Here is a 61173-nt window from a genome sequence, read left to right as displayed (position 1 = left end):
TGACAGATGTCTTCTTAGAGCTCCCCTGCCCCCTCTCCAGCTTCTTGGCCCCCGTGGAACCCAAGGCCATCAGAGGTTTAGGGAACATCTGTCCAGCCTGTTCATTTCAAAAATGAGGAGATAGAGGCCTTTTTGGGGTTAGGGGTCAGATCAGTTTGAGTCCCTCCTCACCTGTCTCCCAGCCTGCATTCCTCTGCTTGTGGCTGACTCTGAATCCAAAGCCCCAAATGTAGGCATTTTGTCCATGGGTTTCTAGTTGACAAGGCAGGTACCCCAGTGTCAAAAGCTCTTGGGACCTCGCTTTCTGCATTTGAAAAATGTTGAGTGTTGGGTTTTATGTCTGCCAAGGTGTCTCTGAAGTTCCTTTAGCTCTGTGTGTCAGGGGACCTACAGGTGGCTTGTGCTTTGTCTTCTCAGGGCAGGGGGCTGAGGCTGGGAGCCTGGCATGAGTCCTCGTGTCGCTCACATTGTACTCTGGAGGCCATCCCATGGAAGCAGCTAGACTCTTGAGTTTCCCAGCCCAGGATCCAATCCCAAGAAACCCTGTACAAGAAATTGCCCCCCTAAGACTGCCACTTCCTGTCACTAATGGACAAAATGCTTGAACAGCCTCCAGAGAGGGGCAAAGAAGGACTCTTGCTTTCTCCAGGGCCAAAGTATCCATAATGATTAAATCGCAAGGAGCCAGGGGACACTGTTTACAAGCCAGTGAGCTGCTTAACTGGCTCTGTGTGGAAACGGTTCTCTCCTTCATGGCATGATATGGGCAGTGTCCCCAAGTCTTGAGAAGGGCTGCTATGCCCAAAATGTGCCACCGAGTGCGTCAATTCCTGAAATAAACCATCTTATCCCTTTGGGTTAAATGTGGAAATGGTATGAAATTGCAGACTTTCTTTGGGAACAGCCCAAACTACCGTGGCAATTCCCATATGATTTTGGGCATCAGAGTCCCTGGGGAACTTGTTAAAGGGCCCATACCCTGCTTTGCACCCAGACTGGTCCAGTAGGTCAGAGAGGCCTGGGTTCCAGGAGTTTAATGGGCTCCCCAGGGATTCTGATGCAGATTTCCAAGGACTGCTTTGAGAAATGCTTTGCTGGTATTCCTGGCTTAATGGGCCAAGTCACTTATTCTCTTCCTTATCTCCGCCCCATCAGAAGTGGGCAAGTGCAGGTTTGAAGGCATCTGGAGTGAAAACGGGTGCAGATCTCCAATAGCGACCTGTAATTGATAAACATTCCTGGCTAGATCTGGGTACCCACAGCTGGGTGTGACTCCTAACAAGCTCTTCTGTCCCTAGAGGTCAGAGTCAAGGTCCCCAGGCTTCTGGTCCTGATTTGTTGCCTGTAACTGTGCTGCAACTTCTCTGACCCTAGTTTCCCCACCTGTAAAATAAAGGGGCTGAAAATAAGTTGAGGCCCTGGAATCAGGTTAGAAGTCAGAACTGGGTTTGTATTCCAACTGTGTGATTTGGGCAAAGTAGGGAGCATCTCTGAGCCTGTTTGCCATCTATAAAGTGGGGCTGTAAAACGGGTGCTTAGCTCCTAGGCTGAGTTAGTGTTCAATTCAAGTTAGTGATTATTTTAATGTTAATATTATTATCTCCCAGGGGGCCTCTCAGAGGTTCCAGAGGCCATGTCTCTAGGGGATTCCAGAACCGTAAAATGTAGTGGGCAAAGACAACTCCGCGCGTCCCCTCCCTCAATAGATGTGTGATTCGGGAAGGTTACTTCACCCTTCTGAACCTCGTTTGGCTCCTCTATAAAATGCGGACAATCACAGTAACTGTCTTACGGAACTGTTTTGAGGATTTAGTGGGATAATCCACAGGCACACTTAGCCCGGTGCCTGGCACACGGCTGGGTCCCTATAAAGGGCAGCTACCACTATGATGCCCGGGCCCGGGAGGTTTTATCTTCTTGGGAGGTAAACCCAAGCTGCATTTAGTTTCTGGGTGAGGGCGGGAGTGAGGACGTCCCCGCCCCGGAGCCGGCGGATTCGCTTTCGGTTGGGCAGCTGCGGTCCGGGGATGGTGACTCTGCAGTTAGCAGTAGATGTCGCTGTCTTAAGTCCCCAGCTGTACCCTCCACCTGTTCCTCACCAGCAACACCTATCCGCTCCCTCCCAACGCTTCCCAAAGCGAGACAAACGCCCTGGGGAGCAAAATACGTGGCGACCTGACGTGGAGGGCGAAGGGGTCTTTTCTCGCGCCGACCCCGAGCCTAAGGGAGGCGGTACCGGGCAGTCTCCGCGTCTCCCGCCTTGGGATCTCTGGCGGCGAGGCCGGGCCCCGCCCCCTCCCAGGCCCCGCCCCTCCGGCTGCCGCTCCCTCCCGCCTCCAGGTTGGCTGCGCGGGGAAGTGGGCGTGGCCGGAGGCGGTCGCTAGGACCTGCCGGAGCGCCGCGGAAGTCTCGGAGCCGAGTCCAGGCCGCTGGTTGAGCGGGAGGCGCGAGTGGTCGGGTCGGTGGTTCCCCGCACCGGGGGAGGGGAGAGGGGCGGGGTTCCCTCCGAGGAGGTTTCCGGCCAGGCGGAGGGCGGCGTCTTATTCCAGCCCGGTTTCGTTCTCAGCGTGTCCGGCTTTGCGCCCGCGGGCCTAGGCAACCCGCCGTTCCCTCTGCGGCCGTGCCCTTTTGCGAGCACAGCTCTGGCCTTTCCTACCGCACCCCCCCAACCCCCGCCCCCGAGACAGCAGGGCGGGGGGCCAGTAGACAGAGCTGATCGGGGCGCAGCTAATGTCCCCGAGCTATGACGCCAGCGTGGGAGGTCCCTTCTAGCTGCCCAGATTCTGTGTGAAGGGGGACGTCCTGCCCCGATTCCCCCAGACGGAGGGGAGAGGGGGTGGAGGCAAGCGCACCCTGCGGCAGTCTGATCCGTTAGAACCAGCCCCCCCTCCTGCCCCACCCTCTAGGTGGCGGTAAGGATGACCACACTCACGCGACAGGACCTCAACTTTGGTCAAGGTAGGGAGGCTGGACTTGCGGACCCAGGGTGGGGGGGCGAGGGAGGGCCTGGGCCGGCGGGCTTCCCAAGCTCACCGGCTTCAGCCCCTTCACAGTGGTGGCCGACGTCCTCTGCGAGTTCCTGGAGGTGGCCGTGCACCTCATCCTCTACGTGCGCGAGGTCTACCCGGTGGGCATCTTCCAGAAGCGTAAGAAGTACAACGTGCCTGTCCAGGTGAGCCCCCACCTCTGGTCATCCCCGAACTTCAAGGTGGGTAGAGGTTGGATTTTTGAACTCTTCCTCCGCTTTCAGGCTGAGCTCCCTCACTCCCCAGCGGCCTGGCCTTGCCGTTCAGTTCCCAGCCACAACTGCAGGGACTTTTCTTTCCATCCCTCTGAACTGGGAGTTCCCCTTGCCCCAAGTTAGGGACCAGACTCTCGGGTTAGAGTTGCCCCTGGGGCATGGTTGTATTTTAAAGAGCTCCTGGGACTGGCGAATGATTGGTTTGGGGAGGGGATCCCTGTAAACCTCAGGTATCCCTGCTCTCTGCCCTCATTGTAAGGGGTTGTTTTAGGTTAAAAGGCAGACAAAAGCAGTAAACAAATGCTACCCTGTCCCCAGTCTGTAGAAGTGCCGGCCCTTAGAAGGCACTCAGTAAACATTAGAATAAATGAATGACCCAATACTGAAACGTGGTGGGAGATTGAAGGATATACGAGGAAAAGGAAAAAGAATGGCATTTACTGTGCACCCTCTGTGTTGTACGGGATTATCTCACTACTCATCATTTTTTCTTTGCGAGACCTTTCACAGATGAAGTAATTAAAGCTCAGAGAAGTTAAGTGATTTACCTGAGGCCACATAGCTCTTAGTCCCAGATTCTCAATTTTTGAAAATTGATTAAAATTTTGGATCCCTTCTCTGGGAAAAATGCCTGTATGCCCAAATACACACAATTTAGGGACTTCTCAGCCTCTAGAGGAGCCCGCAGACCCCACTTTAGAAACCCCTGATGCTATATTAAGTGCTAATGTTGAGACTGAATTCTTCTACGTTCTGTGTGGATAATTCGCAGTTCTCAGCCCCATGATGGGAAGTCAGTCTCTTGGGTAGGGAGCCCTAGGGAGTTGCTGGCCTCTCTCCCTGGGCTCCTGGAGGTAGGGGTGTTGGGTGGTTTCCCCACTGGTGCTTTGGGCCTCACCAGCCATCGTGCGGTTGTGTGCAGATGTCCTGCCACCCGGAGCTGAACCAGTATATCCAGGACACCCTGCAGTGTGTCAAGCCACTGCTGGAGAAGGTGAGGACACCAGGCTGCAGCCTACTTCATGCCCAGTCTGTTCCTCCAGGGCTCCAGGACAGGGTGATGCTGGGACCGTGCGGGGTCCCTATGACTCTATACCCCAAAGCATATCTCCTGTTCCCTGGAGACCACCCCTGCCCCAGGATAGACCTCAGGGCACGTGGGCCACATTCAGGGTATGCTGGGCCCGGGAGCCCTGTTTTGTGGAGTTGGTCAAGTGGAGCCTGCCCCAGAGGGTTCTGGGTTCTTCTCACTTCTGTTTCTCTCCCTGCCCCCAAGTTCTGTCTGGGCTTGCCCCCTGAGGGTTTCCTCCTTTTATCTTGTCCCGCTCTCTGAGATGTCCTGGAACCGCCATGGGGCCCGGACACTCTCTCCCCTCCCAGCCTGTACTGCTCATGTCAGCGATGCCTACTTGAAATTCTCAAAGCCCAGGAACCCTCAGCCTAGAAGCTGAGAAGGGCTGTGGGCGTGCCCTTGCCGTCCTTCCTTGGGCAGGGAGGGAGGTGGTGGTGGTGGGTGGGCTACCTGGTCCTGGACTAGGGGATTCCTGTCCTTGCAGAACGATGTCGAGAAAGTGGTGGTGGTAATTTTGGACAAAGAGCACCGCCCAGTGGAGAAATTCGTCTTTGAAATCACCCAGCCTCCGCTGCTGTCCATTAGGTAAGCCGCCTCTCCCCGGACTCTTAGCTAGCTGGCTGGCTGGTATGAGGTCCCTAGAAATCGCCCCCATACTCACCCCTTTAGGGCAGCCCCTGAATACCTCAGCTTGGCCTGTGTTCTGAGGTCCCTACTTGGCTGCACCAAGCCACCTCTCTCCCTTCCTGCCTTTTAGAACCCCTCTGAAAGCCCACCTCCTCCAGGAAGCTCGGTAAAGAGGAGAATGGCAAGGAACGCTATCCTAACGCGGCTGGCCGCCCTGTGGTCTTCATGTAACCTCTGTGAGGTCCACACTTGGCAAACCATCGCTTTGCTGAATGGCTATTCCCAACCTCCTTTTATGGACGGAGAAACCAAGGACCAGAGAGATGACATGAACCACTCAGGGTCACCCAAATGGTGGCAGAGCCGGGGCCAGACCCAGTTTTCTGACTTCCTAGTCGAGTGTCCAGCCCATAGTCAACCAGAAGTTGACCTTGGGCAAGCGTGTTGGCTGGTCAGCTGCTGGTTTCCTGGTGAGGTCAGGGCACTGTTATCTGTTCCCACTTGCTGTGTGGCCTCAGGCAAGCCCTTTCCCTTCCTGGCTTGGTGTCCTGGGGTATGAGGAGGCTTGGGCTGTGTCCTTGTTCTCAGACCTGGCTGCACATTAGAACCACCTGTGGGGGTTCACAGTGCCCCATTTGGACTTAGTTTGGGATGGGACTCAGCATGGGACTCAGCATTTTTTTTTTAAGTTTATTTATTTATTATTTTGAGAGAGAGAGAGAGAGAGGTGGAGGGGCAGAGAGAGAGGGAGAGAGAATCCCAAGCAGGCTCTGCACTGTCAGCGCGGAGCCCGGGGCGGGGCTCGAACTCACAAACCGCGAGATCCCGACTGGTTCCGACGCTTAAACCGAGTCACCCAGGTGCCACATTCGGCACTGGTTTTAAACTCTCCAGATGGTTTTAACTGCGTAGATAGGATAGGTGGCCAAGCCCTCCAAAGCCAACACGGTCAGAAGCAGAGAGGGCCCCTGGACCCCCAGGTCTGTTTCCAGGGTTGATTGCCTGCTGGTGGGAAGGGCCGCCAGTGTGACGGGAGCCCCTCCTTTTCTCCTTCCAGCTCAGATTCCCTGCTGTCTCATGTGGAGCAGCTGCTCCGAGCCTTCATCCTGAAGATCAGTGTGTGTGATGCTGTCCTGGACCACAACCCCCCAGGTGTGCTCGCCCCCACCCCACTGTCCTCGGGCCTTTCCATGGCTACCTTGGCTCGGGCTGCATTCTCCGGTCCCTACTTTGCTGTATCAAGCCACCTCTCTTCCTTCTTGCATTTTAGAACCTCTCTGAAAGTCCACCTCCTCCAGGAAGCTACCCTGATGGACTCCACCGGGGTTCAGTCTCCCTATTGACTGTGTCTTGTCTTAGCACTTGGTTTACACTCTTCTCCCCTCGGGGGGCTGCTGAGCCAGCCTGGGAGCGGGGAAGAGACTGTGCCCAGTGGCAGGCGTGACGTGGCCCAGCCTTGACCAGACTCTTGCTTCTTTAGGCTGTACCTTCACAGTCTTAGTGCACACGAGAGAAGCTGCTACCCGCAACATGGAGAAGATTCAGGTCATCAAGGTGAGAGGAGACCCGTCTGGTGGGCAGGGAGACAGCCGGGAGGCTTTGAAAGCAAGATGCCACGGTTCTGAGTGGGCCGGGGTGTTGCTGTTCGCGCACCCTCAACATCGTTGGTGGCGGTGCCTGGCACGCGGCAGGTTTTTGTCGTGTGTTAACTGTGTGGCCGAATGCTGGTCGTTACCCAGCCTGGGCACCCAGTACCGAGAGGAGGGTGGAGCCATGTCCTGGGGCTGCCAGCTCAGTGGTGGCTCTCAAGAGAGGGCGGGGGGGGGGGTGGTCTTCACCCGCCAGTTTCTGAAATGGTGTCTGGGGCTCATTTAATCACCTGGGTGCCCCGGCCAGCTCGGATCCACGGGCTCGGCCTCTCGGGTGGAGGAAGCCGGGAGTCCTCAATGCTGGTAGCTCCCTAGCGACTCTGGTGTTCCCTGAAGTCTGGGGACCCCGGCGCTGGAGAGGGAGTGGGTAGCAAAGTGAGGACAGGCCACGGCCCAGCCCCCTTCCACCCGCTTCCCTTGGTCCCCACCCTAGGACTTTCCCTGGATCCTGGCAGATGAGCAGGACGTCCACATGCATGATCCCCGGCTGATACCGCTAAAAACGATGACATCAGACATTTTAAAGGTGAGCTGCATGGGGACCCGGGGAGCTTTACAGACGGTACGCTGAGGCTAATGGCTCAAGGCTCGGAGGAGATGACCAGGGAGTGCCTGGCGTAAGGCTCCAAACTCCCTTTCCCTTAACCCGTGGCTGTGCCACACTGCCCCACCGCTGGCAGGGACCTGTCTGCCTGGGGCTTATGGGCCCTCCTGAGGACGTGCCCTGGCCGTGCTCCTGACCTTGGCGGTTTATTCCTGTCCACTAGATGCAGCTCTACGTGGAAGAGCGAGCTCACAAAAGCAGCTGAGGGTGTGATGCTCCGATCACGGATGTAACAACTATGGGACACTGGGGGCCCCCAGCCTAGGGCGGTGCTGAGGGACACCCCCTCCCCCCGATTCCAAGTGCTCTTATTGCCTCTGTGTATGGACCACCCACTCTCCGGCCCGGCGCCGCTCAGGTCTGGTTGCCTTCATGGAGGAATTTTCCCCAGGAGGGCAGGGAAGGATGCCGGGACCTTGATTTCTTGGCCTCCTGGGATGTGGCCGGCCAACACTGTCTGTCTGAAATACTGTGCTGTGAGTTGTTTCAATAAAGAGCCCCAAGGGCTGAGCTGGGCTGTCACTAACTGGAGAGGGACAGGAGCAGCCAAATTAACTTGGGAGGAGGGGCTGCTTCTCTCCCAAAGTGCCAGGGACACCCCCACCACCCGTAAACCCAACCCCAGGCTGGTTTTACGGAAAACATTTATTGTGAGAAAATGTCAGAGCAAATGACTGGGGGCTCCCACAAACTGGTGGGTTTCCCCAAGGTTGGAACTGGGGCAGGAGCTCCAGGGGCAGGGGCCCTCGCTGCCGGCTACACGCTCCGCCGGAGGAGACCTTTGGCAGTCAGTTGGCCCAGACAGAGGACGGATGAATGGCTATCAAATGACAGGCTGTCAGAAGGGCCTTCTGAGGTGAGGGAAGGAGGGCAGGCAGACAACCTTCTCCTACCCCTCTGTGGTCTCAGGCTGAGCTGTGCAGGGGGCCAGGTTCCTGGTCATCTTCGGGCTGATAACGATGCTGCTGTTGGTGACGCGGGGCCCATACCAGCCTGCCCAGAACTGGGTGTCCTTGCCCCCGTGCTGGAAGAGGATGTGGCGGACGCCCGGAGGGTAATCTGAGAAAGTGTAGGAGACCTGGGGGGTGGGGAGAGGAAGAAGTGATCGCCCGGACTGGGGAAGGGACGAGATGGGGTGACCACCCCGCTGGAGAGGGGAAGAGCCAGGTCCTGCAGGGGAGAGCCCCCCCCACCCCCACCCCCCAGCTGGACACCACGGGCTCCAGGCAGGAGAGCTGGGGCCTTCTGTGCCCTGAGGCTGACCCTTGTTTCTTTGCCCTCGTGGCCCTGAGAGAAGCAGGTGGTGAAGGGCAAGCAGGTGAGGCCTCACCTCCGTCCACTTGGCATTGTTCCATTGATCGATGGTCACGGGCGGGGGCTCGAAGGAGGCCAGGACGATGTAGTCGGCTGAGGCCAACTGTACGCGGAGGTGGTAGGTACAGCCACAGTCTGCTCTGGCGGCGAACCTGGGGGAGGGTGGGGCTCAGGACTGTGCACCCCAAGACAGAAGGTGGCCCTGGAGGTGGGGGAGGTGGCAGCCCCATAAACTGGAGCTCTGAGTTGGATTTCCCTGCTCTGCCCCTGAGGCCCCGCTGGTTTCACTGCTCCCTGGGCCCTACTGTGCCCTTGGGGCAGTGGAGCAAAGCAGCATCCCTTTTGGGTATCCTGTGCTGATGTCCCTTTAACACAGCAAAAGAGTCCTTACGGATCAAGGCCTGGGCTGCGGGAGCTGTGTCACCTGTACGTTATCATGGATCAGACTGGAGATGTGGTGGGAGATTTAAGGGGTGGCCTGTGTGACAGGGGCTGGTATGGAGCTCACCCTCTGGCTGTCCACCCCTCTGCAGCTTTGGATGCCCCTCCAGCCCCATCCGTGATGCTTTGAGTGGCGGCCTAGGGCCTGGCTGGAATTGGGGTCCTGCCCCTGCTGCTTTGGGCCAAGCCAGAGTCTTGCAGAGCTCTGGGTGCCGAGCAGGAGCCTGGGAAAGAGCTGAGGGGTGCACGGCGAAGGGGGAGGGGAGGCAGATAGGCGGGAGGCGTGGAGCAAAGTCCGGGGAGGGTGCGTCCTGGTGTCTCTGCTGCTTCAGTACTTGTTTGGTGACACTTTATCTGCGGGCCTCAGTCTCCCCATCTGTAAACTGGAATTAACACGTGCCGATGCAGGGTGGCAGGAGGGCCCAGAAGCACTGAATGAGCAAATGCCGGGTCCACCGGCTCTGGGGGCAGCCCCGACCCCAGGACACTGCCAGGCACAGACTGGGCACTGCCTATGGGTGTTCCCAGAAAGGAAAGAGGGGAGGACGCAGAGCGCGGCCCGAGCCCTGCTCACCAGTCCTTAACCACGATGTCAGGCCGAAACGTGTCTAGCAGCTCCTCCCCGTAGCCCTCGGCCTTGAGGTCCACCAGCTGGGACTTGAGGCACATCCTGTGGAGCATAAGGAAAGGTGGACATTTCCCGGGTGTGCGCCGTGGCCAGGACCCAGCAGTGTCCCCCGGCTGCTGTGGGACCGCGGCCACTGGCTGGTGCTGGCCTATGAGAAACACATGGGGGGAGGGGTCTGACCCACCTGTGCCTCGGTGGCATGTGACCCCAGTCCAAGGGTCCCAAAGAGGGCACCTTGGTGAACTCGTATTCCTAGATTAGGAACCAGAAGATACCTCTGACTTACCCTAATCACCGCCCCCCCCCCCCCGCCCCCCACCATGAATCCAGGCCGCTGAGGACTGTGATCTAGGCATCCACTTCCTCCAGCTGCAGAGAGAGGCCCTCGCTGAAGCTTGAGGTTTGGCAAAAGGTGTCCTGACCCCCTTCCCCCTCGACACTGCCGGCTCGGTGGTTTGTCCCTTACCCAAAAGATGTGACAAAGTACTTCTTGACTCTGGAGTCGGGAAAGTCCGTCCCGTGGTCTCCGGGGAGGCTCTCCACCTTCCAGCGGTCTCCGCCGTTGGAATCGATCTGCCAGGAGGTCATATCCTCTAGGAGAAACGGACCAAGGTCAGATTCCCCTGGGTAAGTGTACAGTTGGCCCTTCCCTCCTGCTGTCAGGAGGGAGGGAGGTATAAGGCTGGGCTTACTCAAGCTCCCATCTCAAGGCGAGCACCCCTCCAAAGTGCCTTTCCTCCAGCACATTCCCCCCTGTCCCCACCATGTGGGCTCTGATCCGGGACCCTCCCTGTCCCACCTTGTCCCTGACGGGCTCTACTTGTAGCATAAAGCTGGGAAAAATAGAGAGTATTACCAGAAATTCTAAACTAGCCTTTCCTTCCTTTCGTTCACACTGTTGCTGGAGGGCTCTGGGAAATACCCAAGTTTCAGTTCTCAAAACATGAAGTTATGAAGGGCCTGTGATGGTACTTCTGTTCTTAATGGCTAATGTCAGTTTGTCCCAACGTGGCCCACTGACTTGACTGACGTTTCCCCTGACACCCTAGCTATGTAACTGAGATCCAAGGGGGCCCGAGGACTGGTTTGTGGGTTTGGTGGCAGGTCATGGGAACCTTCTGGGCTAGCTCAGACCCCCCTCTGCCCAGGCCAGGAGGGATAACCATGAGGGTGGGCGTCCTCTGCATTGGTGGCATGTGGTGACCCCATACTCGTGATCCCCACCAGGTTGGCCTGGCAGGTTCCGGTCTCCCCGTTCAGACATTCCGACTGAGCTGAGAGGACCTTAAAAAAACAGCAGTGTTTCTCTACCAAGGCTTTCCAGAACAGTCACCAAGGGAGCTTTTCCAAATTGCTCTCTTCCTCCCTCTACTAGAAGCCCACACCTATTCCCTGGGTGCCCCGGGGCCCACCAGTAGAGAACCAGGGGAACAACACAGAAATCCAGCTGTGGGCCTGAGCCAGGCACAGGCTGCAGGCGGGCTCTGTGGAAGCTGTGTGAGCTGAGCCGGCAGCTCAGCTGGGTCGCTTCGGAGTGGAATCTGGGGCAGGCAGAGAGATTGGGTGTCTGGGCCACTGTCTGTGGGGCCTCAGAGAGGGGCCCGAGGGCCCTTATCAGTCAGGACCAGGCTCCAGCAACTGGGCAGTTCTGGATTTTCCGGTAGGACGCTCATCACGGGCCTAGCACTCCCCATCTATAAAATGGAGCCAACCTACTTATTCGGTCAACTCTCGGGATCCTTGTGAGGGTCAAGAGAGAAAACCGACGTGAAAGGGGTTCCGAGCGTACAAACTACGCCTCAGTCGATTGCTGCTGTAGCCCCAACAAGAAGCCCGGTGCCTGGGATGTGGTAGGTGTTCAATGAAGGGAAAAAACCACTGGCAGACATAAGAGAACATTAAGAGCTACGCAGGGGCCTCAAATTATGCAGTCACCTCTTGAAATCCTTATTTCCTTCATCTGGGTAATAGGGATAACAGGAGGATAATGACATTTGTGAAGACCTCAGTCCAGTGCCTGATGCAGAGGAAGCCCCTCCAGAAACGTTAGGCAGCTTAGACCGAACTCAAGAGAGGACGGTGAATGTGTAGTCTGTTCATTCAACAAACGTTTTCTGAGCACCTGCTATGTGAAGGCATCATTGCGGACACTGGGCGGAGAGGGGCAAGCAAGACCCATGAAGTCTGGACCTTGAAGTCTGTGGCAGAGGGGGAAAAAAAAAAAAACGACCAAGAGATAAATAAGGTAATTATAGGTAACGAAAGTGTCATCAAGGAACTGAACAGAGTGGATGTGATATAGATAGATGCGGGGCGGGAGGGGGTGGGGGCGCGGGCAGGTGTCTGAACTGAGACCTGAAGAATGAGGAATCAGGGGAGTGTGGGAGGGGTGTGAGAGAACGTTCCAGACAGTGTGGGAATCGTGAGGGTGAACAAGGCCTCCTGAGTGGCGGGAAAGGGGAGGGAACCGGCCTGGGGGCAGCCCCCCCCCCCGACCCACCTTCGGCACACGGATTGCGCAGGAGATTCCTGTGGAGGCTGCGTAGGAAGTAGAAGATCTTCCAGTCGGCCACAGGCTGGTCCCCGTCCTCGGTGATGAAGCCCTCACGCAGGCACTTGCGCTTCCAGAGGGTCACCAGGTCGATGAGGTCTCGCCAGAGGCTGCAGACCAGGCGGCAGCGCAGGAGCAGCTGGCGGGCGGGCACGTGCGTGAACACCTCCAGCAGGATGTTCTCGGGGAGCTCGTTGATGCTGACCGGGGCCATGGCTGGGGTGAGGCAGGGTGCACACACAGGCCTGTGGGGGGCAACACTGGTTACGAGCCCTGACCAAGCAGGTGGACCCCCTCGGATTCCCAGGGACCTCAGCCAGGGGCTCTTTTTTTTTTTTTTTTTTTAAATTTTTTTAACGTTTATTTATTTTTGAGAGAGAGAGTGTGAACGGGGGACGGGCAGAGAGAGAGGGAGACACAGAATCTGAAGCAGGCTCCAGGCTCCGGGCTGTCGGCACAGAGCCCAACGCGGGGCTTGGACTCAGGAGCTGAGCTGAGCTGTGAGATCATGACCTGAGCCGAAGTCAGAAGCTCAACCGATTGAGCCACCCGGGCTTTTGAAACGAGAGGGGTAGACGGCGCCTTTGAGCGTCCTTCCAGTACAGAGTAGGCTGTCAGAATACGGAGTGGTCACATGCTACGCACATTTTTAAAAAGAGTGTAGTAAACACATTAATAGAGACTTTAGGAGCTAATATTTAAAGGGGCCCTTCCCGCCCCCCCCCCCCATTAAAAAATAATTGCCTAACGGGGGCGCCTGGGTGGCTCAGTCGGCTTAGCATCCGACTTCCGCCGAGGTCATGATCTCACGGTTCGTGAGTTCGAGCCCCGCATCAGATGACTTGGAGCCCCACTTTGGGTGAGCACAAATCCTGCTTTGGGTGAGCCCCACTGCTCGCTCTCTCTCTCTCTCTCAAAAAAAAAAAAAAAAAAAAAAGTAACGGTGGACCTGGTGGCCTGGAAGACCTTGCCGAGGCCACGCTGTTGCCTGTGGGCTCTGAAGGAGTTTGTGGTGATGTTATTTTGGTGCTGGGAATTCACTATCTGTCTGGGGACGTAATAAAGATTTTATATTCCACGTCACAACTTCATTAAGCGGTGGGGCTAGTGCTGAGAAACCAACTTCCTCTCCCCAGATTGCTCACTTTGGCCTGGAAGCCAGATGTGCTGAAACACCCCAATGAGAAGCACCCCCCCCCCCCAACTCCATTCTGGTTAGGGCATCAGGCCAGAACCCACTTTGAAATGCTCAGAAACTGCAAAGCAGATCGAGGGAGCCTGAGCAAGCCTGCCTGGGTTTGAATCCTGGCCTGCAGTGGCTAGCGTGGGGAGCTGTAAAAGGAGCTAACAACTGTCCCAACCTCAGAAGGGCCAGGAGGACTGAGTTAGCACAAGCAAAGCACTTAGCATAGGGCGGGTAAAGAAGTGCTCCAGACCCCCATTACTTACACTTCTGTCGTTAACAGCAAAAACAGTCCAGCAGCTGTAGTTACTCGCCCCCAAGAACACCTTCCACCCTCTACACCTGAATTGCACAAGGGTTCTGGAAAATTCACAGTGTCACCCTGGCCTGAATCTTGCCTGCTTATCCAGATCTCTAAGGAGATCCCCTAGGAGGGGAGGGAAGGCCAGCCACTGTCACTCAGATGGGCCTCATCTGATTACAGGTGGGAGAAGGAGGAACTATTCTCCCACCCCCAGAGTTTCTGAGATTTCTCACTTTCCATAGCAGCCTACAGTCTTCCCAAAGCTACCGTCCCAGCAAAAACGAGGTGGGCGCATCATCTAGTTCCTGCCCAGAGAGGAGCGTTTCAGCAGGGCAGAGAACAAAAAAGTACTTGTACCTTGCACAATAATGCTAGGATGGGAAAAACTGCGTGTGGTTTTCCGATTTTTCAGAAGCAACTCTAAACGATTTTGAAAATACGACACCTGTCAATTTTTAAATGTTGGCAACTTCTAAAGGCACTGTCTAGGCCAAATAAAAGTCGCTGGGTCGGAGTTAGAGGAGACTTAGGTACGAATAGCTCCTCACCCAGGCGTCCAGAGTCTGGTCTCTGGCTCCGGTTGAACGTTATCACCCGCACCCGCTCCCTTAGTTTCTATACTTCAAGGGTCTCCGGCGAGGCCTGACTGGGGCAGGAGGCGAAGCCACCCCGGGGCACCCTGTGCTTCTCACGTCCCCAGCCCGAGTCGCGACCTTCTTAACACCCCCTCCAGGTACTGTTAGCATGCCAACTTCTCGAAAGCAGAAGCTGAGGCTTGGGAAAGTTTGGGGCCGGTCCCGGGCCCCCGCCGGCATGGTACTGCCGGGAGGTCCCAGATCGGCCCCGGGCAGGGTGTCGCTCCCAGGCGGCACGGCCCGGAGCCGGAGCCAGGACCGGGCGGCGCGGGATCCGGCCCGGCTCGTGACCAGACCTGGGCGACAGCGCCCCACGCTGCCCCTCCGCCTCGCGTCGCCCCCACCGCCGCCCCGCCCCCCGCCCCGCGGTCCCCGGAGTCCCCGCCCGCTCGAGACTGCGTCGCCGGCTCAGTTAATGCCCCGCCCCCAGCCCCTCCCTTCCCTTCCTCCTCTCCCCCCCTACCCCGGGGGGTCCCGGACACCCAAGCCCTACCCGCGCCTGTCCCACGCCCGTCCCCCGGGCTGGACTGCGACCTGGACGCGGGGCGGGACGCCCCGCCGGACCTGAGCTCCGGGTCTGCCTGGACCCTTCGCCCTCCGCTGCGCCGTCTGCTCTCGCCCCGCCCCGCCCTCGCGTCACGCGCCGCGCTCGGACCGCCCCCCTCGGGTCCCGGGGCCGCGCCCACCGCCTCGCCCCGCCCCACGCCGTCCGGCCCGACGCCCGCTCCTTCCGCAGCCAAGGGAAGGGAACCCTGGGGTCGTCGGTGCCTCCGCGGCGCTGCGGACCCTCCGGACCTCGGAGCCTTAAGCTCTCTTCTCCTCCAGGTGGTGGGCGGCCCGGCAGCCGGATCCCACGTCTTCCCTTTGCTTTCTCCTCCCTCAGGGAAGTCCGAGCTTTCTCCTAACCAAGCGTCCACCTGTGCGCGGGTCACCCTGAGACCTCTTTACCCGTTCCTTCCGGTATAGAGGGAGGTGGGGCTCGCCGCAGAGGGTGATTGCTGGAACTCTGGGCTGGAGCATGGCTTTCACCTTCACTAGGGAGTGGCTTCGCGTAGGCCTCAATCTACTCAAAAGTAAAAACCTCCCTGCGTTTATGTCGGGATTAAATTTATTAATTCCTTTCTTCATTCAACAAATAATTATCAAGCACCTACTTAAGGCAACCACAAAGGGTTGTGCAGGCTGTGCACTGCGCCAGGGTGCCTGGCCCAGGCCATCCTGTTAACTCGTCAGGGCTGCATCTCCCCTAAAGGGGTCTTTTACTAACTGGTTTACCATACTGCTAGTGAGTGGTGTCCCTGCCAAGGCTGAGGCCCTAATCTAGTTTGCTACTGAGATAAACAGTACATTAAGCACCAACTGTGTGCCGCATACTATTCTAAATGCTGGGGCTTCATCTAATGTCAGTAAAACTCTTGGCCAAGTAAGTAAGCGGTAACTGGTGCCTGCAGTGAGATGCATACAAGGGCTACCCAGATATTCCCCCCCACCCCCCAGGGCAGGGCTTCCCATGAAACTTGCCTTTCCCCCTCAGAAACCACAGGGCACAGGTTGGGCTGGGAACACCTTTTATTTAGCTGCATGCAGCAGGAGCAGAATCACAGCACAGCTGTCCTTCCAGCAGGAGGGAGAGGAAGGAGTGAGGTTGGGCAGGCGGGGTCGGGGGGTGTTCTGGAACGGCAGTTCCAGGGGTGGGATAGGGGCTTGGGATGTTTTCCAAGCCACAGGGAAGGTGATCTGGGCATGGAGGTGGATGGGTGGTCCTTGAAAACCTCCCACTCATCTCATCCAGGGCTTACATGTCCCGGCTCTTAGAATCAGGGTCTAATCCTGCCCCCCACCTGCCCTGGGTTACCATGCACAGGACTCCAGGGGTCTTCTGGAGATCCTGCCTCCACCTGATACCCATCTGACTTCTGACTTCTCGGGCTTCATCGATAATGAGGTCAGTCCATACCTGGCCTGGACCCCAACCCATCTTGGGCCTGCCCATCTCAGGCCAGGCCTGAGCTTGGCGGGCAGAGCAAAGAGCTTGGGAGGGGCAGAAGACAGGCCAGCACAGCTCCTCTTCTGCTCCCAGATCTGTCTGAGCTATGTGGTCACCACCCAGCATCTGCACGATCTAGGCCAGGCACAGGCTTGCCAGATGTCTTGACTGTCCTTGCTCTGAGGGCCCCCAGTGTAGACAGGGAGAAAGGGCCCAGGAGGGGAAGGTAGGAGACACGCATCTAGATTTGGCATCTGAGCTCGGAGACCACTCTTGGAGGAACCTGGGAGAACATCCTGTACCTCCCCAACCTCAGGGGCCCCATCTCTTAAAGGAGCCCACACAGGCCTCCCCTGCCATCACTCAGGCTGAGACCTGGGGCAGAGCGCTGGCCCCCATGGCGTGTGAGGCTCCACAAAATAGGCAACTGAGGGGCAAGGATGAACCAGGAGGTCTGGGGGAGCCCGGCCCCCCTCCCCTTCCCTAACCCAGCCCTTCTCTGAGAGCAGTTTACCAGTCGGGGTTTGGCGGATCAGGGCTTGGGGGGCGTCAAGGCAGTGGGGGCCCGATGGTGATGCTGCTGTTGGTGACCCTCGGGCCGTACCAGCCGGCCCAGTAGTGAGTGTCCACGCCGCCGTGCTGAAACCAGATGTAGCGGACGCCGGGTGGGTAGTTGGAGAACGTGTGAGAGACCTGGCGGCAGGTGGAGGGAGAGAGGTCAGGGGCCAAGGTCTTAATGCTGGCCCAGCAGTCAGCAGAACTGAGTTCTAGTCCTACTCTGTGATTTTGGGCAGACCCCTTCCCCTCTCTGCCTCAGTTTCCTCATCCGTAAAATGGAGCAGAGTCCTCCTGGGTCCGTCCACTCCACAGGATTGCCCAAGCGCAGCTCAAAGGAACTGAAGGAAAGTGAAAGAGGTCCAATACGGTCATCACTGCGCACGCGTGGCTATTTCAGTTAAAATTAATCAAAACTAGAGAAGATTAAAAATGTAATTCCTCAGTCACACTAGGGACTAGCTCTTATTAAGTGTTCGATAGTCACATGTGGCTATTGGTTACATAGACCATTTCTCCTGGACAGCACTGGTCTCAATTGGCAAACTATGGCCTAGGGGCCCACTGCCTGTTTTTGTAAATGAAGTTTTACTGGCACACAGCCGTGTCTATATAGCTGCTTTCACAACGCAATGGCCCAGCTGAAGGGTTGAGTAGAGGTGATAGAGACAGCAATGCCTCCGAAGCCTAAAATATTTGTGTCTGCTGCCCCCTGGTCTAAATAGTAGGAATAACCGATATTAGTAACTAGAACCCGCCAACCTTTTCGAACATGGCTTTACCAGCACCATTTCGCTGATGTCTTTTCGAGCTCGAGCAGCTGGTGCCCAGGTGAGAAGCAGCAGAGCTGGGATCCGAACCCAGGCCCGTTCGACTGCAGTCTCAGCCTTGGGCAATATGCCACCTGCCCTCTTCCCAGTTCACATACCTCCCTCCACTTGGCATCGCTCTTCTGCTGGATTGTTGCCGGGTCTGGCTGGAAGGTCCCCAGCGGCGCATGTGCTGACGACAGGAGCTGAACACACAGCTGGTACTTGGACCCGCAGTCTGGCCTGGCTGCGAACCTGCGTGCAGAGGGAGGGCCCATCAGGGCCTCGGAGATGGGGGGCAGGGTGGGGGCGGGGCGCCTGAGTGGCAGGCCCCCCTCCCCCAGGCCCTCGCCCCAGGCACTCACCAGTCCTTGACCTCGATGTCCGGCCGTGTGGTGTCCATCAGCTCCTCCCAATACCCTTCGGCCTTGAGGTCCACCACCTGGGACTTGAGGCAGGTGCTGGGGAGGGCGGGCGGAGGGATGGGAGGGGCTGGGGCTCAGCACTAGGGCACTGGGGGGTTAGGGCTGCCCCTCTCAGGGGCAGGAGATCCCTGGGTGAAGTGGCTTGGGCTTCCCCCCACCCCAAGACTTCCCCAGCCTCAGATCTTACTAATAAGAAGTCACGAAGTATTTCTTGACCTGGTCATTGGGGAATTCCTTCCTCTGGTCTCCAGAGAGGTTCTCCACCTTCCACTCATCGCCTCCATTCACATCCAGGCTCCAGAATTCAAAGCCCTCTGGCCAGAAAGCAGAACTCACGTCATACGGAAGCCCCTCAGTGGTCCCTTTCTCACAAGTGCCCCTTCCTCCTGGATCTGCTCCTTGGATCTCTGCAGCTACCCTCAGGCCTCACGCTGTGGGATGCTGCTGATCAACAGTAGCTGTCTTTTTTTTTTTTTTTTTTACTTAAAAAATTTTTTTTAATGTTTATTTATTTTTGAGACAGAAATAGAGCAGGAGTGGGGAAGGGGAAGAGAGAGGGGGAGACACAGAATCTGAAGCAGGCTCCATGCTCCGAGCTGTCAGCACAGAGCCCGACGTGGGGCTCGAACCCACCAACTGTGAGATCATGACCTGAGCCGGAGTTGGATGCTTAACCGACTGAGCCACCCAGGCGCCCCAATAGTAGCTGTCTTGTATTAGGTGCTTCCTGTGCGCCAGGCACCATGGCAAGTGATTGCCACTGGGAATCCCAAGACATGCGACCATGGGAGTGACCAGATCCCTTCTGTGATGGAGAATGCTCTGATGCCAGAGCCAGCCAGATCTGGAGCTAGTCCCAGCTCTACCAGTATGAGGCTGTGTGACCCTAGATACGTTGCTTTCCCTCTCTGAGGCTTGGTTTTGTCCTCTGTAAACTGGAGTTAAGAACAAGAGCTGGCAAATTTTTTCTGCCAAGGGCCAAAAGAGTTTAGGTTTTGTGGGCTACATACTATCTCTATTAGTCTTTATTTTTATTTTTATTTTTTTGATATATAACCATTTAAAATCACAAAAGCTAGTTTCAGCTCCTGGGCCAGGTGTGGCTAATGGACCATAGAGTGCCAAGGTCCATGGTCATGGCCACTGGGGAGTCAAGTGAGGCAGGCATCTGAAAGCTCTGGACGGCTTGGAGTTATTTCATTGTCATTGTGCTCCAGAATTTGGTCATATACTAGAAAATGAGGTTCCCATCCCATCCCATCCCAGTGCCTGGCCAATGAGTTACTATGCAGTAAGAGAAAAAGAGAGCTCTAGGTGATGTAGAAATTTTGTTTTACCTGTTGTTGTAATACGCTGGAAAGAAGAGTGGATCTCTCATCCTCCCATGAGTAAAGTCCCCTTTGCACTCTGGGACAGTCCTAGTCTGCCTAGCCCTGGAGTCTGGGATCCAGGCCAACAAATTATGGCTCTGATTTCCTGGTCTTGTGTCTTGGGCACAAGTAGTCCTGACTGGTCAACAGTCCCTCACTGGGGAAATAATCTTAAGAGTGGAATGCAAAATGCCACTCTCGACCTCAGTTTGCCCATCTGAAAAATGGGAGCATTAACAGCACCTACCTCTTGGGATTATTGTGGGAGGATTAAGGAGTTAAGCCATCCAAAGTGCCTGGTTCATAGTAAATGCGTAACGAAAGTCAGCTGCTGTCACAACCGTGTGTGTTGGGGGCAGGTCAGACCCCACCCTACATCCCACCTTCAGCACATGGATTGTGTAGGAGATTCCTGTGGAGGCTGCGTAGGAAGTAGAAGATCTTCCAGTCGGCCACAGGCTGGTCCCAGTCCTCGGTGATGAAGCCCTCACGCAGGCACTTGCGCTTCCAGAGGGTCACCAGGTCGATGAGGTCTCGCCAGAGGCTGCAGACCAGGCGGCAGCGCAGGAGCAGCTGGCGGGCGGGCACGTGCGTGAACAGCTCCAGCAGGATGTTCTCAGGGAGCTCGTTGATGTTCCCCACGGCCATGGCTTGTGGCTTCTGGACAGCCCCCTGTGGTTATTGAGAAGCTACCCTTCAAAGCCGGCCCCTTCCCCCAGAACAGAATATTTGCAACACCCCATGGTGGTGGAGGTTCCCATCCCAGCTCTGCCACTTGCTGTCTCGGGAAATTCACCGAGCGTCTCCGAGCCTCAGTTTCCTCCTCTGAAAAATGGGACCAGGAACTGTACTAAAATGGGTTCAAATGCCGTGACACAACAGATGCTCAATAAATGGTAACTGATTTTACTGCCACCATACGACAGCCTCTAAAAGACGCTAAGGAGGCCCAGAGGGGTGCCAGTACCTGCCCAAGGTCACATAGACAGAGGAGGGAAAGAGTCTTCTGATTCTAGAGCCGGCCTTTTCCAAAAAGCAAGTCTTTACAGTGTGAATAACAATGCGCAGCCCCGCAGAGCACTCCAGCAAGTCCTCCAACGGAGGAGGGAGAGAGATTGGGGGCAGGGGGGATAATTATCCTGGTGTCTGACGGAGGTCTAAAGAGCTCAGGCGACTTTCTCAAGGCCTCAGAGTAAATGATCCCCCTAGCTGGGACTGGAGATGGGGTGGGAGATGGGGAAAGAAAGGCCTTTCCAACACTCCCATCTCCATCCTCGCGGCTGGGCTTTCAGCCCCACGACCCCCGGCGCGCGCGCTTCCCACCCTGCGTAGTGGCTTTAAAGTGTCCCAATCCAAAGCTGGGGCTTGGACCCCTGAGCATCGATAAGTGACCCCGGCCCCGGTTCCCTCTTGCGCCGCCGCTGGAGCCCGCGCCGTGCAGCCCCAGGCCTGGGCCTTGTCCGCGCCGGGCCGCCCTCTGCGCACTGCCGCGAGGCCGGAAATCGCCCTGCTCGCCCGCCCGCCCTCCGGCCCCCAGCCCCGGACGGCCCGCGCCCCCGCCGCGGCGCTCCCCGCGCCCACTCCCGCCGGGTCACCTTCGCTTAGCCGCCGCTGCCGGATCCCGCTGGGTCGCGGGGCTGAGCGGACCTCCGCCGGCAGTAGCGAGCGCGTACGGCCCCGCCCCGGCCCGCCAGGCCCCGCCCCGGCCCCGCCCCCTTGACCCGCCCCGCGCCGCGCCCCCCACCGCTACGTAGGAAAATTACCTGGAGTGGGGCGCGGGGAGGGGCCTCCGCCCTCCTCCCTCCTCCAGGGCGGCGCGCCCCGCACCCTCCGCATGACCCAGACTCGCGGTGCCCCCTCGCCTCCTCCTCCCAGCAGCCACCCCTGGGGGGAGCTGGGAGACACCCCAAATCGGATCCCCATTCCCATTAAAAAATCCGACTCCTGACCTTTCCCTGCCTCCTGGGTCCGCCTGGAACCGGTAGCCTCAGGCCTGGGGCCGACCGCTCCAGACTGCGGGGCGTCCCGGCTCCCGGCCAAAGGCGGGGCGGGGGCGGAGGCGGGGGCCTTTAAGAGGCGCCGCCAGCCGGGACCCGACCTAGACGCGGGCAGCGCCTGGACTCGCCGCCGCCGCCGCGGGACTCGGGCAGCCCCGCAGCCCCGCAGCGCTCCGGCTCCTCCTCCTCTCCAGACCGCCCTCCGCAGCGATGGACGGAGACGGTGAACCAGGTAGCCGCTGCCACCCGGATCCACTCGCTCGGCCCGGGAGGGGAGACCGAGGCAGGCGGGCGAGCGAATGCTACGGAGAGGGGGCATCAGAAAGCGAGGGGGTCCCGGCGACCGAGCGCGGCAAACTTTCACCCACGCAAAGCCCTTGAAACAGTTTTAAAAGAGCACAGCCCTGTGGCTGGAGGCCTCCAGAGGTGACAGGCAGGGAGGGAGGACTCCTGGGTCCTATTTACGGGGGGGGGGGGGGGGGGTGGGGAGGGGGGGAATAGTGGTGTAGGGGTAATCCCACATTCTCGCCTCTCAGCTTCCTGAGGGTCTGTTGGGTCCGGGTCTGGGACACATCTGGGACGCCGGAGGCTGCAAGCTTTTTTTTCCCCCCCATCAACTTCTTTCATTTGCCAGCTCTGGCCCTTGAACTGCGTGTATCCCTACGGCTTTCTTGGGGTTACCGGCCTCTCCTCACCCCATCCCTGCCTTCCTCCTTGGCTCCCTTGTCTGGAGGGACTGCTCTTCAACTGGGTGGCTGGTTGCCCAGTGGGGATCAGGCCAGCGGTGAGGGAGAGTTGGGGCACAGCTCAGAGCCCTCTGAGACTGCCCAGTCATCTTGCCTGGCACCAAAGACCCCCCTCTCCCCATCCCTCGAATTCCCTGCTGGGCCTGTAGGGGTTGCCTGCTGAGTCAGGGTGGGAACAAAACCTGCCTGCAGATTTCCCCACCCCGGTCCCAGCAGGCCCATCTGAGAGTGGGCCTTCCTGGAGGAGTCAACAGGAAACACTGATGCACGCTCCGGTAACCAAGCCCCTCTCTCCCCAGTCCTGAAACTCCCAGCTCCTTCAGCCCATGCTCCCAATCCGTGACCCCCTTGCCACGCCCTCTATAGGGCCCCAGAATGGGCTCCTGCTTTTTCCCAGGGCTCAGCTATTCCCTGGACTCCAGGGCCCAGTGCAGGTGAGTGAATCAGCCTGGGAGGCAGCTTCTAGGGGCCAGATAACTTTCCGACAGCAACAATGTGGGGAGTTGTGTGTACTGGAAAGGGGTTGGGGGGGGGCTGTAATTAGATCTGGGGCCTGGAGTGCCAGGCCTGGGGCCAGAAGAGGGGACTGGGCAAGGTGCACCTTTCGGGGGAGCATCAGGTGTCCACCAGGGCCAGGGCAGGGCAGGGGGAGGGCTGGAGAGGTGAGGACACTGGGGCTGGCTCCCCAGAGAGCTGTGGGCAGCAGAACAGGCAGGTGATGCAGCTTCAGGGCCTGGCATTTTCCTTTCTGTCTGCCCATTGTTCTTTCGTGTGACTTGGGAGAAGCTAGGAAACTGGGCCTCAGTTTCCTCTCTGCAAAAAAGAAAGGGAAAACCCCCGCATCATAAAGATGTGCCCTCCCCCCCCCCCCAATGCAGCTAATAATGAAGGAAAGCGTTGTGCTCAGATTCACTAAATAAGATTTGCGGAGGACTGACTGTGTGCTCTGGGCTCTGAAGAAGAGGTAAACCCTGGTTCAGCTCTCAAGGGCCTGACTGTGGGAGGGGGGAGAATGTGCTACATGTGAGGAGGGGCGGTAAAGCCTGGCAGGCTGGGGTCCCGCCAACATCCAGACTTGGGTCTAGGCCCTGCCTGTTCTCCCCCCACCCCCGGTTCAGCCTGTTTCTACCACTGCCTGGGCTTTCCAGGCTCTAGCCCTTAGGAACCCCCATCCTAGATCTGAGAGCACTAGTCTCCCCCACCCGCCCCCATCACCCAGAGTGGTCCCAGCCCCTCACCACCGTGTCTTCCTCCTCCAGAGATACTGTGCACTCAGTATCTGCTTACTCAAGGTTTTGATGGCCCAGCTGAGGCCGGCTGGGTTCCAGGAGATAGTCCAGCCTGCAGCTCCTGACGTCTGTCCACCTCCTTACACTTTAGAATGCTCTTGCCCCCTCCCCAGGGGATTGGAACATCAGCACTGTTCGAATGGCCTGGCACAATGATTACTCCCATTTTATAGATGAGGAAACTGAGGTCCAGGGATAGGACGAGGGAGTGAAAAGACCTTCCTTTCTTGAGCACTTATTACATCTCCCTGTTTGATATACCTGCTGTCTATTTTATTTGAGAGAGAGAGAGAGAGCGAGCCCCAGCAGGGGAGAGGGGCAGAGGGAAAGAGAGAGAGAGAGAGAGGGAAAGAGAGAGAGAGAATGAATCCCAAGCAGGCTCCATGCTGAGTGCAGAGCCTGGGGTGGGGCTCGATCCCAGGACCCCAGGATCATGACTTGAGCTGAAACCAAGAGTTGGGCACTCGATCGACTGGGCCACCCAGGCGCCCCTACCTGCTCTCTTTTAATGAGCCCCCACGTCATACTGCTGTGGCCAGCAGGGGATTACGATCCCTGTTCCCCTTTCCCTTCAGGCCTCAGATCCCCATGTCCCTGTCCTAATACTAGCAGCATAACCCTTGGTGAGTCAAAATCAAAGGCACCTCCAAAGTCAACAAACTATTTTGAGGGCATTTTTTTTTTTTTTGAGCCTGGATTTGAACCCAGTCTTCAACCACTCATTTGCTGTGTGATCCTGAGTGGTTTCACCTCACTATTGCCTCCGTTTCTTTATCAATGACATAGCGACAGCAGGAGGAGCAACCTCAGAGAGATGCTGCAAGGATTTGGAATAAATAAAAACGCTGAGGACAATGTCTCGCTCTTGCTAAATGCCCAGGAAACATTAGCTGCTGACAGTGTGCCAGGGAGGGTTCGAGACGCCAGGCACTGGGGTGAAGCAGTGAGTGTCCCAGACCCAGTTCCTGCCTTCTTGCACTCACTCTAGTCCTGAGGGAGGTGTTTACAAACCAACACACCCTAAGACAAGCGCTAGGAGGGACAGGAACTCCACGGCTAGATTTCGTGGCGGGAAGTCCGGGAACCGTCCCCAGAGGAGGTGAGGGGAGGCAGGGATCTCAGGGCGCGGTTGTAAGGATAAAGGAGTGGATGAAGTCAAGTTTGTGCAATTAGATGGGTGCCCTTACGATCAGATTATCAGTTGCTGTTAACCGCTCGGGTTTACTGGCCCTGCCAGGAAACTCTTCCGACTGGGCGCTGGTCTGCGGCCCTAGCCCCCTGGGGTCTCCTCCACTGGGCGCCGGTCTCTGGCCACAGAGCCTCGGGCCCAGGTTTCGGATCGTCCGAGGGTGGGTGAGGGGCAGATACCCGACACGTCGCGGTTCTGAAGCTTGGAGGGGGATATTCTGAGCAGAGTCACAGCCCCCGCCCCCCTCCCCTCCCCCGCCTGCAGAGAGCTTGGGCCAGCCGGAGGAGGTGAGCCCGGAGGGGCAGCAGGAGGAAGCCGGCGCGGAGGAGGCGAGCGCCGGGGAGGAGCGGCCCGAGGAGGAGGAGGAGGAGGAGGAGGAGGAGGAGGCGGCGGCGTACCTGCAGGAGCTGCCCGAGCCGCTGCTGCTGCGCGTGCTGGCCGAGCTGCCGGCCGCCGAGCTGGTGCAGGCCTGCCGCCTAGTGTGCCTGCGCTGGAAGGAGCTGGTGGACGGCGCCCCCCTCTGGCTGCTCAAGTGTCAGCAGGAGGGGCTGGTGCCCGAGGGCGGCGCGGAGGACGAGCGCGACCACTGGCAACAGTTTTACTTCCTGAGCAAGCGGCGGCGCAACCTTCTGCGCAACCCGTGCGGGGCAGGTGAGCGGCCCTGGGGAGCTCAGCTTTCCCTGCTGCAAAATGGGCCGGAGCAACGCCAGCCTGCTTGGAGGGCTAAATGGGATAAAGCCCCGGCACGACGCCCCGCGGGGCAGCCCCGACAAGAATCCTGTGCATATTATTGGCTCCTGGGGCCGCCTGCTCTCTGGGGGGTCCCTTTTCCAGGTCCTTCCACCCTCACGATCTGAGGCAAGACGGGCCCCGTGGAGGACCCTCCCAGGAGGGAGAGAGAATCTGGGGACGAACAGGAAATTCCTCCCGTTCCAACCCCTCGCATCACCTGCCTCCCCACCCCCCCACCCCCACCCCGTTAAAGGACCACGTTCCCCTGCCCCGCAACTGATGGCGCGGGAACCAGCCCGGCCACACCCTCAGCAGGGAGTGGGTGACCAGGGTGGGGCTGTCGTGCTCTTACAGAGGACCTGGAGGGCTGGTGCGACGTGGAGCACGGAGGGGACGGCTGGAGGGTGGAGGACCTGCCCGGAGACTGTGGGGTGGAATTCATCCACGACGAGAGCGTCAGGAAGTACTTCGCCTCCTCCTTTGAGTAAGGAGAAGCGGGATGGAGGGCACGGGGGTGGGGGTGGGGGGAGGGGTCTCCACTCCCTCCTAACTCCAGTTCCCCAGGTGGTGTCGCAAAGCGCAGGTCGTTGACCTGCAGGCTGAGGGCTACTGGGAGGAGCTGCTGGACACCGCTCAGCCGGCCATCGTGGTGAAGGACTGGTGAGCGGCCTTGGGGGTGGGGCCGGGACGGTAGGGAGGGGAAGGGAGAGGGGGGAGGGAGGGAGCAGGGGTGTGTGTGTGTGGGGGGGAGGGGCGACCTGGAGCCGCTGCCCTGCCCCAGGGGCCGGGGCCTCCCAACTCTACTGGTTGTGGCTACATGGGCCACGGGGTTTTCGGGAGAAGGTGGAAACCCACCTGTCCTGCTGACTTTCAAAGGTGGGCAATTAAAAAAACAAAACTTGTCACTGTGGGCTGGCTTTAGCCCCGGGGGTGGGTCTGGCCGGCCTGGGGTGTAGTCCCTGGGGTTTGGACCTTGGGCGAATCCACGCTGTCTCTGGCCTCAGCTTCCTTATCTGTAAGACGGGGACCTTAGTAGTACCGGCCGGCGGGGTTGGGCGGAAATGAGAACTTCGGTAGCAGGCAGGGCCCGCAGTACCGGCTGAGCAGGGTTCCCCCGGCCCTCGCTCTGTCCCTCGGGGCAGGTACTCGGGCCGTAGGGACGCCGGCTGCCTGTACGAGCTCACGGTGAAGCTGCTGTCGGAGCACGAGGACGTGCTGGCCGAGTTCAGCAGCGGGCAGGTGGCGGTGCCCCCAGACAGCGACGATGGCTGGATCCAGGTGAGCCTGGAGGCTCCGGGGGCCGGGGCGGGGCCTGGGAGCGAAGGGCGGGGCTCATGGAAACCCCGCCCATGGCACGCGCGGCCGGGGTAACGCAGACTTGGCCGAGAGGTGTGGGTGAGGGACCCTGGCTGAGACACCCAGAAAGGGGGCGGGCCAGGGGTTGGGAAAGTGCGCTGGGGTGGGGTGGCTGGGGGAGGCGTCAGGGCCCTAACCCGACCCTCCTACCTCCACCCCCCAGATCTCCCACACCTTCACCGACTATGGGCCCGGTGTCCGCTTTGTCCGCTTCGAACATGGGGGTCAGGACTCCGTCTACTGGAAGGGCTGGTTCGGGGCCCGAGTGACCAACAGCAGCGTGTGGGTGGAGCCCTGAGTGACCCCTCCTCCAACCTCAGCCCTCTTGGAGGTGCAGAGGCCTGGGGTAGATAGGCCTTAGTCAGTAGCCCCCTCACTTTTTCCATCCCCCACCTCACCCCCACCCCCACACACTCCTCTCCTGCCCCATTCTCCCAGCCCAGCCCCCACACTGGGAAAGAGGAGTTTTGCTGGCGTATATGTGCATCTAGAAAATAAGATGGGTGAGGGTATGGGCCTGGGTCGGGCCCACCGCTGAATCCCCTGCACCTAGTACAATGCCTGCCGCAAAGTGGGCACCTAATAAATATTTGTCCAAGGAAGGAATGAATGAACAAACGGATGAATGAACACCGCCCCCTTTGCATCCTCCTCTGTCTCTTGGGGGCCCCTGGCCCAGCCTGGAAAAATACTTGGTGGGGCTCCAGCTGCTCTGGTTTCCAGAGGCCCTTGGGCTGGTACAGAGCCAGCCAGGCCCCGGCCGGCTGGACAAAGGCCGGGATTGTGAGGCCAAGGAGTGGGGAGCTGGGCCTGGCGCCTGACTGACACCCAAGCTGCCCAGAGGCCAGAACAGGGTGTGTGTGTGTGTGTGTGTGTGTGTGTGTGTGTGTGTCTGTCGGGGGCGGCGGGGGTGGGTGGGGGTTGCCCTCCAGGCCTCTCTTGGTCCTCGTCCTGTTCCTTTCTGAGACCAGGATGGTGGGTGGCGGTAGCCTCTCACTTAGCACACGAATTCTCCGGGGCCCAAGGGATGGATGCCGGTGGCCCTGGTGGGGATGGGGAGCTGGGGGTGGGGGTGGCTAGGGGAGAGGCTTGGTGTCCCTCTTCAGTACAGGCGCACTTCATGCTGTCCTCCCTGGCCTGGCGATGGATTGAACGGCAGCATCTGGTCTCTGGTCATATTCTTTCTTTCTTTTTTTTCTTAAAAAAAAAAAAAAGTTTTATTTATTTTTGAGAGAGCGCCAGTGGGGGAAGGGCAGAGAGAGGGGGCAGAGGATCCAAAGCAATCTCCACGCTGACAGCAGTGAGCCAACTAGGGGCTCGAATTCATGAACCGTGAGATCATGACCTGAGCTGGAGTTGGATGCTCAACCGACTGAGCCCCCCAGCCCCCCCCCCCCCCCCCCCCAAGCCTCTGGTCATTTTTCTAAGCCCTGCCGGGAGGCTGGCTCTAGCCCTGGTTTGAGGCGGCAAGGGTGTGGTGCCAGGCCCCTTTTTTGGCCTCTCCAGCAGCTCTCAAACCCAGCCCCTCCCCAGGACTCTCGGGTGTTGGTCCTGGGGCTGAATGAGGGTCTCCCCATAGCCTCTCTCCTCTAGGCAATGGTGACCAATAAAATCTCAGTGCCCACCCTGCCCCCCCCCCCCCCCAGCTTTCCTTTGATTCTGATCCCTGCTGCCACCTGCTGGTCAGGTGGGATTGCAGGCTTTAAGCTGGGGCCTGCCTGGGCCTGGTCACTGGTTCGTTCCTTCACTCCCCAATCCTGAAGCCCCAGTCCCCGGGGCCGGGCTCTGTGCAGGGCCCTGAGATTCCAGGGGTGAGGAAGATACTTCTTGTCCCAGGAAGAGGGGGCATCCTGGGGTCCTGGGGCGCCTCCAGTCGTCTCAGCTCTGGGGGCATCCTCAGTCTGACAGGGGAGACAAAACCCTGATCTCGAGAACTCCCCAGTCTGAAGGTGGAGGCACAGCCCCTGCCCCACGGGCACCCTCAGTCCTTTCTAGGGGATGTCACAGTCCGGTGGGGGAGGGCACTGTTCACACCTACCTGAGTTTCCAGTCAGGGGGCGTGATGCCTTGATGAGTTCGATGGATGCCATAAAGGAAGAGGCTCACCCCTTGAGCTTCCATGTGTACGTGAAGGTGCAGCAGGCGGTGGTGCCCTGGGGCAATGGACTAGGATGGGCACGCGGGGATCCCCGTGAGGATGAGCTGGGGGAGGACTGGGCCCGTGCTGGGGCTACGCGAGGAGGCTGGATGGAGGTGCGGTGAGCATGAGAGGCAGGCGTTGTGCAGGTGCCTGTGAGGACTGGGTGCCAGGGCCGGGGTGTGGGGGCATGGAAGGTGCTGCAGGTGGGAGCTGGGGACATTCAGAAGAGAGGCCCGTGAAGGGTCTGGGGCTCTGGGCTGGTGATCTAGGGTTGGCAGTGTATGTGGCCAGCGGCCAAAGCCAAGGCCACTGTTGAGGGCTGGGAACAAATGTGGAGTGAGGCAGGAGAGGGCACAGAGAAACAGCCTCTAGGGCTGTGGTGGAGAAGACAGAGCAGCCACGGAGGCGGGGATGGGATGGGTAGGAGGGGGCGAGGCCAGCAAGGCCATCTGTAGTCAATTCTCTGCGCTCAGAGGAGGGAGCCAGAAGCCCAGAGACCAGATTCTCTGCCCTGGGGCCCCAGAGATGAGACCCACAGAGGAGACCTGAGGGGCTCAGATAATGGAGTGCTCCAGACCCACTGTCCCTGAGGGACAGTCACTAGAGGGACAGTTGGATACACTGGTGGAATTCAGCAGACAGCAGTTCCTGAGTCACCAAAGAGCTGATGCTTCGGGAGCGGGGGACGGGCCAGAAAAGCACAGTGAGCTTTGCACAGGGCACTGTGTACTCACTGTGCACAGGGCACGTCCTGTCACTACATCCCCGTGCCCAGTCGGACATGGGGAAGGGGGAGAGGGCATCCTTACCCCTGTTGGACACGAGGATACTGAAGAGCCCAGACCTCGCTGATGATACACGACTTCACTGGAGAAGCACAAGTTTCAACCAAGGTGGCACGGGCTTCAAAGAGTGTGCGCTTAACCCCTCAGTTTTATTGTCCTTACCTGCCCGCTCCCCTCCAACATTGATTCTAGGACTGCAGATACCAGCTTCAAGGGAGGGGAAAACCTTCAGGGGAAGGTTTCAAGGGGAAAAGCTTATGCTGTCCAGCAGGGGGTGCCTCAGGGCCATCTCTGGACCGTGGGGAGTGTAGATAGCAGACAGATTAGCCACATGACTCAATGGCACCTGAACATTGGCTAAGGAGAGAGAGAGGCGCATATTCCTGAAGGTCCTTTCCACTCAATCAGTGCTTACTGAGCATCTACTATCTTCCAGGCAGGGCAAAAACAGACGAGGACTCTGCCCCCTGGAATATACGGTCTAGGCAGAAAAACTTAAATGCAAGCAACTATATAAATGAATAAGGTAATTACTAACATGATAGAGCACTTAATATACATACTAGGCAATACTTTGAGAGCTTTGTATAGATTGATTCATTAAAATAACCATATGGAGTGGGAATATTATTACTTCTATTTTTATAGATGAGAAAACGGAAGCACAGGGAGGTTAAGCAATTTGCCTGAGGCCGTACAGCTAATACATGGTGGAACCGGAATTCTCCTCAGCCACTTAGGCACTTGACTTCTACGTGAAGTAAACAAACTACAAACTGAGGGTAGTCACGCCATCAGGGAGGACCTCTTTGAGGAAGGGACATTGGAAGGATGAGGAGAAACCAGCCATGCCGATATCTGGCGGAAGAGCATTGTAGGAGCAGTACGTGCAAAGGCCCTGAGGTGGGAATGAACTCATTTACAGGTTAGAAAGTCTGGAGCTCAGTGAGCAAGCAGGGAAGCTGTTTGACATGAGATTGGAGATGTAGGCAGGCAATTCTGAGAGTTTCCTGAACACCCTACTGTGTGCTCTGACATATGAGGTTTAAATGCTTTAAGGAAAAACCTTTGCTGTATCCAGTAGGACCTGAGAATGGGGAGTTAGACATGAGCAGCTTAGAGCCCAGGTGAGGAAACCACATTTCCCGAGAGTAACAGGATAACCAGGATGCTGATAACAACAATGGTGGGCATGATAACAAGCATCCATCGGGACCTGGTGGGAGTCAATTCCCGTGCTAAGCGCACAGGCTCATTTAATCTGCTCAGTGGCCCTCTCTGGTAGACACAGACACTTCCATTTTATTTTTATTTATTTTTATTTAAATTTTTTTAACGTTTATTTATTTTTGAGACAGAGAGAGACAGAGCGTGAACAGGGGAGGGTCAGAGAGAGAGGGAGACACAGAATCTGAAACAGGCTCCAGGCTCTGAGCTGTCAGCACAGAGCCCGACACGGGGCTCGAACTCACAGACCGTGAGATCATGACCTGAGCTGAAGTCGGACGCTTAACCGACTGAGCTACCCAGGTGCCCCAACACTTCCATTTTATAGATGAAAGAGTTCAGACTCTAAGATGTTGGGGAACTTGCTCAGGGACATACAGTGAGTAAACAGTTGTGGCTCTCCAGTTTGGAAATCCGGCTACTACGGCACAGGGTCAAAGATGGGCACATGCCAGGGGACAGAGCAATGGCAGGAGCTAGGGGCTTTGAGGCGAGGAAGAGTGGAAACAGTGGTGACAAGGACGGTGGGGCTCCAGGCCTTCTAAGCATATTCTTGGTTGCCCCAGACGGAAGGAGGGGATCCTAAGTGTTTCTGGGCCATTTTGGTTAAGGGGTTGAGGTAGGTAAAGTGACTTTTCTTTTAGATTTCTTGGTAGAGCTCTTTGTTTAGTAATTTTTGCAATGGGAAAAAGTTCTCCTTCCCCTTTCTGATTTATTTTGTTTGTAAACCTGGATTTTTGTGTGCATGGTACGTTTAGGAGCGGTTGTATAGGGAGGAGGGAAGGAAGGACCAGTTCCTCTGAGCACCACTAGGTGTCAGCATTGTCAAGGGAGTTCCCAGGCTGGGCTTCTGCCGGGTTCTCCGCAGGGGAAGGGGCATCGGCAGGCAGGATTTGAATCCACAGCTGGATTGGATTTCTTGCCTGGGGTTGAGTCTTGGGCTGAGGGTCTGCTTGGGGCTGCTCTTATGCCAGAGGCCCCTGAGAAACATTTAGGAGGCTAGGTCTTCTGAGGCTTGAGTCCTGTAAGACTAGGAAGGGCTGGTGGTCTTCGGGAATCCAGCCCCAAATAGGTCTCAGGGCCTAGACCTCCCCCCTCAACTCTCCCACCTGCTGCCCCAGTTCATCCCGAGCTTGGCAGAGCCCCGGGCTTTCCTCACGGCCCTTCGCCTGCAGTGAACACAGAACACCCAGGCAGATCCAGTCCTGATCTCCTGGTGAGTAATGACTTTGCTATTTTTTCCCCCGTAAATTAAACCTAATCTTGTGTTGACTTTGCTGAACAAGGAGAATAATGAAGAAGATTAAGATGAGATAGTATTCATTCTCCTCCAACAAAAGCCAATTAATTGTTAGCAGGATTACCGCCCTGAGCCAGGAGCCAGCACAGACTCTGCAGACAGGATGGGCAGGGCTGTGGTAGGGGGGGAGTGCGGGGAGGGGGGGGGGTCTCCTAGTGCTCCAGCAGGGGTCAGCCAGTGATGCAGCAGGAAAAATGTCAGTTAGATGTAAAGGAGAACTGCCTGGATGAGAGAACGGGCTGAAGCCAAGGAGGGGGCTGTGAAGAGTGTGGAATCCCTCTGCCAGGTGGGTTTTGTGAGACATGGGGAGAGGCTCCGTGGGTCCCTGCGCGTGCAAGGCATTTGCTCCCTGAGGCCCCTGACCCCTCAACATCTCCATCCCAGGCCACCTGACACCCTCCCCTGCCTTTCCTCCCTCAGGGTATTGCCCTGTGACCTGTCTCAGCCTCATGAACTCCATTTCTGGGGTTGCCTTTGATAAATGAACTTGCACGCAGGGGTCTCCAGCCTCCTCCCCACCCTGCTTGCCCCCCTCCCTTCCTGTCCCAGGAATGAGGGTTCAGAGCATGGATTTGGAGACAGAAACACCTGGGTTTCACCTGGCTTTGCCACTCGTCCTCAGCTGCAAAGTGGGTTCTGAGTGCGGCTCCGAGGAGTTTAAGCACCCAAGCTTCCAGGCCCAGTTACTGGCACCCAGTGGGTTCTTTGTACAAGATACGGGGCCGAGTGGGTCAGGTGGACTGCCACACCCCTGGGGCCACCATTGAGAGGCTCGGGGGCAGGGGAACTAACATTGTCAGTCTCCTACCCCGTCTACACTATCTCACGGGCTCCCCATAGCAACCCCTGGGGAAGACTTCATTTGTCACCCCAATTTATGAAAGAGAAGTCTGCGGTGCCGAGAGGGGGTCTAGGGGTCAAGGACACAAACCGACACCTGCGAGACCTGCAGAGCTGGCTGGGATGGGCCTGGATCCGAGGGGCCCCCGGGCAACTGTGCCCCTCCCCCCACTCCACCTCCCTTCAATGCACTTGAAAGGCGTTCAGCCCACACCTGAATGAATGAAACACTCCTCAATCGCCATTTCTGGCCCACTAGGTCCCCATTTCAGACCCTCTTGCGTCCTGGTAACTCCCAGAAGGAAATGGATTGTGTGTGATTGCAAAATTCTTCTTGGTAATTCTTGGCAACTCACCCATCTTACTACGAGTATTAAGAAAAATCCACCCTTCCATCCAGATCTCGGGCCTCGCTTCATTTCCTGGGATTGATGAGGTTCTGTTGTTTTCTGAGCATAGCAGAAGTATTCCCGAAGTCCACATCTCATAGTTTATGATATTTCACACCTACTGAGCGCTCACCACGTGCTGGGTATTGGTGCATGGCTTTATTCAATCCTTGCAGCACACCTGTGCCCTACTTCCCTTCTCATTTGAGAGACCGTGTTGGAACTGAGGCTCAGAGAAGTGCAGTCTTGCCCAAGGCCACACAGCTGGAATCCACACGTTACAGGGTGGGGATTCTTTCCACACCAGGAGGCTGTCCCACATCATGAGACTTTTCATGGTGGATTCCGGTCCTGTACGCGGTGGGACTGGTGAAGGGCATGGGTCTCAGGGCCCTGTGAGCCAATGAGGTCCTTGTCCCTTGGGAGCTCGCTGACTAAAGAGGGAGACACCTAGGTCACCAGTTCTGACCCTCCCTGCCGTGTGACCTTGGCCAAGTCCCTTACCCAGTCAGTGCCTGAGTTTCCTTGCCTGTAAAATAGGGCTGATTATAGTTCTTACCTCATAGGGTTGTTATGAGGACCAAACGAATTAATATTTGTAAAGCATCAGGTAATGTTTGTTAAGATCAGAGCCTGTATATGGCAAATAATATATGTGAGTTTGCTAAATGAACGGGGCACCTGGGTGGCTCAGTGGGTTAAGTGTCTGACTCTTGGTTAGGGCTCAGGTTATGATCTCATGGTTTGTGGGTTCAGGCCCCACATCGGGCTCCACACCGACAATGCAGAGCCTGCTTGCTATTCTCTCTGTCTCCCTCTCCTGCCCCTCCCCTGCTCGCACTCTGTCTCTCTCTCAAAATAAATAAGTACACTTAAAAAAAGAAAAGTAAAACGAGTAAGTCTGGCAGTTGTAGTCCAACAGTAAAAGGGCTATGAGGAGGAAGCCCACTATCTTGTGGGAACCCAGAGGAGAGGCATCTAACTTGGATCTTAATCAGAGAGGGCTTCCTGGAGGAGGCAGTGAGTGGACTCTTGATCTGAGGAGTAGTAGGAAGGCAAATCACTTCCTTAAGCAGCTCTTAGCTCCATGTACTATCAGTTGGAGCTCTGGCACTAACCGGTCATTTCCTGGGGCTTTCTTGTCAGAATTTATCAGTGTGCAAACCACCATAGTGTCATCTGCGTTTGAACAGAAATCTGTGTCCCCAGGGACCCATGATTGAGGGCAGTGCGCCAAGAAGGTCCTGAATCTTCTCTTAAGATTGGTGGGTGGGCAGGTGCAGAGAAATCTCTGGTGGTAGAAGGTGTAGCAAGGCCCTCAAAGCCTGCATGAAGAGACAAAGATGTCTTTGGAAAAAAGAACAAGAGGAAAAAAAAAAAAAGAAAAAGGAAGGGAGAAGCAGGCAGGGAAATGATTTTCTCGGCTGGCGTTTCTCAGGGAATTAAATCTTGTTTTTCGTCACCACTGAGTGGAATAATCCAATATATTAAAGCAGATACCCCCCTCCTATTTATTGCTGTGACTTTGACCTAACAGTCTTGGGCTGCATTTGGAATCAGATCGTCCCGGGGAGGGAGAGGGGAGGGAGGCGTCAGCCCCCTGGATCAATTACTCTGCTCTCCGACACCGGAAAAATGAATTATTCCCCCAAAAGCAGGCTCCTCACCCGATGAATTCTGCACTGCAGAGCCGGTGGAGTTATACCAAATTGAATTTGGTCTTTGAGAGACATTTAAAACCAGGTGGAGTGTGCACATTGCGGGGGGGGGGGGGGGGAGGGTCTGACAGCTGCCGGGACCTCTGTTGCCTGGCTGGGGAAGCCCCCTGCTCATAATGCTCTGGGGTGGGGGCCAAGAGGCAGCCACCCCACCTGCCCAAGGGGCCACCTGCATTCTGCAGGGGTGAGACATTTTGTTTCCAGCCCGAGGCTCAGAGAGGTGAGGTTGATTGTCTGAGGCCACACAGTGAGTGGGTAGCCATGGCAACCTGTTACTTTTTTGTCCCTTGCTCTCTGGGCCTTGTGGAAAATGGCCTCACTTCCCCCCCACCCCTCCCCAGCCCAACCTCAGGGGGGAACATATTGAGATTGGGAGCTTTTCAGTCTGGGGCATTCTGCCCATTCATAGCTGTGTGACCTGGGACGAAGGGTAGCTTAATCTCTCTGGACATCAGTGTCCTGACCCAAGAAATGGGGTTTACTAAAACCCTTGTACTGGTTGCCACTCTGTCGGTTGCAAATGACAGACACGCGATTCAGAGTGGCTTAATGAAAAAGCAGATTTGGGGCTCACATAACAGAAAAGCCCGGTGTAGATTTCTCCCAGGGATAGCTGGTTCCAGAGGCCCCAATGGCGTGTTCGGAAATGGGGCTTTGTCTTTGTATCTCAGCGCTGTGTGGCTTTACCCCAGGCAGGCTCGCTCTGGAAGGGGCCGGGCACCCCAACATTAAGTCCAGTGGGTTCACACACCCATCCCTGAGCAAGGCCTGGGGTGGAGCCACCCAGTGAGAACCACAGGCTGAGAGAAGGGGGCAGATGCTGCCCCCCTTGAAGAAGGCACTGGGACAAAAACCTCACACAGAGCCCCACCCCTCACAGGCCCCGGGCAAGAATGAGGGGGTGTTTGGCACAGCGCTTGGCATCATCGGGCAAGCATTCTGCCCACCACGGCCCTGCTGGGGTTGTTTCCAATTTTCACTGAGGAAGATGCAGTGTCCTCCTGGGCAGGTTACAAGGGGCTCTGCCCGGGCCTCCCTCTGCCTCCCTCATGATCTCCTACTTTATCTGCTCCCCCAGAACCTCCCTCCCCACCCCCAGGCCAGATCCCAGCCTTGGCCCTCTGCCTGGCCAGGGGTCCCCAGGGAAGGGGGGGCTGACTCACCCCACACAGCCAGGGGACTGCAAGGGCTGCACTTTCACTAATGATGTGGGGAAGAGAGGAAAAGAACTAGCCTGAGATGGAGCTATTTTAGCTGAAAAACCCTCCCCCTGGATTTGAGTAGGTTTTTCAGGGCTAATGCACTGGGGCCGAGGGAGTTGTTGGGGAGGGGGCTGAGGCTGGGGTTCTGCAGGGGCCGGAGGCCTGACCAGGGAGAGAGGATTAGGGGTCTGGGGAGGGGGTCATGGGGGCTCTGTGCCCCAGAAGTGAGAGCTGCTCACCCCAACGTGGAATTGCCAACTCTCCAGTCACCCCTGCCCTCCTCATGCTCCACTGCCATCTGATCCACCTTATGTGGGTAATAGCCCCAGTGGCCAGGACGATTTTGCCAGGCTTGATTATCTTTGGCCTGTATTGTGAAAACACTGGCTATCTTGTTTTATTTTCCCTGAATATAAAGTCCCGCTCTGATATTGGAGTTGCCTTTTTCTGTTACAATGTTACACCCCCTGCTTCCCATCGCGGGCAGAGAGATTCTGATGCACTCCACCTCCACCGCATCCATTAGACACCTGCCCGAGGGATCCAGGAAGGAGGAGGAAGAGCACGGAGGACAGGAGTGTCTTGTTTCCTACCCACCATGAAGGGCTGGCACGTGTGTCTTAGGGGTTTTCACTCGGCATCTTTCCAATTACAGAGGAGGAAACTGAGGCTGTGTTGCAGGAGGGGATAAACAGGCCTCTCTTGAGAGCCAGCCGCCGCGGTTCTGGGAGCAGGTGTGCAAGGAGAGGGAGGTGGCGTCTTAGCCCATTTCCCCTGGGTGGAGGAGAACCCAAGCTGGCGGGGGGCGGGGGGGGGGGGCGGGAGGCTGGGGCACGCAGGCATTGGGGAGGCTCCAGAGCCAGGAAGGAAATGAGGTAGGAAGGGGGAACCGCTGGCTTCTAGGGGGTCTTCAGATGCCTGATCTGACCGCCTGGCCCCGCCCACCAGAGGCGTGGGAACTCAGGGACCAGAAGAAGAGGTGGCCGAGCCCCGAGGTCCCCAGCTTGGCCATGAGTGCAGAGTGACCGGCTCCACACCTTGCTGGCTGTGGGACTCCAAGTAAGGCTCCAGACCTCTCTGAGCTTGTTTCCTCCTCTGTCAAATAGGGAGAAAGATGGGCCCTAGCTTGTTCGGTGGTCATGAGAATGAAATTGGGTGGTGTGTGTAAAGCACAGTCAGGGCTCAAAACACATATTAGATTTCATGGGTATTATATTTACCCCTAAGACATAAAGGCTACTCCAGGCCTCTGGAAGAGGGGCCAGGGCGAGAGGCCCTATGAAGAACATGGAGTGGGGCCATGCGGGGCTTCTGCCTGTGGTCCACGGGGGTTTGTGGAAGGGGCAACCGAGGCGGCTGGGAGATGGGAGCTTCTGGACCTGAGGAGGGGGTGGGGCACCTGGCACAGGGTGGAGGCTGCGTTTGGGGGAGTTCACAAAGTGCTCTGCCTCCAAGAAGGCTTTCTAGAATCCCTTCCGTCTTCTCTGCCTGCCCCCACTTCCCAGCCACCAGCCTGGAGCAGTGGGTGTGGTTGGGGAAAGTACAGACAGAACCTGGGTTCAAATCCGTTTCTACTACTAGCAAGCTGGGCGGCCTTGGGCAAGTTATTTGCCTCTCGGAATCTCAATGAAATTACTTTTCTTTAAAATTTTTTTTTCAATGTTGATTTATTTCAGAGACAGAGAGGCAGAGCATAAGCAGGGGAGGGGCAGAGAGATCCAGACACAGAATCTGAAACAGGCTGCAGGCCCTGAGCTGTGGGCACAGAGCCCGACGTGGGGCTCGAACCCATGAACCGTGAGATCATGACCTGAGCTGAAGTCGGACACTCAACCGATGGAGCCACCCAGGCGCCCCTGAAATTATTTTACTTCAATGGACGTCGTAACACCTAGTCCACAAAGTGTTCTGTGTAAAGCATTGGGCACACACTAGGTGCTCACCAAGGACAGGTGCCGATCTGGTTTTGATGTGTGCCGGGAGGGGGGGTCAGGCTCCTACTAGGTCAGCACATAGTGGAGAGGTGGGGGCCTCTAAATGGGGCCTTGCTGGTCACAGCTGCCCCGAAAGGCTGTGGCTTGGAGGACAGAGGGCAGAGGCTTGGATGTGAAATGCTGGGAAGGACAGCAAAAGGGTGAAAGTAGGGACATTGCCTGGGGAGGTGGTGCTTTAGCCTTGCGGAGCCCAGATGTGCCCTGACTTGAAAGCACTGATTGCAGGTAGAGGTGATGTGGGGGGGGGGGTGGCACACGCACCCATCTGCCTTCTTGGGTCTGGTCTGAATTCCTGTAGCTTCAGTTTCAGGCCCCATACTTTGCCCTGACAGGGCACTGGCCCTCCTTGTCTTCTGCCAGCTGCCCTACACCCCCACCCCCCGCCCCACCCCAAGTAAGGTTGCCTTGGGCGTGAGGACAGGGAGAACGGGGTTTCCCAAGTCCAGAGTTCAAGTCCACATGCTGCTTCTTTTTCCCAGTGGCCTTAGGCAAGTTATTCTACTTCTTTGAACCTCAGCTTCCTTCCCTGTAAAATAGGATAATAGGACTTACTACATGGGACCGCTGCCAGAACCAACGAAGTGGGTGGTTGAGAAAGTGCTTTATGAACTGTTAATATTTTGCAAATAAGGTTTGGCTGGAAGAATTGTCTCTCTTACAAAACCCTCCCTTGGAGACACTGTTTTATCGAGATTCTGGGCTGCAGCCTCATGCCTCCCCACCCCCCCTTCCCTGCCTCCCAATTTCTAATGTCTGTTGGCCTTGGGGTACACTGGAGCTCTAGGCCTGACCTGATGCACTGGTGGATTTCTGGTTTTCCCTGGAGTTTGGTTAGCTGGGGGCAGTAACCTTTGCCCTCTCCTTCCCTGAGCCCTAGTTCCACTTGATCAGAAGTTTGTCTGGAAAGTGAGAGGACAGGCGATCCATGCAAATATACTCCAACTGGCCACTTGTGGCTTCTCCAAAGCTGGCATCTTCCTGAAATACTGGAACCAGCACATTGGTGGGTAGAGAAGGCAGCCCGTTGACAGCTTGTCCAGAACTCAACAGGAGAGCAGGGATTAACCAGAACAACAGGAACCTCAGACAAAACCTCTGGAGCCCAGCTGCTGGACTACTGCTTGGCTGAAGCTGGGGATTTTCTGTGTGCATATGGGCCGGGAGTCAGGGACCAGTCATATTCTTCCTTTGGGTGCCCCTGCCCTCTGCCCCCACTTTGGGATATGGGGAGGCAGAACCTTAGGGGGACATTTGGGCCTTTGTCATGCAGGTCACCTGCAGTGGCTGCCTTGGGTGAGGTGAGATTTTTCAGAGGAGGCCAGCCAGGCAGGGTGGAAGGAGATAACGCCTCTGGAACGGAGAGCAAGCAAGAGGTGTGGTTCAGCACCGCGGACAGCGCCCTCCCACCTGTGCCAAAGAATCCAGGAGTGGAAATCCTGAATGGGAGAACTTCAAGTGGGCAGGGTATCACAGCCCAAGGGAAGAAGACGGGGGTAGGCACAAGGATTATTGGGCACTTACAGAAGCCAGCACAGTGCTGGACACCTTATTACACCACTCCAACTCAGCCTTATCTTCCTTCTCATTTTACAGCTGAGAAAACAGAAGCTCAGCAAGGTTAAGCAAGTTCCCCAGGTCACAGAGCTAGTTGGTAGTAAAGCATGGACCTCGATCTAGGTTTGTCTGGCTGTGGAATCTCTTACTGTTACTCTGGCCAGATGGGAGAGGCACAGCCTCTGCACACTTGTGGCAAAAATGACCCCAAAGCTCTTGGGTTTGTAGCTGAGAGGCTGGGTCTATGTTTATGTGTGTGGCTTTGTGAATGCCTCTGGATGCACATGAGGGTGGCTTCAGTGGAGTGTGACTGTTTACAGGAGGCTGCGTCAGTCCCCAGGGGGGCTAGAAGATGAGAGTTGGTGTCACATCTCGGAGACCCTCCCTCCTCCTGGAAGGAGAGCTAGAATTCACTGTTGGCCTTTTTTTTTTTTTTTTTTTTTTTTTTAAGCACTTAAAGAACAGACCAGAACTGATAGCTAAATTAAACCTGCTGAGAGCGCCTGTTTAATTGAAAATGCCATCTGTAATTTAAATGTCAGAATCGGGATGGTTATTATAGCCGCCTTGAAGACTGGAGCTCATTTCACAGTTTCAAAACAGACCAAGAAAAGCAGCAAATGGGCCATGGCCTGCGGCGTCGCGGAGCGATTAATAACTTCTCTGGTCCCCCTGAGCTCCAGCTCCCACCTCAGCCCCCACAGAGGGAGTCTGGCTGGGAGCTGGGAGCCTGGGGCTTGGGCTCCAGGACTCAGCCTCCTGCCTTCCCCACTCCACATCTCTGCTCCAGCCTCCACTCAGCTGCAGGGCACCTTTCCAAAGTGTAAGGCTCATCTTGTCCCTCTTCAGGGTCTCCCTGGCACTTCTGGGATGAAATCCCCACATTTTAGCCTGGTATTCAAGGTCTCTGCCTACCTCTCCAGCTTCAGCCCCAGCCATGGCCTGCTGCAGACATCCTGAATGCCTTCCAGGCCTTTGCGCAGGCTGAGTCCTCTGCCTGCAAAGCCATCGCTTCTCTTGTCTACCTGGTAAGTACCATTTATCATTCATGGCTCAGCCCTAGTGTTATTACCTGTAGGAAGCATTCCCCGACTGTCCTGTAGCTCCCCAGAGCACTGAGCCAGGCAAAATTAAGGGCTTCTTTCTTGGTTTCCCATGGCCTCTTTGCTCACCTCCATAACTGACTTATCATGGTGCTGTCTTTTCCCCATTCTCCTTATACTACAAGCCTCTCAAGGACAGAGATGGGGCCTAGTTTATCTTGAGACCCCATGCCCTGCCCTGAGCAACCGTGACAGCTAACATTTATTGAGGTCCTACTATATATCAAGCACTGCCATCAGTCCCAATTTAGAGGTGGGAAAACTGAGGCATGGAGAGTAACTTGTTATAGGCCAGGCCACGACTAGCGGTAGAGCTGGGATTGGAGACAGTCTGCCTCCCGAGGCCAGGCTCTTAACCCGCTATGCTATAGTGCCTCATGCTGGGCCCTCCGCGTAGAGAATGTTTGTTCACTGAACAGATAAAGAGCTCCCCAGCTGTGTTCCAGTCTCTACTTGGGGAGGAGATGCCATAACAGAACAATTTGGCGCAAACTTCAAGGGAAGTTAAGCCAGTCCCTTCCTCTGATGACTTTCCTGTTCTGGGATTCAGGTCTTGGGGCTTTTTCTTTGCATCAGGGACCTGAAGAAGGGGGTCACTGTGCCCAAGACCCCTGTGGATTTAAAGCAGGGCTCCTTGTTCTTCGTCCCACCTCTCCACAGGCAACTCTCTGCCAGCCCACACTCTGCCTATGATCCCCACTTGTTCTTGACGAAGCAGTGGCATACAGGGGGACAACTAGTCCTGGTGTCCCAGCCTTCTACTTACAGCCATGGGACCATGGCAGGACATTTCACCTTTCTGACCTCACCGTCTTCACCTTCGAAATGGGGTCATAGTAGTCTCTCACCCAGAGCATTGAGGGTTAAGTGGAAGCATGCAGGTACAGTGTTTAGCAGAGTCCAAGGTATGATAGCTGTAACATTCATTCATTCACTCACCCACTCATTAGTTCCTTGTAGCCCATGTCCAGGGGGGTATCCGACTGTGTCCGCTCTGTGTTCCTGGGCCCCCAACCTTCAGGTCTGAGACATTTTAAACTGCTTCGTGGAAAGAGAGTCTCCAAGATCACATGCTTGTTCTGAGACTGGCACTACACCCATCATGCTCTCAAGCGTGGCCGCCGTCTCCCGACCCCTCCCGCCCACACCCCATCTTCATGTTCTATCTGCCCTCTGCCCTGCTCTGTACCCCAATGTTCTCTTCCCTGGGATTGTCATGCAGCCAACTATTCCCTCAGCCACGAGAAAAACAGAGAAACTCACTCCTAATTAGATGGGTTTCCATCTCCCCAGGTCTTCACTTCTTGCATGTTCTTGACTTGTTAGAGGAAATTGTGTATCGACATTGGTATTGATTTGCATAATTCAGATATAATTAGGAGAAAGCTTTGCCGGAGTGGCAGCCAGCGAGGCTGGTGCTGCTATATCCTGCTGACCTTGGGGAAAACTTGGAACCGGGCCTTTTACCCTCACTAAATTCATGGCTCCCATTCTCTGCAAAGCCCCGTAGGTACTTGTCCCCAGAAATTTACTCTTGTGTGAGGTTCAAGGCAATAGGAAAACCCCCTTCGTCCCAACACATCTCCTTGTCTGGCCCTGCATCTGGAATTCTGACCATGAAGGCCATCCCATGGGGGCCTGCTGGGGACATAGGAAGACATTATGTTGGCCAGGGGGACAGGGACCAGTTTGCTTATGATGCCCACCATCTGGAGGGAGGAAGAGGACTTCGGGGTAGTGTCATTTGGACAGTGGGAGGAATGGAAAGCAAAACCAAACAGAGCTTGAAGTAAGAGACTGGAAATTAGTGTGACCCAGTGAATTATATTGCTGCCGTGATGAAAAGTGGTGGTGCGTCCTTGGAAAGATTAGGAACATAACGAGGCAGGGAAATAGATGAAAATGCACGCCCATGCCCGCTCTGTTCTGGAACCATTTCTTCATTTCTTCATCTATTCATTCACAGATATTTATTGAGGGGCTATTATGTGCCAGGCAAATAGTAAAGAATCAGGTGTTGACACTGGGGAAACAAAGCTGGTCTCTTATCACTGTAACTGGTAGATTCAGTTCCTACCCACTCCGGCCCAGGAGGATGGATTTGGTTCCAAGATTTGGGACCTGGGGGTCAGGTTCTGGAAAGGACGAGTGCCCAGAAGACCATATGATACTTCCTTTGAATTGTGCCTCTATTTCACCCTTGAGCTGGTTCTATTCTAGAAAGGCAAATGACAGCATGGGGGTGGGGTGGGGGTGGGGAGTGGGGCTTCCCAATCTTGCAGGCGTCACAGGAAGCAAGGAGACGGGCAGGGAATTTCTCTCCAGACCCAACCCCTGCCCCCACTCTGCTCCAATGTGACCCCTTTTGCTCCCACACAGCCCCTGCAGAGTGGCCGTCACCAGAAGCCACATCCAATTTCCCCAGGGAGCAATCTCCAGGCCACTGATTTACTCGTTAGCTGTCACCACGGGCACTGAATAATAAGGCCTCTTTCTGCAGAAAGGATATTAGAGGCTGAGATGGGAAGGGCTAGGGCAGTGTGATATTTATTTCCCCAGCATTTGCTGCTATGAATCACAAGGCTGTCTCTAACCTGCTCTCACACAGCACCACAAGCCCATCCTTGGGTCCCAAGATACTTTCATCAGTGTCCCAGGGTGGGGGTGGGGGCGGGGGTTTGGTGCGGGTCTGGTGATCTGTTCCAGAGCCCGACCCATGATTCAGGTTTCTTGTCGTGCGTGTGCGTGGGCTGAGAGGAGGAGGCGATCAGCTGCCATCCTCCGTTTGCAGAGGTCTCTGTGATTCATTGATTCACTCATTTGGCAAACATTTTGGAACATCTGCTGCTTGCTGCTATGCACTGGGCTGGGGGTGGGCATTTAGGGGTGAACCAGTCAAGTCCAGCCCCTGTCCTGGGGCGTCCAAGTAGTGTGACATTTGCCATCTCCCTGCTACCACCCAGGAGGCGAGACTGGACGGGGCGCTGGTGGGGACCGGAAGTTGATTCTCCCTATGTTCTCTGTGCTGTCCCTCCCCCTCAACCCCACCCCACGCCACCTCTGCCCAGATGGCTAAGCAAGATATTCAGTCCCTGAATGCTCCGGTGGTATTTCCCAATCTTGTGCCAGGACTCCTATGCTCTTCTTGGGTGGGAGAAGGAAACCTTTACTTTATCAGCACTGACCTTCATCAGGCCCTTCCTGGTGGTGATGGTGACTTACCTAATCTCATTTAATTTCCACTTTGCAGATGAGGAAACTCACCAAGGGTGGAGCCGTGGTGTGTGTGCCCTGGTGGGAGTATTTACCCTGAGGACACTGACAGGGGCTACAAATCAGGGCTTTCCCGCTTTGGAGAACTGGTTCTTAAGCATTTACCAGCACATCACTCACTGCACCTAAGCGCTTTGACGGATACCGTCCTCTGAAGCAGCGGCAAAGGATGGGGGGCGTATTGGGGCCACCGAAGATGTCCTTCCTGCCTGTAAGCAGCTGCTTCGTCTGGGGAGAACTGAGGCAGAGCAGAAGGACTTCCCATGGAGGCGTCGGGAGTTTTCAGCCTCCGTTTGGCCACTTTTCAACACCACAGGTCATTTTGGGAATCAGGTGTGGTTCCCGCTCTCCTCCCCTCCCACGTCCGGGCTAATGACGGAGTTAAGACCTTGCGGCTAATTGAGGCCTCAAGGTTAACTGGTGCTTTTATTGGTGTGAGCGATAGCTTTTTGCGGTGCTCTGAGGACAAGGCAGGAATCTGGCCGGAGGGAGTGCGCTCACAGGTAGACGCAGAGGCAGACGTGTCCTCTAGAATACCTTTTGTGTAAGGTATGAGGTTTCCTCCTCATCCCTTTGAGCTCAGCTTTAGTGTCGGGCCCCTCGGGGAGACCCTGAGCGTCCTAGCTACGGTATGTTTCTCTGCCTCCCACAAACCTTTCTTTTACTTTATTTTTCTGCTTACGTATTTCTTGTCTCTTTTACTAGAACACAAGCTCTGTGAAGATGGGAAGGAGGGACTTAGCAATTTGGGTTGCAATTTCAGACGCTGCTTCTCCATCGCGTCATCTCCTCATTGTGGCCCCCCGATCCCTGCTCGGGGAAGACATCACACCCAGCTGTTTGCTTTTCGTAACTCAGCGGGGGTCAGCATCAGGTCCCTGGGCTCTGAGTCAGAGCCCAGGTTTCGCATCCTGGTGGTGGTGCTTACCAGCTGTGGGATCATGGAGAAGGAGGAGAAGGGACAGCCCAGAACAGAAGCTTTGGGAGCAGAAGGAGCCCGCTCTCCCCAGCTCCTAGCCCAGCCTTCTGTGGCTCCGTGCTCTAGCACAATTTTCCTAGACACTCTGAAGCCTGTCTTGCCTTACGTTTTTGTTTTTTTTTTAATTTTTACTTCTGTTGTTATAAGAATAATGCTTTCCGTTGGAGAAAATTTGGAAAAATGCGGGACAACGTGAAGACTGACTTAAAAGTCACCTTTTAGATAGGAGAATCATGTCCCCTGTCCTTCCTTCCTTTCCTGAATTAGCCCCACCCACCTGAGCCCAAGACCCCACCTTCTCCAGCAATTACAAGTAACATTAAAACTGCCTCCTGGACCAAGTTATTACTTCCAAGAATAATAGTCTCTGTTACTACAAGAAACTAATTAACAGCATGCAATGAGGGGGAAAAATTCAATTAATTAGTAGCTTAATAAGCGCTAGCAAAGACTTCGGGCTTAGCTTGGGAGTTGGGGTTGAGATGGGGGGGGGGGATTGAGACCCCCCAGAGGGCAAGGAGTGGGGGCTTGAGAGGTGGGGGGGGGGTGAGCGCTGGCCTTGGGAACAGGTGGGGTTCTGAGGCAGCCTGAGCAGCTGCAGGAGCGTCGTCCCTGAAGGAAGAATTTGTTTCTGTTTCTGGAGATTTTGTTCTGCCTCCTGAGCTGAGGCAGTTGGTAGCACTAGCGTTGCAGGACCTTCTCAGTCTCATCCCAAAGTCATGGTTCTGGGGCTGCAGGGGAAGTAAGGGAAGACGTCCCTTGCTCTGTGCTGTGGGTGGAAGGGGAGGTGGGCACATAGGGTCTCCTCTTCTCCCTCACAGCCCCTCCTCCTGGAGCCCCGCCTCACCCCAGCCCTCCCGTCTCTCCGCCAGAACCTTGGACTCACCCCTGACATTGCCCCTTCCTCAAGCCCCACCTCCAATCTGTCCCAAGGTCTTGTGGCTGCTACCTTCCAAGTGGTTCTCCTGGCTGGTGCTTGTTCCTCCTCCCGGCTCCTCGGCCCCCATCCGCTCTTCCTGGGACCCCCCTGCAATAGCCTTCCCACATCCAGCCCCTCCCCACCCAGCAGCTGCTCTGATCTCACCTTGTTACCTTCTCACTCACCAGTGGTGGATCGGGTGGGTTCAAGGCCCCGCCTGGTCTGGCTGCAGCCTCCTGGCCCACCACCCGCCTCCACCTGCCCCCATCACTCCTCCAGGCCCTCTGTGCCCCCTGGCACCACACCTGCTTTGAGTCACTTGAATGGGGAAAGCTCGGCACTCAAGGCTCAGGGTGCTCCTGTTCCCTTCCCCTAACGTGGTGTCCACACGGTTAGGTGTGTTTGTAAAATTCGCTAATGGAGCGATGTCAACTGCAGCCCATTAAGACCATTGTCTCTGTCCACTCTGTCACTCTGCTTTCCCACTGCCCAGCGGTCGGGGGGCTAGGGTGGCCACAGCAGCTTTCGAATCCATCTGAGGCAAAGCTGAGGGGAGATTTGTTTAGTGTGGGTTCAGCGGGATCTATGTATGCGGCCCCACAGTCTCTGAGTCTAGTTAAGGAGCCCTCCTACCACCCCACCCATTACTTGCCCAAGGTTGTGACATGAAGACATGGGCCAGGAGTTGACCTGGGAGGTGTGTGTGTCCTGAGGCACCCGTCTCAGAAGGTTTGGCACGTGCGGAGTGGGAAGCCAGTCACTGGGTGTGGAAATTATTCTTATTATTTTTTTAAAGTTTATTTATTTATTTTGAGAGAGACAGAGACAGCACGAGTGGGGGAGGGGCAGAGAGAGAGGGAGAGAGAGAGAATCCCAAGCAGGTTCCACACTGCCAGCGCAGAGCCTGATGTGGGGCTCAAACCCACGAAGCCATGAGATCATGACCTGAGCTGAAACCAAGAGTCAGACACTTAACTGCCTGAGCCATCCAGGCTTCCCTATGATTACTTTTAAAAGTAGGCTTCATGCCCGGTGTGGAGCTCAATGTGGGGCTTGAACTCATGACCCTGAGATCAAGACCTGAGGTGAGACCAAGAGTGGGACGCTTAACTGACCCAGCCACCCAGGCACCTCTGGAATGTGGAAATTCTTCAGTGTAGGATTCGGTTCTCACAGAGGCCTCGTCAAAACCAGTTCTCTCCAGTTGGGAACATCCTTAAGGACACGTGATCTGCGAGTATAAACGCACTGTGTATATGTTTCCTTCCTCATTGGCGACCGTGTGAAATGGAATTGATTCGAATTCCTGTGTTTGTGGGTGCCTTCGTTTTCTGTTGCTGCTGCAACAAATTACCACAAACCCAGGGGCTTAAACAATGCAAATTTATTATCTTATGGTTCTGGAGGTCAGATGTCCAAAATGGGTCTCCCATCAAGGGTTAAAGTCAAGGTATTGGGAGGGCTGCCTTCCTTTCTGGAAGCTTTGAGGGAAAAATCTGTTTCCTGGCCTTTTCCAGCTTCTGGAGGCTGGCTGTACCCTTTGGCTTGTGGCCCCTGCCTCCAGCCCTACCGGGCTCAGTCCTCCCGCTGCTGTCTCTGGTTCTGTCCCCGCTGCCTCCCTCTTCCACTTTTAAGGACCCTTGGGATTACATTGGACCCACCCACTCAGAGAGTCCAGTATTGTCTATTTCAAGGTCAACTTTGATTCTGGCTGCCACCTGGTTGCCCTTTGCTGGGTAACCCAACATGTTCATAGCTTACGGAGCTCAAGGCATAGCTGTCTCGTGGGGCCGTTGCTCTGCTGACCACAGCAGGGCACAGATCTGTAGCAGGTGTACAGACAATGAAGGTGCCTGTGTGTGAAGCCACATGCTTTATGGATCCCATATAACACAATACATTTGTTATATATGGGTGTATTATGTATGCGTGTGTTTGTATATGTGCATGTGTGTGTGTGTTTCACTCAGGCATGCTGGAAGAATGATTCTATCCTCTAGAAAATGATATTACAAAATCTTGACATATGTAGAGGGAATCCAAGAGTCTGCAGGCAAAAATGTAAAAAAGAAATATTGCAGAGGTGGGTTAGGCCATGATTAAAAATATACTCCCCCCCCACCCCGCCCTGGATTTTGTAGTATTTGTCAGCTTTAAAAAGTGTGTAATTTTTTTTTTAATGTTTATTTATTTTTGAGACAGAGAGAGACAGAGCATGAACGGGGGAGGGTCAGAGAGAGAGGGAGACACAGAATCCGAAGCAGGCTCCAGGCTCTGAGCTGTCAGCACAGAGCCTGACACAGGACTCGAACTCACAGACCGCGAGATCATGACCTGAGCCGAAGTCGGACGCTTAACCGACTGAGCCACCCAGGCGCCCCAAAAAGTGTGTAATTTGCAACACTTTTTCCATTCTTTAAAAAAATTTTTTTTTTTGACATTTGTTTATTATTGAGAGAGTGAGAGAGACAGAGCATGAGCAGGGGAGGGGCGGGGGGGGGGTGGACACAGAATCCAAAGCAGGCTCCAGGTTCTGAGCTGTCAGCACAGAGCCCGACGTGGGGCTTGAACTCACAAACCTTGAGATCATGACCTGAGCTGAAGTTGGACATTTAATCGACTGAGCCACCCAGACACCCCATCCATTCTAAATAAACATTAACTTCATTTAGTTCATTTTAAACTTTATTTGGAACTTTAACATTGATGTTTAGGCCTAATTTGGATTCTATTTCTAAGATCCCTGTCTCCCACCCAGGTTATATAAACTGCAGGTCCTACAAAACTAGGATCCCCTGCTGCTCGTACCCCAGGACCTTTGCACATACTCTTCCCGATGTTGAGAGCTCTTTATGCTTCCCCCCACACTCTTCTCTTGGTTCTTCCTTTAGACCTCAGCTGGAACTTTATTTCTTCACAAAACTCTCTCACTGTGTGTCCTCCTCCCCAACTTGGCCCCGGGTCTCCTGGGTTTCTCCTTTGTGAATTATAGCTATAATCAATTATTTGTGAAGTTTCCTGCTTAGGCCTGTCTCCTCATGGGAATGTCCGCTTCATGATCTTACTGTCATTTCCCCCAGTGGTTAGCACAGTCTGGCACTCAGTCCAAACTCCGTAACTGTGTGCCGAATGTGGGGATAGATGGAAAGGCGGATGGATGGTGCTCTCAGGGTGAGGGAAGACGCATGCTCCTGAATGCAGATACCTGGCCGAGACCGTGCAGCTCGCATGTGCTGGAGCTGGGATTCAAACCCAGAACTTTGCTTTGTCAACGTATGTCCTTCTACCACACCGCACATTTGCAGCCCAAGGCCATTTAATGGGTGCCCACAAGGGTGGCAGACCTGTGTGACGACCCATTCTAAGGCAGGAAGTTGGTGAACAGCTAGGCGGGATTAAATCCTGGGGGGGGGATAAGGAGCACTATCGACTGTCGTGGTTTGTCCTTGTGGGAGCGTTCTCTGGGAAAGGACCCCCTAGCTGGCCAGAGTCCCCCCTGCCTGCAGCCTGCCTGGTTGCAGAGACCCATCTTCCCATGGCCCCTCCATTATGCCAATCAAAGCCAGCCGCCGTGGGCCAGCCACTTCCAGAGGGAGGCCGATAAGGCGTTTATTGAATTTATGATTTTAATTTATGACAATTCTAATCCCATTACGGGCTCCCTTTTGTCTGCAGCCTGTGCAGTGACGGAGTTTAATTACGGCCGAGCAAGCTTTCCCCCGCTTGGGGGACCTTTCCTGTCAGTCCTGGAGGTCCATCCCTGGTTGCTTGAGGGAGTTTAGTGGCTGGGGCTGGGGCAGGGGTGTGTGTGTGTGTCAGGGGGGGGGGATGCAGTGGAGGAGAGGGGAGGCTCTCTGGTCTGCTGCTGTAGCACTTCCTGTAGTTGGCAGCCGCGTCGCGTAGGACGCATGGCGATGCCTAGTGAGTGACAATTAGGACTGCAGCATGGGGCTGTGCTGGGGGAGCAGTGCACAACCTGCACAGCTGTACAGACAGGCCTGGGGTGTCCAGAGATAGGTGGGGTCGTGGGAAAGACCAGGCAGTGTGAGCTTCTGAGAAAATGATCATCTTGGGGGTGGGGGGGGGGAGCAAGTCTCCACTGCCCACTCCAGAAAATGGGATGTCTTCCAAGTGGTCAGGGTCCCCAGGGGGAGGTTCCAGACAGGGGAAGGGTCACAGTGATGTCACAAAGTCCCTTGTTGGCTTCTGCGGAGGAGGAATCATAAACAGCAGTCAGGGGTCCAGAGCTGGTCCCAACTCCGCAGGAGCGGCTGTGACCTTGGGTCACATTTAGCTTCTCTGTGATACTCCTTTGTCAGCTGGGAAGTTAGGGGCAGGATCAGGCCTCCCCTCAGCCCAGAAGGAGAGTGTAGCTGGGGTGGGTGTGCAATGGAGGCAGAATGATGGACCCACATATCGGGTCAGGAGAGTCAGTGGGAGTTCCCGAGGCTGTGCCCGGTGAAGGCGAGAGGGCAGGGGGAGGGCCCGGACCCGGTCCCAGAGCTCAGGGACCGACAGAAGACTCAGGAGGAATGAGAGGACAAGCTTGTGGCCAGGAAAACCCTGGAAGAGACAGCAGCCTCGTATATGGCACTGAGACACCCTGCAACCTTGCCCCAGTAAAATGAGCATGAGAACGACCCCAGCCCGATCCAACCCCCTCCGCCCCCCCATCCTCCATGCCAAACCGGAGCGGGGACCTTGGATCGCAAGGCTTCCTGACTGCGCGAGGGGGCAGCAGCATTTCACGTCTCTCCGGGCCTCGGGCTCTTATCTGCACCCGATGGGTGAAGCCCAGGTCGGCCTCCCAGAATCCTTTAGGTTCAGACATTTGCAGAGTTGATGGTTAAAACAGGAAGACTTCCTGGAAGGGCCGGCCTGAAGGAAGGGGAAGGGTACGGCTTTTGGCAGGCCTGTAGGCTCCAGATCCTGATTCCTTAAGAGCCGGAGTGGGTGGAGGAAAATACAGGGGAGGAGGCAGCCTGGTATAGGGGTTGAAAACTCAGACACTTGCAGGGGTGAAGTGAGGGAACTCACCGGGCCAGACAGACAGGATATAATAGACTAGGGGGCGGCGGGGACCACGGCAAACTGAAGTGGGCATGTCCCGGCCATTGCTCGGCTCCAATGACCACTGCCATGTTAGGGGGCGCTAATCTTGGGTGGTCAGAGGGTCTCAGTCCCCACCTGGAAAAGGGGCACAGGAACATGTCTCGTGGAGCTGGTGCGAGGGCTGAGCGAGCTAATGAATGCAAAGGGCTTAGAATAGTGCCTGGCATGTAGTAAGTGGCAATTACTTGCATTGCCAATTACCATGAGCGTTGTTATTCTCTCTCTGCACAGGAGACCAGATGTCTTCCTTCCCCGACCCCCAGCACACTCCAGATGGGAGGGTGGCGGAGTCCAATCATTGTGATCTGGTTGTTGGGGGCTCTTTGGAGCACCGGGCTTCCCTGGCTGGCCGTGGCCGCGTCCCGAATGGCTATCCCAGACGAGGAACGCCTGGGACCTGGGGAGAAAGCAGACACGCTGGGGTTGTCGCTGCGACTTACCTGGCGTCACCTCGTGAGGGTTTTTCTCTTACTTGGGGAGGGCTATTCCGAGCCTGAGACACGCGCGTTTGTAGGCAGGATTTGTCAGGCTTCGCTGGGCCGAGAGGCGGGCTGCCGAAGAGCCTGGGGAGAGGGGAAGTCACGCGGTGAGGCGCAGCAAGGCCCGTTGGAGAAGGGGTCTGATTGTGAACCTTCAAGAGAGTCTCAAACGTGTCCAAGGACGGGGAGGGAGAATTAGGAGCGGGAGTGATGGGGTAATTGTCTGGCCGGTTCCCCACGCTGCTTGCGTTCTCAATTCCGCCAGTGCTGGCGGAAGGAGAGGGTGTGAGCGCGTGTGAGGGCACGTGCACGTGCGTCTGGCAACGGTCCCCTTCACCTCCTGTTCCGCCTCCCCCGACACACTCTCCCTGGCTGACCCCAACCGGCCGGGGCTACACTTCCTCCCATCTCCTGATTTCCAGTCCCGGATCTTTGGACAGCCAGCATGTGTCATTTGCCTCGCTGTGCCTCGTTTTACCTATCTGGAGACGGGGGTGGCCATTCTGGCCTCCGCCACTCCAAAGAGGTGTCACGAGGAGGCCTTCCGACGGTGGTGTCCTCAAAGGACCGACTTTGGCTTCGGATGTGTGCCTTCTCTCTTTGAAGATCTGAGTCCCCTGTGGTTTCCAGGCTTTTTGAAGCAGCATCGTATCTGATTCCCGCCGGGGAAGCTGAGGTTCAGAGGGTGTTTTACGGTATAGTTTTATTGTAATTTAGGTGTGGTGAGACCCATAGATCAGGAGACAACTGCTGTTGAAAATATAGTTTGTTCCTCACAGATCCCAAGAAGAGAGGGTATAGTGGTCAGAGGGATAAGAACTCTGGGCAGCCCGGCCCTGTCACCTGCCCACCCACCGACATTGTGTGTGTGTGCGTGAGAGACAGAGAGATGGAGAGAGGGACGGAGGGAGGGAGAGAGGGAGAGAGATGTGTCACACAGAGCATTGTGACTCAGCTCCCTCAGGACCTCACGGAACAGGGAGAGATGGTCAGAAACAGGCCGTGTCCCCAGGTCAATACTCTTCATTCCCATCCAATAATTCTCCATGAAAATCTTGCTCTGTGCCGAGCATGGCTTACGGTCCAGGGCTAGAAGCCCTTTCCCCTTGTCCCCCAAGACGGCTTCACAGAAGGGCAAGCACCCCGGTCTGGGAGCCAGGACACTTGGCTCTGAGTAATAGCACCATCGTGACCCAGGACAAGCCCCATAAGCCTCAGTTTTCCCAACCGTACAATGGGTGGGCTGGGCTAGAGGGTCCTTTTATCTTTTTTTTTTTAATGTTTATTTTTGAGAGAGAGAGAGAGAGAGAGCGCGCACACTTGAGGGGGAGGAGCAGAGAGAGAGAGGGAGAGGGGGACAGAAGATCTTAAGTGGGCTCTCTGCTGTCAGCACGGAGCAGGGCTCAAACCCACGAAACGTGAGATCGTGATCTGAGCCTAAGTCAAACTCTCAACCGACCGACTGAGCCACCCAGGTGCCCCTGGGCTAGAGGGGCCTTAAGATGCCCCCAAGTTTGACCCTCTGTGAGTAAAGTGCTCTGAGTAGTGGTTCCAAGCCTCCTTGCCAGAATTAGCTGGTGGGACCGGGGGCTTTTCAGATACAGATCCCTGGGCCCTCCCCAGACCTGCCAGATGGCACTGTCCTGGGAGTGAGACCCAGGAGACTGTATTTTGGAGAAGTGATTCTGATGTAGTTGGTTGTTTACCTGACATTTGGGAGCCACTGCCTAAAAAGTCTGGTTCCTCAAAGGGGACAACGAGCTTATTCCTGTTTGGGGCACTGCTTGCCTCTGCTCGCCTGAGAGCTAACGGGGTACATCACACACACAACTGGAGGCGGCCGTCGCTGCTGAGTCCAGACTCCAACATCAGGCTCCTGGTGGTGACGCTTTTGCATCCACACGTGGTAGGTGGCCCATAAGGGGACCCAGGCCTGCCAGCTGGTGGAGCATCTGGGAGCGGAGAGCTCTTCCTGGAGATCCTGCCAGTGCTTGGGGACAGGATGGGACCTGGGGAGGAGGGGGAGAGAGGGTGCAACTTGGGGACACCCCAGGAGGCCACTGGGGAGGGAGGGGGCACGTGACCTTGGCCAAGTCAGGGCATCCTTTTTGAGGCCTCGGTCTCCCCACCTGTAGAATGGGCGTGGCAGTGGAGGAGGTGGCTTGTCAGATCTTTAGAGCTTGGACATTCTGAATCTAGTCCAGCCCTCAGAGAGGGCTCAGCTGGGGAGGGGGCCACACTGCGGGGGGGGGGGGGGTGGTGGTGGGAGGGTGGTGGCAGGGAGGAGGCGCTCGGCTTGCGGGAGCCAGGGGGCAACTGAGTCCCCGTAAGTCAGTCCAGGGGGGCCGGTGTAGGCAGCAAGAGCTGGCGAGGGGGCCGCTGGGGTAAGGAGGAAATATGCCTCCGGTGCGCAGCGTGAGAGAAGCCACAGGACGACTCTGGGATTCCCTGTCGCTACTGTGACGGGGAGGGGCCTAAAAGCATAGACCCCAGAGCTGAAGGCAGCGTTCCTCACGGTTACGAGCAGGCCTCCGGGGGGCGGGGCCGCAGGCCGACCACGTGACTTTGTGGCCTGACCGCCCCATGCCTCAGTTGCCTCACTTCTCAAAGGAGGAGGACAGTATCTACTTCACGAAAGTGAGTCCTCAGTGAGTTGATCAAGGTGAAGAAAGGCTGAGGGCAGAGCTGGCTGGTGGCCTGGGAAGCTGCCCCCCCGGCTTGCAGTCAGAGACTTGAGTTGGCTCTCTAGCTCCGCCCCTCCCTGGCTCCGCCCCTAACAGGACCTTGCCTGCTCTGCGTCCCCTCTCCTCACTGGGACACAGGTAGGGGTTGTCTTGTGAGGCTTGCGGGTGACAGTGAGGCTCCTCCCAGAGCGCACCTGCCAAGCACCTGGTTCGCGGGGTGGGGTAGTGAGCCTCGGGGCTGGGTCCTCCATGCGGGAGGAAGGACGGACGGTTGTCTCTCCCCCTTTCCTCCCTCCTCCCTCCTCCCCAGCCTCTCATCTGGCCTCTGCTCTCTCCCTTCCGCTTCCCTTGTACTTTAAGATTAGACTTTATCGCTTGCGTCTTGAGGACACGGATTGACACGCGGGCGTCTTCGCGCATTTCTCCCCTGCCAGCGTCAGCCCCCCGTGCGGCTGCTGGTGCTGGACTTTTCACTGCAGTAGATGCACCAGGGGAGTGGGGGGGGGGGGGGTCCTGCTCCTCATCCAGCTGTGTAGACATAGGAGGGACTTTCTTCCTTTCGATTTGTACCTCTTGCCTCCTTACGCCCTGTGCTAGACGTGGCCTCCCCCTCCTTCCTGTGGTGCTCAGGATTCTAATTAAGTGGAAAAGGCTTTTACTCCTTACAATTCTCCAGTTATGAATAATGATACTGGCTCATAAATGAAAATTGCTTTTCTATTTAAATTCTGGTGTTGTTTTTTTTTTTTTTTTTTTTTTTTTGGTTTAAAAAAGAAGGTAGGAAACCAGGGCTCTTGGGTCATTTGCAAGTTATTAATTTCAAGCAGAGCTCTAAGCTAGCTTATTAACGGTGAGGGTATTACAGCTGAGTTAAATGGCTGCGATATTAATTACCTTGCAGGCTTTTATGTATGGAGTAATGGCTTATTTCCGTGCTGGTGGGTGGTCTAGGTGAGAAAACACAAGTCCCCTTCCGGGAGGCAGGAGAGGAAATTGGTGGGATGTTCCTTTGGTAGGTATTGAGTCCCCAGAACTTGGTGCTGGGACTCTTGGTGTCCTGGGATTCCAGGCAAGGGGACTGGATACGCCGTGGTGCCCGGGTCAGGATGTCAAGGCCAGGCACAGGCAGGGGAGTGAACACTTCTTCCCAACTCGTGCAACTGTGTCCCCTCGGCCCTCACCTCCACTGGGGACAGGCCAAGTGGAGGTGGGTTGACATGGCGGCAGGAGCTATTTCGGTCACTCCAGCATCCCTACAACCTCGGTTATTTCAGCTCTGTTTTGGCCATATCGACACACTGCCTGTTCTATTATTTACTTACTATTTTTATTTCCACTGACTCACTTTTAAAAAACTTAAATTTAGTTTAAAGGGAAACTTTATATCACCTCCATAAATGGGAAACCAGCATCCCTAGTCATAAATTCAAAGCAACATAAAAGTGAATACGTGACTGTTAAAATAAAAAATGTCAGCTCCCACGTGGGCAATGGCGCATTCGCCATGTGAAGGAAAACCTCAGTCAGTTGAATCTGACCTCCTGGCTGGTGCAGCATCAGGGTGGGGGTCAGGGGGTAGGTGACCCACCCGGAAGAACCAACGCTTTCTGGGTCCTTCCCAAGGAATTCAGTTGGAAGTTCCAAGGCTATAGGGGAAAAGGAAGATCTGGGGGATTTCTGTATATTTTCAACTTTATGGAACAGCATGTTAAGGGTATGCAAATACCCCACCAGCCACCATTTCTTCTCGAAGGCTGATTGCTCAGGTGTATTGGGCTGGCAGTGTGGGTAGCCTGTCTGTGGTTCCTGCTCTCAGCTGGTCCTTGGGCTCCTAGGAGCCACAGCAAGAGTGAGGGGACTGTCCAGAGAGCACTGGCCTGAGAGTCAGGATGGAGGCAGCCAGGCACTGCTGTTACACTGCTGTGTGACCTAGGACAGCCCCGTGGGCCTCTCTGGACTTCTGTTTCTTCATCTGAGGGGGCGGAACAAGATGCATCCGGGGACCCTATGATGGCTGACTTTATGTGTCAATTTGGCATGGCTACAGTGTCCAGATATGTGGTCAAACGTTATTGTGGATTTTGAGTAAAGCAGTCTGCCTTCCGTAATGTGGGTGGGTCTCATCCAGCCAGTCGAAGGTCTCCATAGGACAAAAGACTGATCTCCTTCCAACAAGGAGGAATTCTGCAGCAGAGACCCGGGGCCTTGAACTTCAGCATGGGCTCTCCTCTGGGTCTCCAGCCTGCTGGCCCATCCTGCAGATTTTGGATTTGCCAGCCTCCTTAATCATATGAGCCAATTCCTTAAATAAGTCTCTCCCTCTCTCTACATCTCCCGTTTGTTCTGTTTCTCTGGAGAACCCCGACTGATACATACCCCCCCTTTAGTCATCGGCCCCCTCTTTGGCATCAGGCAGGACAGACAGATGCTCATGGAGAGGACGGTGGCCGGTCTCCAGTTCCCTCAGCTTTTTCTGCTGCCCTTGCGTGAACCTGACAGAAGAGCTCAGCTCACAGTGGCTTGAACCAGCGAGCGGGTGTATCAGCTCATGCCTCTGGGGCCCAGTGGTGAGCCCGCCCCGCTGCTGGACTCAGCCGCTCAGTGGTCATCGATCGTCCGATTGTTTCCCATTGCTCCCCTCTCTTCCATTGCCGGTGTGGGTTTCGACTGGAGGACGGCTTCCTTCATGGCAGCAAATGGACTTCGCACTTCCAGCTACGCCTCCCTGCACACCAGGAGGGAGATGTCCGCCCGGAATTCCAGCGAACGTCTTTGGCTGACTGGCCAGAGGGGTAACACGAATAGATGGGCTCAGACCTGGTTTGTTCGCAACCAAGCACCATGGTCAGGGGTGTGGGATGACCTTGTAGCAAGGGGGTTGGGGCGGGGTGGGGCTGGCCTCAGGCAAGCAGGGTGTTTTGGGGGTTTGTACAGGTGCTGAGCTCAGATGGAGCCCTGTGTGGTCCAGGCGCTCTCCCTTCCCTGCTCTCCCTTCTGCTTCCTTTCCTCTCTCCTCCTTTCTCCCTCCTCTCCTCCCTTCTCTCTCCCTTTTATCCCCTTCCCACAGCCTTTCCCTCCCGGTGGCCGCAGGCTACAGCCCTGCCTTGGCCAGCTGCCCAGTCACCTACTGGGAGACGCCGATGTGTCCATACTGTCTCTGCTCAGCATGACTGTGCCCTCTTCTTCTGCTGGCAGAGCCCCCTCCTTTGGGAGAACGTCCCCCTGGCCACTCCATTTGGCTGTGGGGAGCTCTTCATCACCGGACCCCTTTCTGCTTAGTGAGAGCCCATGAGATCCTGGCTGGGCCAGTCAGATTTCCTCTCTAGGGTTTTGCATTCTCTCCTTCCCCTAAAGCCCATGTCAGCTGGAGCCTTGCTCTCCCCTGTTATGTGGAGGGAGCTGTGTGCAGGAGAGAGAGAGAGAGAGAGAGAGAGAGAGAGAGAGAGAGAGAGAGATCCATGAGCCCATGAGGTTGAAGGACATTGTTTAGCCCCTGGATCCAGCTGTGTCTGAAGCCAGCTCTACCATACCTGGACTTTTTAGGTACTGGAGCTGCTAAGTACCATTTCCCCGCAAACTAGCTTGGGTTGGGCTTTGGTTCCTTGTGACTAAAGGCCCCTGACAGGCATACCAGTTTTCATTCCTGTATTAATTTCACCAGTATGTATTCACCACTTCCTTCAGGCGGGGGATGCTGAAAGATGAGTATTATGACTAACCCTATCTCATAGGTGGGGAACGGAAGCATAGGGAATTTCAGCAATTTCCCCAAGGTCAATCACTTAGTCATGGTGGAGCTGGGATTTGAACCCCGGCTCTGCCAGTGTCTAATCAGCCAGCTCCGGACTGGAGCTGCTGTGAAGCCATCCATCTGAGGCCTGCCGCTAGGAAGTGACGGGGCTGGGATTTTCTCATGGCAGCAATTTCCACGTGCAGGTCAGAGCCTTGGGCTGGGGTCCGATCTTTCCTGAGAGCTGGCAAAGCCTCCCAGGCCGCCGAGGCGACAAGCGCTGATGGTAAAGGCCCAGCAGCTGGGCCCGGGCCTCCCCCCCCTGCATTCAGAGCAGGGACCCTGCTGATTTTCCAGAAGCAGCGCGGGTCATGCAGAGGGTTCAGGAGAAGTGGCCTTGGCCTGTGTGTGACTGACCTCAAACGGCGGCTGTTGGGGTAGCAGGGGCGATGGCAGAATGCGGAGCGGCTGATGCCAAGGAAGACAGTGGGGCTCCGGCTGGAGGCAAAGTTGTAGGTCTGGTCTTGGTGGCAGGCCCTCACGGTGGTGCCCCGTCACCCCAAGCTCTCCGGGGCCCTGGGCTCTCTGCTCTGATGAGGGGGGTGGGAGGCTAATCTTAGTGTCAACCCTCTGTCCCTCTTGGTAAGAGCGGTGCCTTGTAACAGGGGTCTTCTAGAGACAAGGCCTTACCCCAGAGATGAAGACGGGTAGAGCTAGAATAACTGATTCACCTTCCTAAGGGGTGCCTGTCGGGGCCGTGAAGACCCCAGAGAAGCTGGAAGCTGGGCAGTTCTCCTGGGGAGGGGGGAGCCACCCCTATGCTGCTGCACACCCCCCCCCCCCCCCCCCCCCGCGTCCACCAGGTCAGGCTTCTTTCCTGAAACACTCAGGATGAAGTCACCACTCCCTCCGGGAGGCCTTGCTGGTCTGTCCTGCTGTCCCCCCACCTGGACTGGCTGCAGTCACCATTGTCAAGGATTTCACACATTCAGTGACAGCTGATTACATTCAATTTAGACTCGGTCAAGCACTGTTGCTTACTTCTCCTTAATTTATTTAAACTGCTTTATCTCCCCCCCCACCCCCGATTTCAACCCCTACCACCCCCTCTGCTCTGGTTCCACCATTTGGTTGCGTACCGCAAACACCTTGGGGTCCCTCGTACGTACCTGGTCCTGAGCTGCTTGGGCATGGAAGGCTCCAGGCTAGACAATCATGTGGTCGGCTTGAAGAAAACCTATCCCTGTGGAAGCTCGGTGCTCAGTGTGCCCTGCACTGGGGGGTGGGGCGGGGCGAGGCCGGGGAGAAAACCGGCTGAATGTCTCCAAGGATCACACGGGTCAGAGTGGGTTAGGTTGTGCCGTGGTAATAATGGCCCCAACCTGTCAGTGGTTTACAACAACAAAGGGTGTGTTTCTCACTCGCTAAACATCCATCGTGGGCTCGCTGGGGCTTTGCTCTCGTGTCATCTCACTCCAGAGCCCGGGTTGGTGAAGCAGCCACCCTCTTGAATGTACTGAGCACCTTGGCACCGAGTTCTGGAAGGTTCTCCACTTCAGGGTACACCCCATTGGCCTGAGCTGGTCGTGTGGCCCCGCCCCACACCTGGAGGCCTGGAAGAGAAGGGCTGGGACCATGTGGGCAGAAGTACTAATGACCAACCCTAAGCACCTAGAACCTAAGGAATAGCCTGCCACTCCCTGGACCCCAGTCTTCCTCATCTTGCTGGATAGTGGCATCTCCACCCATGGTGGCATGCTCAGGCCCAAACCTAGGAGTTGCCCCATCCCCCTTTCTCTCCTCACCAGTCAGCCCACTGGAGGTACGAGTAGTGGGACCTTCCCATTGCCATGGCTGGTCTTGCTTACTCTCCAGAGCAGCCAAAAGGATCTTGTCTCCTTTTGGGGTTTCAAAAACACATATAATTCCTATAACATAAAAACCACCATTTAAAAGTGTATACTTCAGTGGTTTTAGTATAGTCGCTATGTGGTGCAAACCATTACGACTAATTCCAGAACATTCCATCCCCCAGAAAGAAATCCTGTAACCGATTAGCAGTCAATCCCTATTCTCCCTTCCCCTAGCCCTGGACAGCCACGGATCTGCTTTCCGTCTCTATTGATTTGCCTATTCTGGGTATTTCACATCATTGGAATCCTACAACAGGTAGCCTTTTGTGCCTGATTTCTTTCCTCTAGAATGGGTTCAGAGTTGTAGCCTGATTGAGTTTTCCATTCCCGTTTATGGCTAAGTAACATCCCATCGTGTGGGGAGGCTACGTGCTGTTAATCAAAAGATTCTACCCCACTGCTGCCCACAGGTCTCTAACAGCTTCTGCTTGGGGGTCAAGGTGAAGGCCACAAGGACCCAGGGCTTTGAGGGTCAGGCCCCACTGTGCTCATCTGACGCTCCTACTCATAATCCACTGTGTTCCAGCTGCACTGGCCTCCTTGCCTACCCTTGAACTGGCCACATTCATCCCAGCCCCACGACATTCATGATGGCTGATAACCTCTGCGTAGAAAGTTCTCACCCTGAATCCTGTTTTCATCTGTTGTTATTTTTTTTCCCTCTACAAACAGATACAACAGGAGAGAAAACAATGATCCTCCCCTCTATCCATCACCCAGATCTAGTGATTATTAATTCATGACCAATCAGTCTTGTTTTATTTATAGCCCTACTTTGTGTGTCTGTGTGTGTGTGTGTGTGTGTGTGTGTGTGTGTGTGTGTGAAGGTTTTTGTGAAGCAGAACTCAGGCATATTGTCATTTAATCTGTAGATATTTTAGCATTATCTCTAAAAGATAAAAAGACTCTTTACCAGAACCTAACCCCAATGCTATTATCACACAAGAAATAAACTCTATTTCCTTAATATCATCCAACATCAAATATCTGTGCATATTTCCCCTGTTGCCCCCCCCCTTTTTCTTTTTGGCAATGTTTTAAATTTATTTTTATTGAGTTTTTACTTGGAACATTGTGAATTCCTACCTGTCTCCAGGTTCTTTTTTTTCTTTTTAAGTTTATTTATTT

General features: G+C 55.7%; 4 protein-coding genes across 8 annotated transcripts; 2 read left to right on the top strand and 2 right to left on the bottom strand.

Annotated features, from left to right (window-relative positions):
- The first annotated feature begins 2363 nt into the window (after positions 1 to 2363).
- On the top strand, positions 2364 to 7703 carry MAD2L2 (mitotic arrest deficient 2 like 2). The gene is made up of 9 exons (XM_042951859.1): positions 2364 to 2458; positions 2907 to 2958; positions 3054 to 3172; positions 4164 to 4235; positions 4798 to 4898; positions 5998 to 6092; positions 6421 to 6494; positions 7023 to 7115; positions 7357 to 7703. Exons 2-9 carry the CDS (start codon positions 2919 to 2921, stop codon positions 7396 to 7398), a joined length of 636 nt encoding a protein of 211 aa, XP_042807793.1. The 5' UTR covers positions 2364 to 2458; positions 2907 to 2918; the 3' UTR covers positions 7399 to 7703.
- Positions 7704 to 7823: 120 nt separating this feature from the next.
- Positions 7824 to 15197, bottom strand: FBXO6 (F-box protein 6). 3 transcript variants are annotated; one of them, XM_042951858.1, is made up of 6 exons: positions 15045 to 15197; positions 12077 to 12372; positions 10043 to 10169; positions 9523 to 9618; positions 8524 to 8659; positions 7824 to 8271 (listed from the first exon to the last, which is right to left on the bottom strand). In XM_042951858.1, the coding sequence occupies exons 2-6, from the start codon at positions 12339 to 12341 to the stop codon at positions 8083 to 8085; spliced, it is 813 nt and encodes a 270-aa protein (XP_042807792.1). In that variant the 5' UTR covers positions 12342 to 12372; positions 15045 to 15197; the 3' UTR covers positions 7824 to 8082. The 3 variants fall into 3 exon arrangements, with proteins under 3 accessions (XP_042807792.1, XP_042807790.1, XP_042807791.1); XM_042951856.1 differs by lacking the exon at positions 15045 to 15197 and adding an exon at positions 14743 to 14871; XM_042951857.1 differs by lacking the exon at positions 15045 to 15197 and adding an exon at positions 13577 to 14399.
- A 610-nt stretch (positions 15198 to 15807) lies between these two features.
- Positions 15808 to 21079, bottom strand: FBXO44 (F-box protein 44). 3 transcript variants are annotated; one of them, XM_042952662.1, is made up of 6 exons: positions 20991 to 21079; positions 19779 to 20067; positions 18213 to 18339; positions 17966 to 18061; positions 17720 to 17855; positions 15808 to 16929 (listed from the first exon to the last, which is right to left on the bottom strand). In XM_042952662.1, the coding sequence occupies exons 2-6, from the start codon at positions 20041 to 20043 to the stop codon at positions 16786 to 16788; spliced, it is 768 nt and encodes a 255-aa protein (XP_042808596.1). In that variant the 5' UTR covers positions 20044 to 20067; positions 20991 to 21079; the 3' UTR covers positions 15808 to 16785. The 3 variants fall into 3 exon arrangements, with proteins under 3 accessions (XP_042808596.1, XP_042808597.1, XP_042808598.1); XM_042952663.1 differs by having other exon boundaries at positions 18242 to 18339; XM_042952664.1 differs by lacking the exon at positions 17966 to 18061 and having other exon boundaries at positions 18242 to 18339.
- A 98-nt stretch (positions 21080 to 21177) lies between these two features.
- FBXO2 (F-box protein 2) lies at positions 21178 to 27331 on the top strand. Its single transcript, XM_042951642.1, has 6 exons — positions 21178 to 21624; positions 24881 to 25267; positions 25703 to 25832; positions 25913 to 26008; positions 26491 to 26626; positions 26868 to 27331. Exons 1-6 carry the CDS (start codon positions 21603 to 21605, stop codon positions 27000 to 27002), a joined length of 906 nt encoding a protein of 301 aa, XP_042807576.1. The 5' UTR covers positions 21178 to 21602; the 3' UTR covers positions 27003 to 27331.
- Positions 27332 to 61173: the final 33842 nt, after the last annotated feature.

This window comes from Panthera leo, chromosome C1 (assembly GCF_018350215.1).
Source record: "Panthera leo isolate Ple1 chromosome C1, P.leo_Ple1_pat1.1, whole genome shotgun sequence".
NCBI lineage: Eukaryota > Metazoa > Chordata > Mammalia > Carnivora > Felidae > Panthera > Panthera leo.
The sequence above is the reverse complement of the archived record's forward strand: the minus strand, read 5'-3'. Positions and strand labels throughout refer to the sequence as shown.

Excerpts from the sequence above, each read along its gene's own strand:
- MAD2L2 (XM_042951859.1), top strand. The coding sequence starts at position 2,919 with ATGACCACACTCACGCGACAGGACCTCAACTTTGGTCAAG. Across the intron at positions 2,959-3,053 it reads GGACCTCAACTTTGGTCAAG|TGGTGGCCGACGTCCTCTGC; the intron begins GTAGGGAGGCTG and ends GCCCCTTCACAG. Across the intron at positions 6,093-6,420 it reads CCTGGACCACAACCCCCCAG|GCTGTACCTTCACAGTCTTA; the intron begins GTGTGCTCGCCC and ends TTGCTTCTTTAG.
- FBXO6 (XM_042951858.1), bottom strand. The coding sequence starts at position 12,341 with ATGGCCCCGGTCAGCATCAACGAGCTCCCCGAGAACATCCTGCTGGAG. Across the intron at positions 9,619-10,042 it reads TACTTTGTCACATCTTTTGG|GATGTGCCTCAAGTCCCAGC; the intron begins GTAAGGGACAAA and ends TATGCTCCACAG. Across the intron at positions 8,272-8,523 it reads ACAATGCCAAGTGGACGGAG|GTCTCCTACACTTTCTCAGA; the intron begins GTGAGGCCTCAC and ends CCCACCCCCCAG.
- FBXO44 (XM_042952662.1), bottom strand. The coding sequence starts at position 20,043 with ATGGCCGTGGGGAACATCAACGAGCTCCCTGAGAACATCCTGCTGGAG. Across the intron at positions 18,062-18,212 it reads TACTTCGTGACTTCTTATTA|CACCTGCCTCAAGTCCCAGG; the intron begins GTAAGATCTGAG and ends CGCCCTCCCCAG. Across the intron at positions 16,930-17,719 it reads GCGATGCCAAGTGGAGGGAG|GTCTCTCACACGTTCTCCAA; the intron begins GTATGTGAACTG and ends ACCTGCCGCCAG.
- FBXO2 (XM_042951642.1), top strand. The coding sequence starts at position 21,603 with ATGGACGGAGACGGTGAACCAG. Across the intron at positions 21,625-24,880 it reads GGACGGAGACGGTGAACCAG|AGAGCTTGGGCCAGCCGGAG; the intron begins GTAGCCGCTGCC and ends CCCCGCCTGCAG. Across the intron at positions 26,627-26,867 it reads GCGACGATGGCTGGATCCAG|ATCTCCCACACCTTCACCGA; the intron begins GTGAGCCTGGAG and ends TCCACCCCCCAG.